General features: G+C 46.7%; 1 protein-coding gene and 1 long non-coding RNA gene across 3 annotated transcripts; one reads left to right on the top strand and one right to left on the bottom strand.

The window, feature by feature from the left end:
• Positions 1-18,950: 18,950 nt before the first annotated feature.
• On the bottom strand, positions 18,951-43,232 carry BCL6 (BCL6 transcription repressor). 2 transcript variants are annotated; one of them, XM_043991526.1, is made up of 10 exons: positions 43,108-43,232; positions 31,776-31,814; positions 30,776-30,947; positions 28,612-28,833; positions 26,996-27,976; positions 26,369-26,553; positions 24,711-24,878; positions 23,332-23,462; positions 22,977-23,114; positions 18,951-20,197 (listed from the first exon to the last, which is right to left on the bottom strand). In XM_043991526.1, the coding sequence occupies exons 3-10, from the start codon at positions 30,934-30,936 to the stop codon at positions 20,054-20,056; spliced, it is 2,130 nt and encodes a 709-aa protein (XP_043847461.1). In that variant the 5' UTR covers positions 30,937-30,947; positions 31,776-31,814; positions 43,108-43,232; the 3' UTR covers positions 18,951-20,053. The 2 variants fall into 2 exon arrangements, with proteins under 2 accessions (XP_043847461.1, XP_043847463.1); XM_043991528.1 differs by lacking the exon at positions 43,108-43,232 and adding an exon at positions 32,021-33,803.
• A 114-nt stretch (positions 43,233-43,346) lies between these two features.
• LOC122746051 lies at positions 43,347-54,850 on the top strand. The gene is made up of 5 exons (XR_006355512.1): positions 43,347-43,802; positions 46,135-46,178; positions 47,727-47,806; positions 51,313-51,459; positions 51,544-54,850. It is a non-coding gene; the product is annotated as an uncharacterized LOC122746051 (long non-coding RNA).
• Positions 54,851-71,180: the final 16,330 nt, after the last annotated feature.

Raw genomic sequence — 71,180 nt, 5'->3', positions numbered from 1 at the left:
CAAAGAGAAGGTCAAGCAAAGCTGTCCACCTGCCCTTTCCTCCTGAGTGTGCCCGGGCAAGGGCCTGAAGCACTGGCTGGGCCTGGCAGGATGAGTTGGGCCATCCCGATGGTCCTTCCAACTGCTCTTGGTAATCTATGCCCCAGGCATGAATCACCCCTGGTTAAAGTTTTCATGTTCAGTATTGTTTTTAAAATTTTGCTAGCTGAATATGTTATTGTAGAACTCTGCTTCTCTTGAGATGTGGGCTTCAGAAGTTGGTAGAATTCCTAAGTACAGTTTTATTTCAATAAGCCAACAAGGTTAGATTTTTCTGCAACAAAATGAGTTGAATTTTAAAATGTGAGTTTGGGTTAGTTAGCTCCATGCTTCTATATAGGCATCTTTTAAATGATGAATGTGACCCATTTATATCTACACATGCATCAATATTAGGATGAGATTATAGGTTTGGACCAAAAAAATGTCCAGCTACAAAGTGATAGGACCTTCTCTAACTTAAGCATGATTATGTCTCACTGTGTCATACAAACAAATGAAATGTTCATCTGAGATCCCAGTTGTATATTGTTCATACGTAACATTTCCCCAAAATGTTCAGTCATGATCAGCCTTGATCCTTTGTACTGGCACTGGGCTGGATTCACCAGTAGCTGAGCCCAGGCTTGGGTGGATGCCTTTGGAGAAAGGAACAAGATGGTCAATATTCCCCAGAGAAGGAGCAAGTTTCATTGTCCTCATGTTCTTGGCAAGCCTGTAGTCACCAGTGCCTCGGATTCTCTAGTCTTTATGAAGAGGTAGGATTGAAAACCGTCTCATGTACTGAAACCCAGCAGAGCGTGGTCAAGGGGCTGACAGTGTGGTCTCCAGAGCTATTGCTGTTGTTTGTTCTTTGTTCTTGAAGAGGACTGTGGCATCAGGAAGTGACGTCATGACTGGGAAGTGAATTGGATTTAAGTAAGGTCGGGCTGTTCAAAGTCACCAGCATCACTCTCCCTTTCAGTGTGATCAGAGTCCTGTGGCAAGACATGGGTCAAGATGACTAGAAATGCAGTAGGAAACCTTGGCCTTTTTAAGCTAAGGTCTTTCCCGGGTCTTAGTTTGCCTGAGGCAATGCCCATCCAGTGATTAAAGCCACATAAGAAATGAGGCAAAGAATGGCCTCCTTTACCTATTCTGAATGAAAGAATGAAGGGAGGAAGAGAGGGAAAAGGGGAGGAGAAAGGAGAGGAGAGGACACAGGAGGTGAAGGGAAAGGAGGGGAACAGTGGGGGGAAGAAAAAGAAAATGAGGAAATAGAAAATTTAAATAAAATGAAAGAACTTGAGAGAGGGCAGGTAAGTAGGAGTTGGCAGTTAAGTAGAGAGACCCTATGAGATAAGACAAGTGTAGCCTCTTATGGGTAACAAGGTTGATAGGAAGTATAATAATTTTTTACAGTTGTGAGGAGGGACTGTTGAATCTTGGCAGACAAAAGCCACATAACAAGGAATGCAGCTGCCTCAAACTAAATATAATCATAAGTAGTTGGAACCTTGCCAGGTTCACTAAACCACGGAAGGAGAAATCTGCCTGCAAAGAACTTGCTCTTTTCCTGGATGTACCTGTTGGCCATCCTGTGAGTTATGGTGAAGTTATATCCCCGCTCTCTATTCCTGCCTCACCACTTGCCCTGGCCAACTGGCATCCCTTCTATCAGGAATTTCTGACTCTATTTAAACCTTGTTTCTTTCCTGCCTCTACTTTTATATCAGGTGTTGGTTCCAGGTAAAGATAGGCTGATTTTTGTGACATTCTGATCAAGAGAAAAGGAAAGAAGTTCCAAAGGAAATGCTATATCAGTTGCCTTAGATTTGATAGCAAGTCTGTATGGAGCGACTCCAATGATTCCACAAAGCTGGTTTCACCAACGTCAAAGTACTGTAGGCAAAAAAGTAATCACAGATATAAAATATCTTCAATGATGAAGGGGATAAAAATTCTATTCAAAAGAAATCAATTGAAGACTAACTCTAGCAATCATAACCTTAAATGTGAATGGATTAAATAATCCAGTATAATAAAAAAGAATGGAAGAATGGATAAGAAAATAATCCCAACAATTTGCTGCATACATGAAATATTTTTTAAATGAATCAACAAGCATTTATTAAGAGAAGGCTCTATCCCAGGCACTTTTTTAGTATTGGAAATATCAAAGAAAAGAGAAACAGCGAGATGGTTACTGTTCTAAAGGATCTTCCAATCCGAGACAAGTACAAATTGAAATCAAGAGGATAGGAACCATCATTATATATCATATATTACCGAAAACTGTGGCCAGTGCAATCTCGCTCTCAGACAAAAGAAAATTCAAAAGTTCAAGAGAGATGAAACAAGGAAAGTTTTATGCTTCAAGCTACCATAGACATTGAAATAATTTTAAACTAGTAACCAAGATAACTATAATTTAGAAAGATTTATGAAAGTTAACAGCAATAGTCCCTGAACAGAAAGGGTGAGCTTGGGGAATAACTGGATCTCTCTAATTCTTCCAGTGTCTCACATTGCCATTGAATGGTGAGTGAGACAGAAAGATACTTTGAAAGGAGCTATGATAAATAGACTAACACCACCACTATTAGCAAAAAGTCTACTAGGGTCTACAATTAATGGCTAATAGCTAATATTTATATATTGCTTTAAGGTTTGTGAAGTATTTTACAAATGTTATTTCATTTGATCCTGACAACAACCCTTCAAAATAGGTGCTATCATTTCCCCCATTTTACAGATGAAGAAACTGAGGCAAACAAGTCACTTTTTCAGGATCACAAATGGTCTAAAATCAGATAGGTTTCATGGAATGATGAAACAATGGAGATAACTGTGTTTGATGATCCTCAGATCATTAATACCATGAGAAGCCTAGAAAAAGGAGACATTTGGTCATCCTAGGTATTCTCTGCTTTCATTAATGGTATACAGGGTGGTGCAAAGTTAAGGTAGATATTGGAGTTGGTGAGGTCCTCTCAGTCCTCTGATTGTAGATGGTAATGTCAAGTCTTATACCTGGTCCTAAGCAATCAAGTACATCGGTGTAGTTGGAGGAAAATAAAACTGGATAACAGATAACAGGAAAGAGAATGAGGAGGAGAGGATGTAGATTATATTCTATGTAAGACAACAGTGATCTGGGCTACAGTAAGGGGAAACATAAGTGACAGGAATAGGGAGGGAAGAGTCATGTGTAGACCATGTCTACTGTATCAATTGTGCACAGTTCTCAGTTTCCTTCTTTATTCGGACTGATACAAGTTGGAGAAGATCCAGAGAAGGGTTTGCAGAATGGAAGGGTACTAGAAACCAAGTCAGAAGGGGAGAGATCACAAGTTTCCCCCAGATAGGATGCTATTAGAAAAGACTGAGGGAACATGGTACAACAGACATAGTGCTAGTTTCAGAGCCTGAGGTCCTGAGTTCATATCCCACATTTGACAATTGCAACCTGTGTAACCTTGGGAAAATCATGTCAAGTAATACTTGAGTAAATAAGTTACTTCACTGGGTAATTCTTCAAGACTTGGACTTTATTCAAATGGGAATTTCAGGTACACTAGCAAGTCCAGGAAGAGCTAGGCTAAGAGAGAGCACAAATCCCACCAGAAAGACATCTGCCTACTCCTGAGGGCAATCCCTTTGGAAGAGGAGAGCAGAGCTCTGATGACAAACTTGGCCAACCTCTCCAGTTTCCTACTGGCTGCTTTGCTTCCATTTTTTCCACAAATACCTGAATTCAGCTACAAATCTCAACAAACACAAACACACATTGCTTGGACTAGCCTGCCATCTTGTGGTAATATCTCGCATGACACCAGCAAGACCCTAGGGTTTTACATAAACCATTATGGACACTGAGCAGATGGGAGAAAACTAGCATCTCAGAGAAAATGAGATGCATCCAACTCAACAGCTCTGCTTTGGTGACTGTGAGTTCACTTGCCCGACACTCTTACAATGCCCTTACTCTATTTCCTTGTGCCACATATAGAATTTATAGATTTAAAGCTGTAAGGACCTTCAAAGTCACCCAAGACAACACTTTCATTCTACAAATGAGGAAACTGAGGCCAGGAACTGAAGTAACTATCTCAAAGTTGAACAAGTAGTAAGTAGCAGTCAGGATTTGAAGCCAGAGCTTCTGCCTCCGAATCCTGGTTTCTTTCCATTGGAGCACATTGACTCATGTTTTAAGAATATTTCTATTCTGAATTTAACAGACATGCCCCCAAATGAGCATTTACATATATAAAACAAAGCACAAAATGAGGATTGCATATGTTGTCATGCATCTGTGGTCCATACCACTTGCTTTGTTCTCAGGTGAATAATAAATTCAACTAGTTACTTTTGAAATTGTCTTGCTGGGTTTTGCTTCCTTCTGCACTCTCCCCCCTCCCTGCCTGTATTCCTCTGTGTGCCTAATTATTTCAATGAGTACCCTTTTTTTCTTCCATTTTTTACAGCACCTTCCATCCTTTATTTCTTCACCATTACCCTCCCAATGACAAATTGGTGGGGGGTGGGGGGTGGGGGGTGGGGGGGCAAGGAGAGGATTTCTCATAACAAATAGAGTCAAGCAAAACTAAAGAATATCATAACCATATTAAAAAAAAGACAGGGATATCTTCAACACCTTGAGTCAATCACATCTCTGTTAGGAAATGAGCAGCGTGCTGCATCATTGAGCCTCTGGAATTTCTTGAGTCTTTCAAAACTTTCCCCCTATTTACAATGTTACTGTAATTGGATAAATTGTTCTCCTGGCTCTGCTCACTGGGTCACTTTATACAATTCTTGCTAGATTTCTCTGGGACTCTACCTTTCTTTAGTTCTTATGGTGCAATAATATCTCATTACATGAATATACTGCAATTTGCTTAGCCTTTCCCCGGTTGATGACCACCCCCTATGTTTCCAATTCTTTGTTTTTTGTTTCCAAGAAGTTTTCTTTGTTTGTGATTATTCCCTTCCTTGTTTTATCTTCCCTCCTGAATGCTTCCCCTTCATATATCCTGCCTTTCCCTTTTGAGTGTGATGTATTTTTGCACCATTTCTTTATTTATATGTAAGTGTGTATGTTAAGTCCTCCTTTGTCAATTTCATATATGAGTAAGATTCATCTGATGCCCTGTCACCTGACCCCTTCCTCCATGCTTGTATAGTCTTCTCAGGAACTCTAATTATGAGAAATAGTTAAGTTTCATTTCCCTTTCCTCACTTCTACACTAATGTATTTCTTTTACCCTTTCTTGTCCTTTCATTCTTAAAACTATCAGAACTGAGGCAGAGATAAGATGGCAAAATAGAAGGAAGTAGTACGGGGAACTCCCTGCCCCTAAAAACAAAACAAAACTCCTCCAACAGATCTAAAAAATACCTCCAAACAATCTTGATAGGAAATTTAAGAAAAAGTTTCAGTGAGTCATTTTTATGGCCCAAGGTCAGCATAAATATAGAGGTTTTATGGATGCTAGATGTGGAGTCTGGCCAGGAGCATGGTGTAGAACATTTCTGTGGAGAGAGAACCTGTTCACTGAAACAAGCAGAGGTCCCAGATATCTACCAAAGCATCCTCAGACCTGGCCACCTCTATGGGGACAAGTACAAACTGGCAGCTTTATCTCCCACTAGCTTGCTCTGAGTCACAGATCCAAGGGCAAGGGAGTGGTATTCCCAATTCAGGAGGTTATAGTTAAAGAGCCAAATTCAGAATCAAGCAGCAGTGATGTGGTTCTGAAGCCGGCAGAGGAATAATAAGGCAAGAAATCTAGATCAAAGGAGAGACTGAAGTTTTGTCCCCCTGAACTTCCCATCTTCCCATCTGGCTAATAGTGCACGAGACTAGCAGCAGTCTTTTGTTGCTCAGACCCAAACCTAGGTAAGGAATTTGCAGGATTCAGATCAAGGGGACAGCAATTACATTTTGCCCTGGATCAAACCACTTCAACAGTGCTGAAAGCTTACAAGTCTCCAGCAGGAATTGTACCCAAGGTCCTAGAACAACACAGAACTCAAGACCCAAATAAAGTGGCAACAAGACCAGATCATATCTTCCCTATAGAAGTGCACAGAGCCTGGCCCTAAAATCAAGTCTGAAGTCAAAAAGTAGGCTGGTATGTGATGTTTAAAATACCTTATATGTAAAAAAAAAAAAAAATCTAATGTGTGTATCCTTACCTGCCCTCCAGTGTGGGGGGAAACTAGCTAGGATTTACTTATAAATTCAGCGACGGTTTAGGTTTTTAAGCATTTATTAAAGTATATTAGAAGTTAGTAAAGAGAGAGAGCACATGTCTCTGAAAGAATGGAAAAACCCTAGCTCAGATCTACATGCGAGCACACATGTGTGCAAGAGAGAGAAAGCACCTTCACCTAACTGCTCATGCTTCCAAAAAGAGGCTGAATCCCCATCCGTTCCACCAGAAGCCCCCTGTGGAACAGGAAGAGGGGCAGTCCCCACACACAGCTCCAAGCTAATTGGCTGGTAGCATTCAAGTCCATTGATTGACATGACTTAAAGGTGGTCCACGAATTGAAAAGGCAACTTCCAGGATACCTTAGAAACTTCAGAAAGGGCATCTCATGCTTTCTCGGCAGGGGGCAGGGGCCCGGGATTCTCACACTCTCCCCTGTGCTTCATAAAGAAACATCATTTCCTTACATGAAGCAATAACATTACAGATACTTATGACTAACAAATTAAAGGGAATGAAAAGAGAGAAAATAAATTAAGTGACATGTTGACAGAAGCTAAAGGGGGCACTCCTCTTTAGCAGGGAAGTATTAAAAACAAAGAAAAACTAAAGGGGGCACTCCCCTTTAGCAAGCAAACATTATAAATAGTGTGTGCAATGGGGGAAAGGAAAACAGGAAAATGTCCATTTAATTCTTTGAAAGTCTTATCTCAGATGGTTCTTGGGATGTCCTCTGGGTGTAGTTGTGAAGTGAAAGTCTTTCAGGTGTGGATGCTGGTGATCAACTAGCAAGTCCCACCTGGAGAGTTTCAAGTGTGATTGTAAAATCTCTCAGGTGTTTCAGATACTGATAATCAGCTGGAAAGCTTCCTACAAAATTGATCTTAACACAACTTTTTTTTTATATTTTAACACAACTTTAAATAGCTTTGCCAATAACCAAATCAAACAATGAGAGTTCTCAAAAACATGTCTAAGGAAATTCAGAATCTTTTAGAGATTTTACAATTATTGTCCAGTTGTTACACATGAAACATATAATAAAAACAAAAATTGAAACTTTCTCTAAAACTTAATATTACTACAGGTAGAATGAGTAAACAATAAAAGAACCTCAACATAAAAAGCCTATTATGGTGACAGGGATGCTCTAGATATGAACCCAGAGGAAGAGAATGACTTTGAAACATCTACAAGCAAAGTCTCAGAGAAAACCCCAGAGTGGTCACAAATTCAACTAGAATTCCTGGAAGAGATATTTTTAAAAGAGTATTTTAAAAAGCATTTGAAATGTTTTTGTCAAGGAAATGAGAGGACTAGAGGAAAAACGTAAAAGAAATTAGAGCTATAGAATAAGGAATTGAAAAGAAAATTAACAGCTTGGCACAGAGGGACAAAACCTTGCCCAAGCAACTATCCCCCTGAAAAAAGAATGGAAGAATTAGAAGCTAATAACTCCATGAGACAACTAGAAATGTTAAAACAAAGTCAAAAGGCTAAAAAAGTAGAAGAAATAATTTAAGATATTTCATAGCAAAACAAAAAAAAAAAACTGACCTGGAAAAAAGATCAAGGAGAAAAAATTAAGAATTATTGGAGTACCTGAATGCCATGAATGAAAAAAGAGCATAGACAAAATGTTTCCAGAAATCTTAAAAGAAAACTGCCCCAAACTCTTAAAATAAGAGGGTAAAGGGAAAATAGTAAGAGTCTACCAGTCACTCTCAAGTGAAAAGTCTCAGGAATATCACAGCCAAAATTCAGAGCTTCCATGTCAAAGAAAAAAATATATTACAAACATTCTAAAAGCAAGAATTCAAGTACAAAAGAGCCACAGTCAGGCTCACACTCTTTGCAGAATATACAATGGAATACTTGGAGAATCCTAGAGAATCAAATAAAAAACTAATTGAAATAATTGACAACTTTAGCAAAGCTGCAGTATATAAAATACATAAGTGATCAGAATTTTTATATATTATCAAAAAATTCCAGCAGCAAGAGATAGAAAGAAAAATTCCATTTAACATAACTGTAAACAATATAAAATACTTGGGTGTCTACATGTGAAGATTAACCCAGAAACTACATGAACACAATACAAACCATTTTTCACAAAAATAAAGTCAAGTCTAAACAGTTGAGAAAACATTAATTGCTCATGGGTAGGACAATCCGATATAATAAAATTATAATTTTACCTAAATTAACATTCTAATTCAGTGTCATACCAATCAAACTACCAAAAATTATTTTATAGTGCTAGGAAAATAATAATAATAATGAAATTCACCTGGAAGAACAAAAGGTCAAGAGTATAAAAAAAAAAGTGAAGGAAAATGGCTTAGCCATGCCAGATGTTGAACTATATTACAAAGTAGTAATCATCAAAATAATCTGGTACTGTTTGAGATAGAGTGTGGATCAGTGAAATAGATTGGGTACACAATACACAGTGGGTAATGATGATAGTAATCTAGAATCAGATAAACACAAACAAAAACTGCTGGGAAAACTGGAAAGCATTTTGGCAGAAACATATCATACCATAAACCAAGATGAGGTTAAAATTGGTACATGATTTAGGCATAAAGATTGATACCATTACATCTATGGATAAGAGAAGAATTTATGAGTAAGCAAGAGATAGAGAGCATCACAGGATCCAAAATGGGGGATTCTAATTACATTAAATTTAAAAGGTTTTGCACAAACAAAACCAATGCAGCCATAATTAGAAGGAAAGCAGAAAACTGGGGAGAGGGAAGATTTATAGCAAGTTTCTCTGACAAAGGTCCCATTTCTCAAATACATAAAGAACTGAATCAAATTTATAAGTATACAAATCATTCTCCAATTGAAAAATAGTCAAAAGTTATGAACAGGCAGTTTTCAGATAAAGAAATCAAAGCCATATATAATCATATGAAGAAATGTTCTAAATCATTATTAATTAAACAACTCTGAGGTACCACTTCACATCCAACAGACTGGCTAATATGACAAAAAAGGAAAATGATAAGTGTTGGAGGGGATGTAGGAAAATTGACACACTAATGCTCTGTGGGTGGAATTGTGAACTGATCCAACCATTCTGGAGAACCATTTGGAACTATGCCCAAAGGGCTATAAAATTGCTCAAACATTTTGACCCATTAATAGAACTACTAGGTCTATATTCCAAAGAGATTGTCCTCCCTCCCCCAGAAAAAAAAGAAAGAAGGAAAAGAAAAAGGACCTATATGTACAAAAATATTTATAATAGTTCTTTAACTGGTAGCAAAGAATTGGAAATTGGAGAGATGCCCATATCAAATAGAGAATGGCTGAGTAAGTTGGGGCATGTGATTGTGATGGAATATTATTGTGATAATAAATCATAAGAAATTATGAGAACCAGGAGAACATTGTACATATTAACAGCAATATCATACAATGATCAACTCTGCATGACTTAGTTATTGTCAGCAATACAAAGATCCAATCCAATTCTGAAGGACTTATGTTGAAAAATGCTATCCACCTCCAGAAAAAGAACTGATAGTCTGAATGCAAATCAAAATATACTATTTCTTACCTTTTTTTTCATTTTTCATCTTTTTTTTCACAACATTCCTAATATGGAAATATATTTTACATGACTACACATGTATAACCTATATCAAATTACTAGCCTTCTCAATGAGTGGAGGGGGAGAGGAAGAGAATTTGGAATTCAACATTTAAAAAATGTTTTAAATTGTCTTTACATCTAATTGGAAAAATATTTTTTAAAAATACTGTATTGTTTTTCTTTCATTATCAACTGGGGAAGAGGTTGGAGTAGGAAGTAAAGAAGGTGGACTTTTTGCTGATTAAAAAAAAAATCATGATTTAAAAAGCCCTGGGGGGGTGGGGGCAGCTAGGTGGCGCATAAAGCACTGGCCCTGGATTCAGGAAGACTTAAGTTCAAATCTGGCCTCAAACACTTGACACTTACTACCTGTGTGACCCTGGGCAAGTAACTTAACCCTCATTGTCCAGCAAATTTAAATAAATGCATGAATGCATGAATGAATGAATAATTAGATAGATAGATATAGATAGATAGATAGATAGATAGATAGATAGATAGATAGATAGATAGATAGATAGATAGATAGATAGATAGATAAAAATTTAGCCCTCAGAACAAAACTGATCCACCCCAATTCCTAGTTTTTCTTAATTATCTTCTTTAATATGCTGTGAAGACATAAAATTCTGAAAGGATAGTTATTTATTCTCCCTCTATAACATTTGTACTTCATAATCATATAGAACCTTCCAATTCTTCAAATTTAAATTTCTAAGTTTCTCTTCAGTCTTGTGTTTGTATTTCAAAGTTCTTATTTAGCTCAAAGTTCTTTATATGAAATGCATGAAAACCCTCATTTTCTTTAAAGGCATGTTATTTCCCCTGTGAGATTATTGCCACTTCTGAAGGGTGAGTTATTCTCATTCATAAGCCTACGTCATTTCTTTGCATTTTGGATTATTACATTCCAAGATCTTCTATTATTTATAGCAGAAGATACCAGGTTTTGTGTGATCCTCACTCACTATGTTTGTTTTTAATTTGAATTCTTTCTCTCTGGCTGTTTACAATATTATTATTTTGACATGGAAGCTCTGCATTTTGATTATGTCAATCAAATTTCTTTGAGAGTTTCTTTCAGAAGGTGATTTTTGAATTCTATTTCCACTTTATCCATTGGTTCTATTGGATCTGGGCAGTTTTTAGGTATGTATTTTTGAAATACACTTTGCAGGCTTTGATGATGGTGTTGGTGATGTTCAGGGAATCCAATGATCCTACATTATCTTTCCTTGGCCTCTTTTTCAGGTCAGGTTTGTTGTTGTTGTTGTTTTGGTTTTGCTGGGCAATGAGGGTTAAGTGACTTGCCCAGGGGTCACACAGCTAATGTGTCACGTGTCTGAGGTTGGATTTGAATTCAGGTCCTCCTGAATCCAGGGCCAGTGCTTTATCCATTGCACCACCTAGCTGCCCCAGGTCAGTTTTTTTTTTTTTAATCGAAGGTGCTTTAGATTTTCTTTTTTTTCGATCTTTTTTCTTTTTTCCCTAATATTTCTTGCTGTCTTATGAAGTCATTGATTTATGTTTGTTCTATTCTAATTTTTAGGGAGTCTGTTACTTTGATAAAGTTTATCACTTTCTGTTCTAAGCTTTTTATTTTCTTCCAACTCTTTCTTGAGAGCATTTATTTCATGCTTGACTCATTTCTTCTAAGTATTCATACATTATTCTTTTAGTTTTTATCTGAACTTCTTTAAAGTATTCTATAAAAAGTGTACTGTTTTATGGTTTTTAAAAAATATAACCTATGTAACTATTTTGAAGGCATTAGGACTATATCCATGTATCCCTTGATAGTGAAGAAATTTTATAAAGCAAGTATTTTATCATTTAGCAAAGTTGTGTCTATTTGAAAGAAGGCAAGAACCATGCTTTTCAAAATAATTTATTTTCTCCAATTACATGGAAAACCAATTTTTAATATTCTTTGTTAAGCTTTGAGTTCCAATTCTATCCCCCCAATGAGAAAGTTAGCAATCTGATATGGATCACACATGTGCAATCATAAAAAATCATTTCCATTAGTCATTTTGTGGGTGAAAACTTGAATGAAAGGAAGAAAGGTCAATTTGGGACGAGGCTAAATAAACTGTGGTATATGATTGTAATGGAATATTATTGTGCTATAAGAAATGACAAGCAGGATGATTTCAGAAAAACCTGGAAAGACTTACATGAACTGATATATAGTGAAGTGAACAGAACCAGGAGAATATTGTACACAGTAAGAGCAATATTGTTTGATGAAGAACTTTGAATGACCACTTATTCTCAGCAATACAGTGATCCAAGACAATCCCAAAGGACAATTGAAGAAGCATACTATCTGCCTCCAGAGAAAGAAGTGATATTGACTGAAGGCAGAATGAAGAGTTCTCTTTTTCAATTTTTTCTTTTATTTGAGTCTTGTTATATAAAATTACCAATATGGAGTGTTTTACATAATTGTACATGTATAACCACCTCAGGGAGAGGGGAGGAGAGAGGGAAGGAAGGAGGGATAGAATTTGAAACTCAAAATTTTAAATAAAAATGTTTTAAATTGTTACAAGGAAGGAAGGAAGGAAGGAAGGAAGGAAGGAAGGAAGGAAGGAAGGAAGGAAGGAAGGAAGGAAGGAAGGAAGGAAGGAAGGAAGGAAGGAAGGAAGGAAGGAAGGAAGGAAGGAAGGAAGGAAGGAGGGAAGGAAGGAAGGAGGGAAGGAAGGAAGGAAGGAAGGAAGGAAGGAAGGAAGGAAGGAAGGAAGGTAGGAAGGAAGGAAGGAGGGAAGGAAGGAAGGAGGGAAGGAAGGAAGGAAGGAAGGAAGGAAGGAAGGAAGGAAGGAAGGAAGGAAGGAAGGAAGGAAGGAAGGAAGGAAGGAAGGAAGGAGGGAGGGAAGGAAGGAAGGAAGGAAGGAAGGGGGAAGGAAGGAAGGAAGGAAGGGTATGCTTTGGTCTGTATTCAGACTCCAAGAGTTTTTTTCCCCCTCTGGAGGTGGATGACATTTTTCATTATGAGTCCTTTGGGAGTGTCTTGGGTCATTGTATTACTGAGAACAGCTAAGTCATTCACAATTGTTCATCATACAATATTGCTGTTACTGTGTACCATGTTCTTGTTCTACTCACTTAATTCTGTTTCAATTCATGTAAGTCTTCCCAGAGGATCACTCCTTTTTAACTTAAATAACAGAAATGACTGTCTTTCTCTGAAGTGAAAAATGTTGATTATAGGATTTCTTACTTCTCAATATTGTTGCACTCTTAGTGGCATATAGTTAGAAATCTTGTTTTTGCAAGTGCATAATATTGAATGTTACATTGACAGTTTACACAGTGAATGGTATGGTCTCTATGTCTCCAGGCATTTTATCAATTTATTTTGCAGTGTTAACCAATAAGCTCAGTAAATTTAAGGTGAATGTTTCCTCATATAACAAACTACTTTAGTAGTTAACTTTATTTTATCATATTTCATTATTTGCTTAAAAGATTTGTTACCTGTGAAACAGTTGAAATCATTTTATCCACATGTAACATTTATATCATAGACATAATTGTGATGCCTCTTTCTCTCATACCCAAGATCCATCAGTCAAATTCAAGATTGTTACCAACAGAAAATTTAATATTTTTTCATTTGTAGAACTTATTTGTAAATGAACATTCTACACTCCCAACTAACCATTGTTGCCATGGACTGATAATAATAAACTTTAATAGATACTGCAATAAAGCAAAATTTTGTTGGCTGTAAAATTATTGATATATTTTCACTCTGAATTCTGCCATTTTTTGACACAATATGTGTGTGAATATACATCCACACACAGAGACTTGTGTATTTTTTTTCTTTTTGAAGCCTTTCCAATCCTCTAAAGTATTGTAGTCTGTTAGTGCCTCAAATGTTGGTAAATTTCTCTTTGTCCTTGTCTGTGTTTTTGATCTTAATGGTTTCTCAACTCTAGAATGGAATTCAATACAAGAGTATTCTGTCTGAGACTCTCTCCAAGGAAGATTATTTAGTTACATATCTAGAATACTTCATTATGAGGAAATTCTGTAACATAGATTCTAAAGCTCACCTGTGGAGTGATTTTAAAATTAGAGCTACTGGATTGAGGGTTGATTTAGCAAGTGGATTTAAAATTAGAGTTAATGATGTTACCACCTATATTTCAAAGGATTTCAACAATTTTTGTGAGTTTAACAAAAACACTAGCATTCACAATGTAAAATTCACAATTGTTCAGAGTTAAAGTAAGACTATTACATTATCTTTAAGTTCTTTTAGGAGAAACTTAGAACCCATCAAGACAAATTTAAGTGCCTCCAAAATGTCATGCTCTTCTAATGAACATGTTGCCCATAGAGTGAAGGATGTACCCAGCTCACTGGGTGTGCTTCCATTGTAAGAGGCCGCAAAGATGCAAAGTTGCCAAAACTGTGTGCATGTCCTACCTTGGTGAGAGAAGTGTGTACCATGAATGAGAAATGAAGGCTCTCTCACTCACACGAAGTTCACAAAACTTAGCTTTCCTATTGGAGAATTTAGGTCTCAAGCTAGTTTTTGAGAGCATCCCTGGGAAGATCCTGTGTGGTGACTGCCTTGCCTGGTAAAGCTCTCAGATTCATTGGTGAATTCTCTTGTTAACAACCATGTGATGTTTGGGGCTGCTAAGAGTGGTTCTTTGAGGGACAGCTAGGTGGCGCAGTGGATTGAGCACCAGCCCTGGATTCAAGACCTGAGTTCAAATCTGACCTCAGACACTTAACACTTACTAGCTGTGTGACCCTGGGCAAGTCACTTAACCCCAATTGCCTCACCAAAAAAAAAAAAAAGAGTGGTTCTTTGGGTTGCGATTAATATCCACCATAAATGAGACACATTTAGGTAAAGACAGAATGCATGCCATGAATTTCTAGTAATAAGATGGCTTAGGGTTTGAAAATTATTGATTCTGTTCCATCGGGTATTCATCAATATGTTTTAAAGAAAAGCAGGGGAGACATTCATCGAATATTTGCTGTGACACTGCACATAGTCATTTATTTACATCTTGGCTTTGAGGGGGATGCCTCAACTTACTTTTGATCTATCAAGATGCTTTAGTATCTTGAGATTGTCAGGATGAAGGTCACAGTTGTGAATTTCACATCTCACCCATAATTCTGAATGACAGCGTATTTGTCAAACTCACATTGTTGAAGTCCTTCGAAACATAGGTGGTGACATCATTAACTCTAACTTTGTATGCATACTGTTTTCCCTTTTCCCTTTTTTTGTTTTGACAAGTAAAAGTAAAGCAAAACTGAAGGTTACAAAACAAAAGAAAATCCATCATTACTTTTGAGTTTCTTGCAGTCATTATGAAGTCATTCTCTCTTTCTAGGTTAAAATTTTAGATATGCCTGGATAGAATTGATCGTACTCCACATCTTCTTGTATTTATCCATCTCTGTAGTCTTTGTTCCTGAACTGGGACTTTATGCCAAGGCCCAGGTTCCATGATCTACTTCATTATTGGGTGGGGAGATCAATGTTGCTTGATTTCAACCTGATTCACCTGGGTTCCTACTCGGTCCTCCACTTCCTCAGGTTAGGCACCCAAGGTTCCTTGACTTGTCATGATCTCTAGCAGCTTCTAAGGTCCATTCGGTGCCTTCCTACTCCCCTGGGGCTTTCTTGAGTGTAGCTCTCTGCCTATGCTGCCTCTGGATTTAGAACCTTGAATTCCAACCCTAAGGTATTGCACACCTCATTTGCATCATGCCAATGAGGAAAATGGGGCTCAGAAAGGTCACTTGCCCAAGGTCACTGAGCCAGTCTCAGAAACACCAACCAGTCTCACCTGGCTTCAGGGCCAAAGTCTTTTCCCCTGTCCTACACACAATAATATGAGGCACAGTGGATAGAGTGTCAGGCCTACAATTAGGAAACCTGAGTTAAAATCTGGCATCAGACACTGACTAGCTGTGTGACCCTGGAAAAGTCACTTAACTCTGTTTGCCTCAGTTACTTCAGCTGTAAAATGAGCTGGAAAAGGAAATGGCAAATGGCTCTAGTATCTTTGCCGAGAAAACATCAAATGGGGTCATGAAGAGTCAGACGCACCTGAAAAGTGATTGACTAGGGCAGCTAGGTGGCGCAGTGGATAAAGCACTGGCCCTGTATTCAGGAGGATCTGAGTTCAAATTTGGACTCAGACACTTGACACTTACTAGCTGTGTGACCCTGGGCAAGTTACTTAACCACCATTGGCCCCCCCCAAAAAACAAAACAAAACAAAAAAAAAATAAACAAAAAAAAAGTGATTGACCAAAAAAATATACATGATAAAGCACATTCAGTCTGTCAGAGAGGGTCAGGCAAGGTGTGACACCAGGTCCATGGGGGAAAAGTCAGTACAGAAGGAGAGGAGGGGGTTCTAGGCTGCGTCCCTGGAGGTGGGACACACTGGATTCCAATTTTAGTCAAGTGACCTGTGTATTGCTCTCCTCGCCGTAGCCTCTCTGGGGGCAAGGACGGAACCTGTGTTTTAATGGCATAAGGGACTCCCATATGCGGAAATTCCTTCCACCAATACAGGAAAGGCCCTTCTCTGAAACAGTCTTAGAGCTGTCTGAGGCCCTAAGAAGTGATGTGACCTGTCCAGGGTTACACAGACTGCATGCGTGTCCGGAGCAGGGCTTGGAGCCCAGCTCTGTCTTCGTCATGCCAGGCTGCATCTCTAAAGATAAGTAATGATGGTATGCAAACCAACATCAAACAGGACTTCGGTGAGCCAAGAGAGTACATTGGCCAGAGAATGAACAATGGTTTGTTTCCAAAAGCACCAAAGAGACGATTTTCTCCCTTTTCAAAGCGAATGGGGTTAAGTAGGTCACAATTGAGGTTGGTCCTTTGTAAGTCATTTCCAAATGAAATTCTATCTGGAAAGCTTAGCGCTGGGTGAGGCAGGCTGTGCTGCACTGCAGCTTGTGGACAACCCTTCCTGGGCAGCTCCCACGGCCCTTAGAGCATCTGCCTAGAGGCTATTCCTAAGCCACTGGCTGAGCAGACCCCAGTCCTCCCCGGGTGGGGTCTGAGAGAGGTTTCCTTTGGAAATGACCTAAAGGAAGAAAGCAAGGGGCTCTGCAGACTTTGTGCCATCGGGCCAATGCCTCCCATTGTTCAACCTGCCCCGATCCATTGTGCTCATGGGTGAACTCTGAGACTTAAAACTGTAGGAAAGCCCATGACAGACCAGTGGAAGAGACCTTGGAGAGAACATAACCCAGCCCTCCATCTGGCAGATAAGGAAGCTAAAGTAAGAGAGACCGAGAGGGAGCGGCCAGAGGGCTCCCAGCACCTCACCCAGCCTGTCCAGAGCAATCAGCCGACTTTGCCGGCTTCCAGGCCAGAGTTCTCTCTACTACTGTGGGTGCCTGTTAGCCAGGTCTGACGTCCAGCTCTCCTACTTATTTGTCGTGTGGCCATGGAAAATTCACCCCAGCTCTCCGGCCCAGATTCCTCCACAGTCAAATGGGGACGAGAATACCTGCCCTACCCACCTCCTGGGGTTGCTGTTGGCAAAGGGCCACGTAGAATGTGATTGGTGCCCCTGAGACCATGGGCAATGACCTAGGAAGTCATCTGGTACGGCCTGTGCATTTTACAGATGAGAAACTGAGGCCCATGAAGGCGATGGTGATGGCCCAAGGTCACGCAGGGAATAAACTGACCAAGACAACATTTGAATCCAGGGTCTATGATTCCCAGTCCATCACTTGGGAAGATGTTTGCATGTAGGACAGGAGTTTTTTAAGAGACCCCAAAAGGTCCAGGGTGAGATTTCAAGGAGTTCATGAACTTACATGTGAATAAATTATATCTTTCTTTTCACTAGCCTCTAACTGAAATCAAGTGTTTCCTCCAGCTATTTAAAAATACTATTCTGAGAAGAGATCCAGCGGTGTCAGCAGACTGCCCAAGGGGTCCAAGACACAAAAAGAGGCCGAGATCCCTTGTTGAGGAATACAGACCCCACAAAAGCCAGGGCTGTCTCATGTTTTCCTTGACTGGGGGTAGGTAGGCCTTCCCTGGTTGTCTGAAATCAGACCCTCTCACGTGCTCCACCGCCATGTAAGGCTGCCCCCAAGAAAAGCAGCCAGCTGAGCTGCGGCCCCAGGACAGGAAGGTCCCCCCTTCCGCCCAGCACCACTGAAGACTTTGAGTCTTCCTTGGACTTCCTAAAGAACCAGACACCTGGGCCGTGAGGGGCCCCAGGATTCTCACACCTGACTCAGGAATCTGCAGCAAAGGGCCTCAGACCACTCACTTGTTCTGTTGGTCTTTGAAACCAGAACTTCTTCCTTCAGGGCCTGACTCAGGTGTCCCCCTTCCCCGACCACCACAAGCCTTTCCTAACCCCTTCTTGTCCTTTGTATTCCCTCCTCCTCAAATTGTGTAGCAAGAAGGTCTTCCTGTGATGTCCTTCCAAAAGATGCCAGCCATGGCCTGCTTTTTATCACTTGTATGTGTGTGCCCGGCACGTGCCACCTCACCTCCAAGGTAGGAGATAGATGATAAATAAATGCCCATCGGATTCATAGCCTGGCCAGGCTAATCCCTTCTCCTCTTACTTTTTCAGACCCAGAAGAACTCTGGGCCCGGGATGCTGCCCCTCATCTCTAAGCCACCTTGCCGTACTAGGCAACCCTTTCTCTATCCTTCCCTCACTTCATCCCTAGTGACTTCATCCACCCCGCAGCTCAGGTCCGGGTCCCGGTTTAATCTGGAACAAAGAAAAGCCCTGTGGGAAAGTAAAACCAGAAGGTCTGGCAGGAGAGAGAAGAGAAAATCCCTCTCCTTTCAAATCAATAGGGTTGGTTGTGCCAAGTCATTCACATGCTAGGTAAGACATTGAAACTGTTCCCTGTGAAGGTCTGGGGGGATCTGGCCTTGACCGTGGCCTCATTAACAACATGACCCACCCAACAGGCATGGTGGCCACTTCCCCATATGTCGCCATTAAATGCCAAGGTGTTGTGGTCCACAAAATGGAACGGAACCAGAAACGCCATATATGGTCCAGCCCGACCATGAATGAAGAAAGGAACACACCGTGAAGCAAACAGGGTTCACGTTTCATCATTTTATTCTTGGTTTTATACAGCTATATTTTACAATGCAGTGATGCGGTTTAGACACAGCCCAACCCTGTCTCCGGAGGACCTATATAATGCAAGCGTGACGCAGCATGTAATAAGACAAACATTCCCAAACAGAGCTTAGTGAGTGCCAGCTTCAAGTCCCTGTGTCTGTCTGCGCCTCAAAAAGGAAGGGGGCTCATCTAGTCCACACATTGAAAACTTCCATGGAAAAGGCACCGTGAGTACACGTTGTACGGATATATACAAACTCAAAACTAGAACAAAATGACGCATTTTTTTCCTTCTGCAGCTTTTTTTGTGTTTTGTTTTAATACACACTTTTGTAAATTGTAAACCTTCACTTGCAAAAAAATACAAATACACTGAGGCGTTTTAGACAAAATATCTTCTTACTTACACAGATGCAATACTTAAAATATTTTGTAAGGGCTCTATCTCAATAAAGATTCTCAGATCCGTGTCTGCCCGCAGATACAAAATCGAGCCTTTAATGCAGTTTTATTTTTAATATATCTTTTTTGAGGTTTATATATATTTATTATATATATTTATATATATTTACAACTCTGCCATATATTCCTTCACCTTTGGTTAAAAAAATTAAAGCCCTCTCTTTTATAACATACTGAATTCTCTTCTTTTAAAAGAATGCACATTTACATAGAAAAGAAACATCTGTTCCCACAAAACATATACATTCCTCATTTTTCAGAACGAGTCAAGTCAAATTCCAAAGCTTCTGTGCACTCCCCCATGGGGTAATGGGTAAAATGACCTTTCTTTTCATTTTTCACTGATAATAATAGTTTCCCTAACACATAGGAGATTGAGCTTTTGATGATGATGATGGTTTGTTTTTAAGTGACGTCACTGGGTGAGTGGGAGGCTTTACATGTTTCTTCCCCCTTTGTCTTTCCCTGTCCCCCCTCCCCCCTCCCCCCTAGCTCCAACCCCCTTTATGATGTGCACAAATGGATGAGAAGAGGCACTACATCATGGGATGAACATTTGTAAAGTGTTACAGTATCCTTTGGATAACTTCCAGAGAGGGGGCCCCTTCACAATGCTCTCAGCAAGCCTTGGGCAGTTCCGGGGGCAGGTCGCCGGCGGAGACGCGGTACTGAACCTTGGTGTTGGTGATGGCACCATGCTTCTGCCGCAGGTGAAGCCGAAGTTGGCTTTTGTGGCGGAAATGCAGGTTACACTTCTCACACTGCGGGGGAAAAGGGGAGACAAGGGAGTCAAGAGACCGGGGAGGGGCTGCTTGTATCACCCCCTTGGGCCTCAGTTTTCTCATCTGAAAAACGAGGCAGCTGCATTTGCAACCTCTAAGACCTCACCGCCGGCACTAAGTATGCGATCCTCTGAACTCCCCCTCCAGCCTGTTCAAAGGTCAATTCTTGTGGACGCTTCCATTTTCTTTCTTAGCCAAACCCTGGGAGGAGAAGACCTTCCTGAAGATGAGCCTGAGTCTGATTTTCTACTAAGATCTGACCTAACAATGATGTAACCCTCCTGTCAGGTGTGTGTGTGGGGGGAGCTTTCAAATGTCTTCCTTAAAGAAAAAGGGGTGAGAAGCCCTTTATTCTAAGTCATAACCTGGGTCGGGATGAGGAAGAGGAGCTGTCAAACTGAAGAAATCTATGCTCTAGTAGCGCCCCTCCCTGAGGTCCCATCCTAACCCTTGCTCTGTGGCCTAAGGTAGGATATAAACTCTCCTGCCTCACTTGCTTGCCCATAATGTGTATTCAGTTAGTTTGGGATTGAGTCCTCTGCATGACGGGAATAATACATTAGCTGTCTGGAGGCAAGGCACTGGGGGATCAGTTAATCAGTCAGTCGACAAGCACCTGTTATGTGTTGAGCATCAAGAGTAGAAATCCCTTGCTTCATCCTTTTCACTTCAAGAGCTGTGTCTATGTGTGGTACTGCCGGGCTTCCCAACACAGGGTCACCAGCTTGAACACTCGATAAGCCATAATTCCTCATGGCCAATCATAGTACTAAGCCATTTGAGAACCAGTGATTTAGCACTACACACACACACACACACACACACACACACACACACACACACACATATATGTTCAATAAGAGTTTGTTGAATAAATAAATATTTTTAAAATCAGTGCTCATTTTGTAATATCACGATGGGTGGCTATTGATTGGAGGTGGGAGGCTGAAAAGAATTGTGGCCCATGAATGTAATGGAATCATATTGTACCATATGGAATGAAAAATGTAAAGGTCTTTGAGAAAGAGCGGAATGCTCACATAACTGAAGCCGACCCGAGCAAGCAGAATCAGGACAATTTACACCATGGACACAATGATGCCAAGAAAAATGAAGAGATATCACTTCTCAGATTAATGTATTGACCAATCTTGACAGTGCCTGCTAAGGCTTAATGAGTGATTGACTGACTGAGTCAGTAAGAAGGTGACAGAGTACAGGTATAGAATAAGGCCCACACTATCACATAGGGTCAAAGTGTCAGGTTTGCTTGCTTTTTTACCCACCTGTACCTGATTGTGCAAGGATGCTGTATGGGCTAGTGGGGGGCTATAGCACAGGGAAATGGCCAATGGCATCTTTAAAAAGCATCAATGAAACACTTTGCAGGGTTGGAAAAATAAGTGAATTCATTCCCTGACATTAAGGCACAACCCTTTGCCTGTATGTTTATGAATCTGTGTAGCAAGACCAAATTCTGATAGAGTGTAAGTTGCTCCAAGCCATGGGCTGTGTTGCTTTTGTTTTTGCCTAGCAGAGTGCCTTGCACATAGTAAGTATTTAATAAATGCTTGTTGATGGGTTGACTAATTGACTTCTAACCACTGTCTCTTTTTGCTCTAGTCAACATCAGTCACTAAGGGGGATGAATGCAAGTTATATTTGTTATATTCTCTTCCAACTCCAGAGAGCCCATGGCTTCTGGCAGAACACTTCCATACTTGAGTTCCTGGCTGTGAGATCTCCCTCGCCAGACAAATGGAGGTTGTGAACTCCCTTTGGCTTAGCACATGGGGGTCTAGGGTTGCTGTGGCCACCCTGATAGTGACTGCCTCCAAACTCAGCCAGGCTGGTCCCCCTGGGGCCCTGAACTCCAAGCCTTTCCATCTGGGGAGAGGATACCAGAGCTCCTGATTGCCCGTCACAGCCTCTGAGGGCCCAGGATCCCCTCCAGTGCCATCTCCAAGTGGAGCTGGACAGAAACAAAACACAACACGAGGGGTCTCTGAAGCAGACTATGGGATACTCCAGAGTTGGTGCAGAATGTGTCACTGGAAGGTCAACTTCCAAGTCAATTTATCAATAGTCATGCATTAAGTACTTCCTAAACCAGGAGTTTTTAAACTGGAGTCCATGGGTTCTCTGCATAGATTTCAGGGGGTTCATGAACTTGGGTGGAAAATGAAATCATTTCTTTTCACTAAGCTTCAGTTTTCTTTGCAATCCTGCATATTCCTTTTCTGCCCTTCAAACCATCCTGAGCAGGGCTCCGTAGGCATTACCAGTTTGCCCACGGGGTCCATAACACAAGGAGGCATAAGGTCTCCTGAATCTGATTTGAGAAGCCAAGGGCAGGAAGACTAAAGGCAACAGGCCCTGCCTTCAGGGAGTTTACAGTCCTTTGAATGATCTGCTTGTCTCATCCCCAAACTCTGCCTACTTGGGACTCTCTGATGGGAAAGGCCTTTCCATAGATTCCTCAGGCACCCTTAGGGCTGGAAAGGCCCTTGGGGATATCGCCCATCATCAGAGCCTCCCATTTTTCAGATGAGGAACCTGAGGCCATCAGAAAGACAACAACCCAAACCCCAAAGCCAGACCCAAACCAAACCTTGCCCAAGATCAGCTGCCTCCAGATCCAAGGGTCTTCCTATCAGATGCTTCCGGTGAGGCGAAACCCCTGGGTCATTTCCCCCACTACCACCACAAACCCCATCCCCAGAAAGCTTGTTGGACAGAAAGAACAGGGCTCACATACATGGTAGGGTTTTTCTCCCGTGTGGATGCGCAAGTGGCTTTTGAGGGTCTGCAGGTGCCGGAAACGGGTGCCGCAGATTTCACACGGGTAGGGCTTCTCACCAGTGTGGATGAGCACGTGAGCACGCAGGTGAGCCACCTGTCAGGGAGGAAGGGGGGATGTCAGCAATGGATCAACAGAGATGCCACGGCCCCCACAAAATGGAGACACAGATACAGAGAGAAAGACAGAGATATACACACAGACACACACAGAGAAATAGACACACAGATACACACAGATACACAGATACACACACACACACACACACACACACACACACACACACACACACACAGAGCCCTCCACCACTTACCTGGACGAATCTTGCTCCGCACGTTTCACACTTGTAGGGCTTTTCTCCGGAGTGAATGCGAGTATGAGTCTTTAGGTTGGCTGGTCGGTTGAATTGGGCGCCGCAGATGTTGCATCGGTAAGGTTTTTCCCCTGTTGCCAGAAAGAGAACAGAGAGCACTTGGTGAGTGGCCAGTGCCAAGGTCCATCTGGACACCTGCGTGATAGCCATCGCAGCAGACAGAACATTCCATGCAGGATAGGCTGCTGAGGGTGAAACAGGACAGGCAGGATTTCGGCCGTCCCAAACAATGGGCAGTCAGCCCGAGAAGCTGGGGTCCTGCTTCACAGCCAGCTGCTCCGCAGGCCAGCCTCCCCCTCAGTCTCCACAGGGCCATCCCTTGTCTGCCTGACACATGCGCTGATCCAGACAGGTGACAAGCGCTCAATAAGCATCTCCTTTTCTTTAAATAGACCCCACCCCACCCCTTCCAGCAGGATCCCGTTTATAAGGAAGCCACACCCTGGAATTGTGTTAGAGGGATATTAACAAACACTTCCACCCAAAGGCTCAGAGGGTCTTGGACCCAGAGCTAGCAGGGACCCCAGAGGCTGGCCACTCCAAAACCCTCATGTTATAAATGAGGAGATGGATGCCCAGAGAGGCCGGAGCCCCATAGCGGGAAGGGCCACCAGAATCAGCCCTTCACCAGACAGATACAGACTGAGATCCATTCAGGGTTAGTCACTAGCCAGAGGTTCAGAGGCAGGACTTGACCACAGGCAGCCTCTGGCCCCTGGGGCAGAAATCTTTCTGCTAAAGCAGTCTGCTTCCTTGGGTTTGCCTTTTGCCTTCCGTGAGAGGGCTACTTTGGAGAGGACTGGCACGTGCAGATGGGGTGGATGGGTGGGGATCGGGGCATCTGCTCTTCCCTTAAGCTGGGACCGACCAGACCCCAAGGGTGCCGAGGGCCTGCTTGTCTCAGGGAGAGAAGGCAATTTCAGGAGGCTGGTTGGCCATCTACTCTTTAGTTCACTAAAGAGTTTTAAGGGGACCCTGAGAGATAAATCACCAGATTCAGAGTCCAACCCAGCTGGGCACATGGTTAGAATAATAACAGTCAGGATTCCTGGGCCAAACCCTGGCACTGCTTCCAGCTAGCTATGTGGACAGAAGACCCAGTCTCTCTCTGCCTCAACTACCTCATCTGTCAAATGCCAACCCTACCTACTTCACCGGCTTGTGGCAAGGAGCATCCCCTCCCTTTAAAAGGGGGGCGTATTCTACATTGGAAAAAGCCATAGAAGGAAGCTCGGTGGGGGAGAGGGGGAATCCTCAGAACCCTCTGGGGGCTGCTGAGTCCTGGGCTTCTCAGGCTAGCCAATGGTGCAGGGCCGTACCCGTGTGGACGGTCTTGTGGCTGGCGAGGTTGCCCTTGTAACGAAAGGAGGCCTGGCAGCGGTCACATTTGTAAGGCTTGTCGCTGTGCGTCTGCAGGGTGTGTCTTTTGAGGGACGCCTCCTCAGAGAAGCGGCAATCACACTCGTTGCAGAAGAACGCTCCATTTTCTGTCGAGGGCAGGGAACGGAGGGGCCAGGGTCAGCATGACGAGGAAGGACTGGGTCCCCAGAAGCCCAGCCACCCCCCACCCAGACTCTCCCAAGCCCCTCCCTCCCACGCCAAGGACTCTGAGGGAATCCAGAGACTTGGACTGTGTTCTGAGGATATGAGAGAATCAGTGGTAATGACAGGACAGAAAGAAAGGAAGGAAGACCCCGGGGAACCCAACCCTCCCTGGGCCCCACCAGCTCCAAGGCTTTGCCCCGTCACCTGGCTTCCTTCTGCCCGCCTCTCCAGCCACTTGTTTGGTCTTATTAGGCTACGCTGACAGAGACTGACCTCTCTGTGCCTAACTGTCCTCGTCTGTTAAAGGACAGCATTTTACTTGACCACATCAGGGACAGCTTGAAAAGATCAAGTAAAACACTCTCTGTGCAAATGCCTTTAAGAGAAGCGGGGTAGACAGAGATGTTGTCCTGTCAGGACTTCCCTCCTGAGGAAACTCCCTCTGCTAGGGCAGGTCAGCACCCTCTCAGCTAGTGATCTGGGACAGAGATGTTAAGCGACTTGCCCAGGATCGCCCAGCCAATGGGTATCCGCAGGGAAATTTGAACCCAGCTCTTCCTGCCTGTGGGGGCCCCTCTCTATCCACTATGCCACACAGTCTCTATCCACGGCACTGGGCAGGAGACTATTAGAACACTGCCTTTGAAATTCTGAAGTTCTCCTCCTCCCCTCTATGGGAGCCATGACAAAGGAGGAGTTATTGAAGGTGTCTCTACATGTGCAGAGTCACCCTCCAACTTCATGGGTGCAGCTCTGGCGATTTAGGGCAAGCCCTGTTGAGGTGTCTCGACCTCTTCTGTGAGGTAGACCAGCACAAGAGGGGCCCTCCTATTTTATGGAAGGGGAAACTGAGGCCCAAGAAGGATGGACTTGTCCCGATATTACCCAGCAGAAGCAGAGCAGTAAGTGGGGAGAGGGGAGAGGAATGGCCCACCGTCTCTTCCTGGCCCCGCTGGGTCCCGGTGAGGGGATTTGTCTTTTTAGTCAGTGATGGTGCGAAGACTATCTTTCTATCACCAAATGTGGGTTGCCTTGCCAAGAACTACTGCCCGGCAAACTAAAGACTGGATTGGGCTCCGAGGCTCAGCCCCCCAACGCCGCCATTTCTCTGTGCTGCCTGGAGTGGGCGGAGGAATGGCGGGCCTGAGTGCTGCACAGCGACTCTGCCTTGTGGCACCGCAGGCCTGGGAGGGGCCACCTGGAGTGACCAACGTGACCCTCCTGATGTCCTAGACCTGCCAGGGAAGCTCACATCAAGCAGTAGCCCCCAAAGAGAAATATAAGATAAATGTCCTGAGGGAGGAGGAGGAGGAGAAGAAGAGGAGAAAATGGAGAAGGAGGAAGAAAGGGGAGGGGGGGCGGCAGGTGGTTTAGTGTGGCTGGGGACACAAGCCAGGAGCCCGTGAGGGAGGGTGCGCGCCCGGGAGCTCACCGCAGCTGGAGTCGGAGTACTCAGACTGGGTCTCCCCCATCTCCTCTGGAAAGGTGGTGCCCGCGGCATGAAGGCACATCTCCGAATGCTGTGGGGACTGGGAGCCACAAGAGCGGCACTTGGACGAGGGCAGGTACAGCGGAGAATGGCCCTCTGTGCTGCTCCGGGGAGAGCCGGCTAGGTTCCTAAGGGCAAGAGTGCCGGGAGGCTCAGTCGCGGCAGGCTGGGGGTCCTCGGCCCTGCCCCCGCCCTCTCCTTCCCTCCCAGAAGCTCCGGCTCCCTTCGGCCTCGGCCCCCTCGGGCCTCCCCTGGTGCCCCCGATACTTTATATCTGCTCTGCACTCACTGAGCTGTGGTGGCGACTCATTTTCTCCCCGCCCGGTGCCCGGCACAGAGCAGACGCTTAATGAATGTCGCCGTACCCTACGACTGGATAACGTCCAGTGCCCGGTGCCCTAGCGAGCACCCATAGCCCCCCAGAGGACTGGCACGTACACCCAGCTCACTGGGTGCTCTTGGCATGGCTGGATGAGTTCAGGACCCTGAGGCTGGATTCCAGCATAGCAGTGCCCGGTGTTAACCAGTCAAGATGCCCCCGGCCGCCCCGAGCGCGCCCCGTGAGCTCACCTGGTGACGATGTTGTTGAGCCGGCTGGCCTGCGACACGGTCGCATCCTCCCCGCTCACGCTCAGCTTGGTCGGAGAGCGAATATTGAGATTTTCCGGCTCCAAGGGCTGCTGGCAGGTGGACGTGGGGACGTAGGCCCGAGGCGAGAGGCGGCCCAGCTCGGCCTGCTCGGCCCCATCGGCCTTGGCGTTCTGGTTGAGGGAGTTGAGGACGATGAACTTGTACTTCTTCCAGTTGCACGCCTTGGGGTCCGTAGGGCTCTTGGCGGGGGGCGAGCCGGCCCCTTGAAGGATGCAGGCGTTCTTGCTGCTGCTGGACTCCGTGGGGGAGTTGGGCTGACAGTCCGACTTCTGGGGACTCTGGGGGCTCACCAGGCCCTTGCGGTTGAGCGGCGCGTTGGGGGGCTCGAAGTGCAGGCTGATCTCGTCCTCGGAGGAGGTCCTCTCCTCCTCCTTGCCAGGTTTGTCACAGACAAAGTAGGCGTTGTTGCGCGCGGACGGGGCGGCCGGCTTGGGGCCTGCCTCGGTCACGCTGTAGTGCACCTCACTGCGGACCTCCTCGGGAGCAGTTTCTTTAGGGGAGTAGATGTTCGCGTGGCACATGTTGGCAGAGACCTCCATGACGGCCCGGCTGTAATCGGCAGCCAGGGGCCGGGGGTTGTCGCAGGAGGGGACGCGCTCCTTGGGGTAGGGGTTAGCCCTGGGCAGGTCGGCCATGGGCATCCGGACATCCCTCAGTTCCTCGTCGAAGAAGCTGTTCACCGGGAGGTGGCCGTACACCGGGTAGGAAGCCGGTGAGGCGGTCAAGCCGTTGTAGAGGCCGGGAGCGAAGCCTCGCCCATCGCAGAGCGGACCTCCGCGCAGGGGGCCGCTGCCATCGGCCATTTCGCGGCTCCGATACATGACTTCTGGGGGCAGCAGCATCCGGCCGGCCAGATACTCGTCCCTCGGAGGCTTTACGGCAGACACTATCTCCGCCTCACTGTGGAGAGAAAGGAAGGAGACCGGGCGAACCCCGGGAGAAGAGGGTCGCACGGATTCTCTTGTTGAAAACCCCAAGTTTACATTTACACCGAACAGACAGATGCTCGTCCCGGTGCTCCCGCTAACTGGCCGTGTGCATGGAGGGGCTCATTTAGGAACGCTTCATCTATACCCTCATCTCTGGGGCCCCGCTAGCTCCACCATCCTCTGGCCGGGGAAAGGGGCCCATGGCGGGCGCAGCGCCGTCCATGCCATCGGAAGGGCTTCTGAGACCCTTGTGCGTGTGCTGGGTCTGTCCGCCCAAGCAGAGGATGGGGTCTGCTCCAAGCCCGCCTGTGAGGGGCCTCGGCAAGGCAGCCATGGCTGCCCACTCAGCGTTCCGCACCCCGGCTGTGGAGGCCTGGCCTCTCGGGGGAATGGGGCATGGCCTTCTTCTCCCAACCCAAAGCAGAGCTTCCCCATCACCTCCTGGGGACCGGGCAGGGGGAGCCAACGCTGACCTCCCCCTCTGTCCGGCAAGGCCTTGCCTCCACGAGCCCCCTACTGTCCTTCCAAAGCCTGGGGCCAACCAGGAGGCCCACGGCCACTAAGGATCGCGCGGGAAAGGAGCCGAGCAGCCACGCAGGCACTCACCTGGCCTTGATGAACTTCCGGCAGGTGTCCACCACATGCTCCATCTGCAGATACATGGCTGTGGCCATCACTGCCATGATGTTCCCCTCGCGCAGGTTCAAGCGGGATGTGTACATGAAGTCAAGAAGGATGCAGAAGCCCTCGGGGTTGATTTCCGGGTCGAGGTTGATCACATTTAGGTTGCATTTCAGCTGGTCAGTGAAGATGCTGTAGAACAAGCCACTGCCCAGAGAGAGGGGACTGCGTGAGCCGCAGCACTCTGGGCTGACGGTGGATGGCCTGCCACAGCACCGTGCTGCACGGTCTGTGTGACAGGCTGTTAGGTTATGGACCGGTGGCTGTCCCGGCTGTGATGGGATCCCGCGGGAGAGTCTGCTACGTGCGTGGTGTCTCCACACAATGCGGGGTCTGCCAGCCAAGCTACACGGTGTAGGAATGAGTGGGGATCTGCATGTTTGGATGGAGTATCCACATGAGTGAGAGCACAGCTCCATGTGAGTGTATGTGTGTGTGCATGCCTGTGCGTGTGTGTGAGTGGGTGAGTGTGGGGTGCATGTGTGAATGAATGAGTGTGTGTGCATGTGTGTGGGAGTGTGGTGGGAGTGTGCATGTGTGAGTGAGTGTGTGTGTGTGAGTGTGGGGGTGCATATGTGAATGAATGAGTGTGTGTATGTGTGCATGCAAGTGTGTGCGAGTGTGTGGGAGTGTGCATGTGTGTGAATGAATGAGTGTGTGTGCAAGTGTGTGCATGCAAGTGTGTATGTGCATGTATGTGTATTCTTTGGAGCTCATCTTCAGCTTCATTCCTATCCTGGGCTGTTTACCTAGAACTTCCACCTCCTGCATAGCCACAGGAAGGGAGACTTTAGGCACCTCCAGGACCCAGGCCTGCCCAGACTCTATTGTTTCTTACTCTGGATCTCTGACCTCCTGAATGAGAACGGGGAACATGGGTGGTGCAGTGGATAAAGAACGGCCCTGGATTCAGGAGGACCTGAGTTCAAATCCAGCCTCAGACACTTGACACTTACTAGCTGTGTGACCCTGCACAAGTCACTTAACCCTCATTGCCCAGCAAAAAGAAAGGAAAGGAAAGGAAAGGAGAGGAGAGGAGAGGAGAAGAGAGGGGAGGGGAGGGGAGGGGAGGGGAGGGGAGGGGAGGGGAGGGGAGGGGAGGGGAGGGGAGGGGAGGGGAGGGGAGGGGAGGGGAGGGGAGGGGAGGAGAGGAGAGGGGAGGGGAGGAGAGGAGAGGAGAGGAGAGGAGAGGAGAGGAGAGGAGAGGAGAGGAGAGGAGAGGAGAGGAGAGGAGAGGAGAGGAGAGGAGAGGAGAGGAGAGGAGAGGAGAGGAGAGGAGAGGAGAGGAGAGGAGAGGAGAGGAGAGGAGAGGAGAGGAGAGGAGAGGAGAGGAGAGGAGAGGAGAGGAAAGGAAAGGAAAGGAAAGGAAAGGAAAGGAAAGGAAAGGAAAGGAAAGGAAAGGAAAGGAAAGGAAAGGAAAGGAAAGGAAAGGAAAGGAAAGGAAAGGAAAGGAAAGGAAAGGAAAGGAAAGGAAAGGAAAGGAAAGGAAAGGAGAAAAGAAAAGGGGAACACACGGGCTAATTGAGTCAAATGTGAAAATTAACAAAAGGCAAGAAGATTGGTGAACTACAGAGATCCCTGGTCTCTCCCCTTCATATTTCGTGGCCCTGTGATCTCCCAGGCTTGGGCATCTCATCTATCGGACCCCAGCCTTCCACAAGTGGCAGAGGGAAATCCAGAGTCCCACAGTCCATGGGCTGAGTACTGGATTCAGGCGCAAAGGACTTGGATTCTAACCCTGCCTCAGCCACGCCCTGCCGGTGTGAGCAGGCCTAAGTTTCCCATCTGTGAGTGAGGAGGTTGGCCCTAGGTGTCCCTTTCACCTCCAGGGTGCTGTCCTGTAGACAGATGGCCCGTTGCTGGACCCTGAAGACCTTTGGTGAGGCCGGAATGACTTTGGCAGACCCAGAGACTCTGCTATGCTGTGGTGCCGTGACAGGGGACTGGGCCTCTGCCAGCCCTGCCGTGCTCCCGCAGCCCCCTAGGAGAGTGCGCCATCAGCGTGGGGCCTCTAGCATCCCGGGGCCAGGGTCTCTAGTCTAGCCCACCCGGCCCGAGCCCTAGGGCCCCAGCACCGTCACCCTCTCACCTGCAGGCCATGAGAACAGTCTTGTGTGCTCGGAACTGTTCCCGATTCACCACGATGACAACATCTGTCAGGATATCTCGGCTCCGCAGGCGATTCAAGTTGAGGAGGACATCGCTGGCATGGCGGGTGAACTGGATACAGCTATCTGCTGGTGAGGCCATCTTGTCTCCACCTGAAAAAGGGGACAGGTCACCACTATGGGTCCCCAGGAGCCAGCCAGACGTCAGCACTGCAGCTGCCACAAGGGGGCGCAGCTCACTGCAGAAACAATCGGCTCACTCAAGTGTTGGGGTTCTGACCCCGTCAGTCCCTCCCTTAAGGCTGAGGTTTCTCCATCGTTTTCCCTCAGTCACTTTCCCTTACTTGTTCCTGAGCTAGGTTTGGTTAGGCAGAGCCGTGGTGGCATGCATTTGGGCACTGCCTCCGACACTGCAGACTACTCTCTATCCAGGGCTCTGTGTCACAGGATCCTTCCCAGAAATCTTCCACAATGTATCCCCCCAACTTTTCCTCCATGCCTCAAACTTTTGTGGTCACTCACACCCAGATGTCCCAAAAGCCATTAGTCAAGAAGTCATGACTGTAGGGGACAGCTAGGTGGCGCAGTGGAAAAAAGCACCGGCCCTAGATTCAGGAGCACCTGAGTTCAAATCTGGCCTCAGACACTTAACACTTACTAGCTGTGTGACCCTGGGCAAGTCACTTAACCCTCACTGCCCCCCCCCAAAAAAAGAAGTCATGACTTTCCCAGACTAGTGAATGGGCATTTCATGTGCAGCCTCTAGTTGGTGGGATAACCCAAAGGTTAGCAAGAAAGTGCACAAGAGAGAGTAACTCTTCTCACTTCATGAAGAGGAGTTTACTCATCAGTACAACAAATATTTAACTGAGGTTCCACTGGCTGGCCCGCCATAGGCTGATGTGACTCTACATATTGACCAAGGCTAAGGGAAACCTTTTGTTCATAGTGTTTTTACAGAAGGAAATTCAATATACGTACCCAAAGCCTCAATTCACAGTTCAAGACTTCTTTTAAAACCTGTGGGGAAGAGAAAAGAGAAAAGGGGGATTGAATCATGCCCGTTAATTGCCTCATAGTCTTATGTACAAATAGCGGTTTTTGTCATTTGGCCTTGTCGGAAAGCAGATTCTGGCTGGGGAGGTTTCCATGCCAATGCTAGGTGTGTTCTCCAGCTATTTACTTTCTAAACAATACCAGTGGGGATGCCCATGGGTCTTCCTTACCCCACTGAATGAGGGTCTCAGAACTGGGCAGCATCCGAGAGTGACTTTCAAACAGGGACCAGAAAGCAGAGTGTCCAGCTTGACGGCACCATCACAATTCTAATAGCATCTGATCCTTAGGCCAATCAAGTGAAGTAGAGCAAGGCAAGCGTGAATATGTCCACTTTGCAGATGAGGCAAGAGGCCCAGAAGCGGGAGGTGACTGGACTCAGAGTCAGACAGCTAGATGTGGTTGGCAACAAAATGGGAATGGCCAGACTCATTCTCCAGCCCCATAATATAACTGGCCTTCCCTTCCCAGCCTGGCTTAACACCTGCATACAAAGCATTAGCTCGTAGACTTCCGGTCTTGTAAATTGTTGTTACCTACTGGCTCAGCTCTGGGTTGGATTAGGGGAGAAAAGAGACCCCTCCTGCTTAGGAAGGCTTTCTCCTGTGCCCACTAGCTACATAATTGTTCCTTTTCAAATCAAAGAGATAGCAGGAGACTGAGGGAAGGAAGAAGTAACTAGTAAATATGTTCCTACTGTGCCTTAGCTAAGTGCTAGAACCGTCTAGATTAATAAAGTCGGCTTAGGGGTGATATTCAACATGCCAGTTTAATTAAATTCCTCTTTGAAATGTCACAGAACATCAGAACTGGAAGGGATCATAGAGCTGGTGCTACAAAGCACCTCAGAGGTCACCCAGTACAACCCCCTCATTTCATAGATGAGGAAAATGAGCCCTAAGGAAGTTAAATGACTTGCCCAAGGTCACAACCCTCTCCCCCATTTTATAGGTAAAGATGCTGACATTCCAATCTCTTCCCCTCTTTGCCTAAAGGAAGTTGGTAAGTGGCAAAACCAGGATTAGAAGGCTTTTTAAAATCAGTGAGAGAAAACCCAAATGATTTGGCATCTTCCCCAGTGACAAAGGGAAAAGTGGAGAGAACAAGCTGGTTTCCTTGAGCCTTCAGACCCTGGTATCTCTGTGTGCCCCAAAGAAAGCTCTGTGCTCTCCCCCAGTTTCAAAGGTGGGTGAAGGGGGTTTGGGAGAGAGAAAGGGAGGCCAGAAAGGTGAGCTAGAGAAAAGCATCTCGTGGGCAAAGTGCTTTGGATGCCTGAAAGCCCCGTAGCTACATGCCCAGCTCTGTGTGTCCTCTGCCCATCCTCGCCATCTCCTCCCGCGGTGGCAGCAGCTAGGTCTGGACTGAAGTAGAGCAGTTTCCTACAGAAATGCATGCATCAAGCAAGTCCTAAATCTGGGGCTCTGCTTACTCATTGAATCTATTCATAGGATTTCTATCCTAACTGTGGGAGACCCCAAAGCAGCAGGTTAGGCTCTGTATATATGAAATGGCAAAGCCCAGCTTTCCCGGGTGAAGTCAGTCTCTGTCTGTGTCTCTGTCTGTCTGTCTCTCTGTGTGTCCCTCTCTCCCCTCTCTCTAAGAAGCAACTCATCAGGGGGGTTTCCCAGACTGGAAAATATTCCCCAACTACGGTTCTGCAGTGAGCGCGCGCGCGCGCGCACACACACACACACACACACACACACACACACACACACACACACACACACACACACACACACACACACACACACAGAGGTTAGGGACCGCCAGTCTTAAGGCAGCTCCGTAATAGGTGAGCTTCGATTAGCAGCTGCTCAAGACTCAGCTTTCCTGAGTCAAAGCTTCCAAGGCAGGTCCAGCCAGGGGGAGGGGGGGGGTGCTGCCTGCCGGAAGAGGCTTCCCCAGCAATCTTGCAAAGAGGGAGGAGGCCACAGACAGAGTCAAACTCATCCTTTCCGTCTTTTCCCCGTCCCCCCAACACCCCACCCCACACACACACCTTCCTTTCCAGCTTTTCCAGGGCACCAGGGTTTTTAGGGATTCCAACCCCCATTGGAACCCAATGCCCTTCACTAAACTGCGGCCCCAGAGGGCACCTCCCCCTTCCCCCTTTTCTTTTTTGGGAAGGTGAGCTGCACCCTGGGGAAAGAGATTAATGGCCAAGCCCCAGCGCTTCCACGACCCTCCCCCGCGCTCGGGACCCCCTAATTCCACGCCCAACCCTCTCCTCTAAGCAAACGGAAGCTGCCAACACTTTCTAGCTCTCCCCGGCGAAGCCTCTCCCAGCCCCAGTACCTGGCGGCCAGTCACCTCCCCCCCAGGATCTGCCGGCTCCGGCCCGCAGCCGCTGGGCGGGCAGCGGCAGCAGCTCCGCGGGACGAGCTGGGCTAATGTGCCATACTCCGCTCAGCTTCAAATCGAACTTTTCGTGCATTTTTTTCCTCGCTATTTTACCCTGTCAAGCAGGGCAGTGGGGAGGAGGCGGGGGGGGGGGCAGCGAGGGGAATGTCACAGCCGCCTCATTCCCGGAACGGAGTCGATTGAAACTAGGCGGATTTCAGGGAACCCTCCCCGCCTATCGCTAGCTCCAACCAGAAGGAACTTTCCAGGAAGTAGCCTGAGGTTAAGTTGTTAAGCAGGCTAAGCCGGCGGGCACCGGGCACCGGGCAGCGGGAGTCCCGGAGCAACTCCGTGCAGCTGCTGCCCCCACCACTGGCCTTGGGGCTCCGTGGTCTCTCTTTGTCTCTGTCTCTGTCTCTGTCTCAGTCTCTGTCTTTCTCTCAGTCTCTCTGTCTCTGTCTCTCAGTCTGTCTCTCTCTCTGTCTGTGTGTGTCTCTCCCCCCCCACCCCCACCCCCACCCCCACCCCCAAGGCAGACTGCGCTTCCAGCGGATGCTCGCTCTTTCCAAAGGAAACGCTTCCTAACGGTTTTGCTCCTTGCCTGAGCTAGGATCAGACCTATAGCTTCCCTGTATTCTGTCGAAGAGTTTGGCGCGGTGGGGGAGCGGGAGGTGGGGGGGGGGGGACTGAATAAGAGGAAGACAATGAACTGGGAGCGAGTTGGGAGCAGGCGAGGATCTGGCGGCCCCAGAAACCCTAGGGATTCCGGTTCTAAGTAGCTCCGCAAAGGCGAACCACTGTCCACGGGACCCGCAGCTGGCTGCCCAGGCGGGAACCTGCGCCCAAGTCCTTCCCGCCTACGTTTGCAAGAAGGCTAGCGATCTCCTAAACTCAGAATTACCTTGGCCTACCCAGGAGGGACTTCGGGATCTCCGAGGCTGATTTCCCCGAAATCCTGGCCCTTCCCCCTAATCTGCAGCACGCCAGCAGAGGGGCCAGAGGCATTCGCGTTGCCATAGCTTTCACGGTTACAGAGTGTGGAGCAAAGTGATACCATTATTCCCATTTTACAGATAGGCAACTGAGGCCCAGAAAGGCTTCCAGATTGGGCTGGTCCATTCACGCAGTTAGGAAACCGCAGGACCCGATTAGAAGTCACTGAACCCGAGGTTCTCACTAGCGCCGCCTCCAGGCGCCCAGCCACCTCGGATCATTCCTCTGTTCTCTTGCACTAACCAACCTTTCATCTTCCATCTACACCCCCCCCCCCAACCCGCCGCCTTGCACCAACAGACAAAAGACCGAGGTCCGTCCACCGCAGGCCTTGCAAAGCCCTGCCCAACCAGCCTGTCACCCGTTATTTTCTGGACTGAGCCAGGACTTCGAGGTGGGGGACCCAGCGACAACGCCTTAACGGATTGCCCCAAACTCCCCACCTGGGCCCGGAATCCGCACTCGGGGCCCATCAGCTGCCGGGGTCAGGTGGGGAAGAGGGTCGGAGCGTGCGTGAGAGCTAGAAATCTGAAGAGGCTGGGGATGGAGGGGGAAGGACAGAGGCCGAAGAAACCTGAGATAAAACCGTGGGAGGAAAGAAGGCCAGGGGTCCAAGGACTGGGAGTGGGAAGGTTAAGGGTAGTTTCCCTCGCTGTCCACAAGGGGCCGCTCCTCACCAGGCATTGACCTCATCCCCCGCCCCGTCCCTCTTTTCCCCCTTCCCTTTCTTATCTTCCTAGCTCTGAGCGGGGACCAGCACAGGCCAGGCTCAGATGTGGCATTGTTCAGCTCCAAACGGTTGGAGCAGTTTTAGGAAAGAATCCCGCATGGGCCGAACCAGGCTGGAGTCAATGGGGGGGGGGGCAAACAGAAGAGTACCCCACAGGGGAAAGCTAGAAGGGAGAGCGGAATCCTCCGCGGCTGGAGCGGGAAAGCTCCAAGATGCCACCTGAAGGAGGGCAGAGTTCTCCAGACCCCGGCCCGTGCCCAGGGCAGCTGCTTGCTTTTCTATTAGGCGTCGCAATTTCCAGGGTCTGAGTTAACCCCCGGTTTTGCTTTGGCTTGGGGAGGAGGAGAGGAGCGCTCTAGGTGCTCCAAAGGGGAGGAATTCCAGCCACTCGGCAAGGCTACTAGACTCGCACCCACGGCCACTCAGTCCTGTCTCTCGGCTTTGAACTCACGTCCCCTGCCGCCAGTGAGGCTCTGAGCACTCACACTGCGAGCTTCTAGGGAAGGTAATAAAAGAGAGAAGTGGCTTTCAGCAGCAGCCTCTGGAACTCAGTAACCGGAGGAGCTACAATCCCACTCTGAGGCGCCTGAAGGAGGCACCCACCACCTTTCTGGCTGCATCGTCTAGGCAGGCTCGGGCTTGGCCGGCGCCGGCGGGGCAAGTCTGCCTCCAGTCGTTCTGCCTACTGTAAAACAAAGTGAGGGGCACGAATGGTAACCCCCGCCCCATGAAAGTGACTTTTCAATTCTGTTCGAACAGAAGCTGGCCAACGTTTTTATTATTCATATGAATGAAGATGGAAATCAGTAACCTTACTAGGAAAGTGATGAGTCAACCTTGTCAGGGTTTCAAAAGTGTCCGTGGATTCATTTCCAAATAGAATACAAGAGCATCTCTCATGCAACAAGAAGCCTCCCCTAGCTGCTCACTGGACTAGCCTGTGAAATTGATCCGGTGCCCTTGGAGCTGAGTGGGCTTGGAGATGGTCCCTCTGCACACTGGCCAGCCAGGTGGTCATTCGGAATGTACTGGTCTCTAACCCCTGGAGTGAGACATCTAGACCTAGTTGATACCTAGCATACAACGTCTAACAGTCAACGAGGCAAGAAAGACTGCAGAGACCTTTATATAAGCCTAGAAGTAATTTCCGCATAGACACATCAACCCTTTTCCCCCTGGTAGGCCCTAAAACACACACACACACACACACACACACACACACACACACACACACACACACACTCCATCTAAGTCTAATGCATGTGTATCAGTGCAGCAGCCAGAAAGGGGCTCATTTGGCCCATTCAGCCTTTTCTTTCTGCATATAGTGTCCAGAACAGATGATTACAAGTGAGTAAACAAAACAAGGGATGGCCAGATGTCCTAGAGTAGTGACCTTTCCCCCAGAATTAAAAGGGGAAATATTTTGTACTCTTCCCTTATATGGGAGACAGAATTTTGGTCCTAAATGCAGGGGGTCAAATGAGATAATACTTGTAAAGCTAAGCTCAGTGAGCAGCACACAGTCGGTACATGCTATTCTTTTCCTCTCTCTCTCCCATAGAAGTGGAGGAAGCTAGGCAAGTCCCCAAAGTCTTCCTGTATTCCATTACTGCCACTTCCTGACACAGTTTCCCCACATCACCAATCTTATTTTTAAAAGAATACTGAAACCTTTTACAATCTCCCTCCTTTTTAGGGGTCATGGGGAGCTTCAAGAGTAATAAAGTACCTTTGAGTATGAGGACTGAGATCCAAATACTTGCTATTTGTGGGATCTAGGAGAAGGCAATTTCCTCTCTGGCCCTCAGTTTCTTCCTCTGCAAAACCGAGAGAAACTGGACTGGGCCCCTTCCAGCCCTAAAGCTTATAATGCAATTGACAATCAAGCAATGTCCGGCAGCTGTAAGGAGTTAGGGTCTCATGGGGCAGAGTGTGACTATTTTAGTCATTCCCATATCCCGTTTTCTGGTATGGGGAGGGGGGGCTACTCCTATACTTGCGATCCTCCAATGGAAGTGCAAGATTTTATTAATTGGGATCCCCCACTTCTCAAGGGGTTTATCTCCTCGAAGCCAGCCCTCTTGCTGAATCCGATTCCCGAGTCCCGAGGAGTTAATTGAACACCAACTCTTAACAACCGCTAGATGGCAGACAGAGACAAGCCTAAAATATCTCGACGGGGGCGAGGTGGAGGAGGGGAAAAGGGGGAGGGTGGGAGTGGGTCAAGGGCCGGATACTATATTGATTCGTCCTTTAAAGGACTGAACCATGTTGGGGTTACGAGACTGGAGGGGAGATGGGCTGTATATATAGCATTCCTGCCTAGTTAGTTGGGTGTATTTGGAAGGGGGGAGGAACAGGTTTTTTTTTTGTTTTGTTTGAAAAGCAATGATAGATCGCTGTTATAAGTCATCCAATGGTGCCAACAATTCCACCACTTGAACCCTGGCTTAAACAGAGAATCCAAACAGACAATGGAAGCCCAGCCCCCAAACACAACACCCGCAGTACCCCCATCATCTTCACATTCAGTCCTATCTACTAGAAAAGGAAAGGGGGTGGGGGAGTTTTCAAGAGAGGTTGTTGATCAGAGAGGGGCAAGAAAGAAGCAGTGCCGCTCATTGGTAAGGAGTTGGGTCGGGGATGTGATGGTCCCCAGACTCTAGGAGGAAGGCATTCAGGGTGTGGGTAGTGAGGCCGTCTCATCCTTCTACAGGATCTACAAGGCAAAACCCTCGCGGCTCACTGCACCTTCATTCCCACCTGTTACTCAGAATCAGAAAACAGACACACCTCCAACAACTCTGGCCCCAGGTCCTTTCACAAGAAAAACGGTGGTCCCAAACGAGCGACCAACCGCTCTACCTGTCCAGTAATGCCCGCTCTTTAAGAGAGAAAGGGGGGGGGCGGTGTGAAACAATTCCATTTTCCACCAATCATAATTACAGTTCAGCCAGCAAACCGCCATCAGCATCTGGGTCCAAGAGAGACTACAAATGAGGGGGTGCATTGGGGGAGAGGGAAAGGTGAGCCCGGCTATGCCTGGCACACTCCGGAGACTGTTCTACCAGCGCCACTTCTCCTCCTAGAGCCTGGAACTGTTTAGTTTCCATCTCGGCAGATCCATGCAAGGAATTTTTTTAAGTCAGTCTCACTCCTTATTCCCCTTTAAAAACAACTCACAAGGCTTATTTATTTCACAATTGCTCCAAAAAAAACTTTCTTTATCCGAGTTCCCAGGACTGAGGGCAAGGCTGCAAAAACCTACCAGTGGGCGGCGCTGCTGCCCCGGCTACTGGGACCCAAACCGCTAAGTTTTCACAACAAAGTTGTGTGTGTGTGTGTGTGTGTGTGTGTGTGTGTGTGTGTGTGTGTGTGTGTGTGTGAGAGAGAGAGAGAGAGAGAGAGAGAGAAAGAGAGAGAGAGAGAGAGAGAGAGAGAGAGAGAGAGAGAGAGAGAGAGAGAGAGAGAGAGAGAGAGAGAGAGAGAGATGAGGTGGAAAGCGACAGAAGGAAGGAAGGATTTTGACATCAAGTCTCAGCAATCATTTACTCAACCAAGTAACTGGAACTCTTCAAGGGGGAATAAGTCTGGGGGTCACAACCTTGACCTGGCCTTGGCCCCTTTGCTTTCTCCACTGAGAAAGCACACTCTAGTCTGCTTTTCGAAAAGGGGTAACATGCACGGGGATGGGGGAGGGGAGGATGGTCGCTAAGGGTGAGAGAGAGACATCCGTCTGCGCCTCGGTGGCCTGCTCCTTTGCTTGGGCATATTTTTATGCACCCCGACCTCACATTCCCACCCCAATCGCGGCTGTTCGGGTGTGAGCCCGGCCAGGCCAGCCAGCCTCGGTTTGCAATTGCTAAAGTCTTCCAAATGGGATGTCGGAAACTTCTATTTATAAGTGGCTGGGAGGGGGGGAGAGGGGAGGGAAGGGGGAAAAGGGGGGAGGGGAGCAAACCTCTCCCGTCTGCCCAGAGCCGCTGGCTATTTTGGCCCGAGGTCTGTTTCAGGGGTTTTTGGCAAAGGGGTCGATTCCTAGCCCCTCTCCGCCCCCCCTTCCCTGCTTCCTTCTCCAGCCCCTTCGGAGAGCTGGTAGACTGGGGGGGGGGGGCCTCGCCAGGAGCACCGCTAGTGCCGCTGCGGATCCACAAGCCTGGCTCTCCGTGCCAAGGGCCCTGCTCGGAAACCCGGAGCAGCACAAGTTAAAAAGGAAGACGGCCGGGCTGGTGCAGGCCAGAGCCGGCAGCGGGCCCGTCCTACGCTCGGCCTCACGCCCTACCTCTGGGAAAGGGGCTTTCTTCCAACCCCCACCGTGATGAGAAGGGGGGTGGGGGTGGGATGTGCCTCCTTCATGGCTCTGAAAGCTATGTCTTAACTGGCCTTTCCCTCCTTCCCTCTGCCTCTCGCCGGCCTGCCCGCCCCACTTTTCAGGCGGCGTAAGAGAGCTTGTTTACATTAACAAAAAAAAAAAAAAAAGGCAAAACGTTTTCTTTCTCGTTACTAGGAATCCGCCGCGAGCTTCCCTGCCCGGGACCATAAACTAATTGAAAAATCCATAAAAGATTAAATCTGCTTCCTCGGGATGGGGGGGGGGGGAGGAGGAGGAGGAGGAGGGTGCGAAACTGACGGGAGAAGGCTGGGAGCTGCTCCCTCTCACACGCGCCGCCGCCGCCGCCCAAACACTGCCAGCGAGCGCCCCGGGCTCGGGGAGGGGGGTCGGCCCCAGGGGCGAGCCTTGCCCCCTCCCCCCTTTTCAATAAGATGGGAAGAGCCAGAGATTTTCTTAAGTGGTTAAGAGAGTCCAGGGGTACTACCTACAATCTACTTATCATAGCTCCATTTCCAGCAGCTGCTTGGATAACAACGCGTGAAGGCTGCACACCAGAAGCCAGGTTTCCCCACATTTCCCAGACATGAGACTGGGAGAGTTTGCCTTGTTCAAGTCCAGAAAGACCGACAGGCAGACATAGAGGAGGGAGGGAGGGAGAGATACAGAGAGAGAGACAGAGAGAGGAGAGAGACAGAGACAGAGACAAAGACAGAGACAGAGAGACACACAGAAACAGACACAGAGAGACAGAAAACAGAGACAGCAAGGATAGAGACAGAGGAAGAGACGATAAAGAGAGAACAAACACAGAGACAGACACACATTTAAAAATTATAGCGAGACCATAGAGAATAGGGGGGAGGGGGTCAAGAAAAAAAGAACAAACGCGGCGAGAGAAGACACCTCTATATCTATGCTGTTACGTCCTTTGCAAATCCCTCCCTGCCGCTGCTTCCTCGCACATTTGGTACCCCGGGGTATCTATCTGTCTATCCACAGGTTGCAACTACCACCACCTTCGTCGCTAGTTTTGACCAAATCCCTTGTGTTGTCAGATACCAATAGCTCGGGTACCCCGAGGATACCTCCGAGAAGCTGTGCCTCCCCCCCCCCCCCGTGCCGGGGTGTCACACTTAAGAAACAGTTTCCCCTCCCTCCCCCTACAGCCCAGAACTGTTCCTCCGGACATTCTGGGGCTGGGGTCGGCTGCGCTCAAGGCCATGTTTTTTTCGGTGAGAGTTTGAAAGGTACAAAAAAAAATTATAGAGTGCGAAGGCTCCCCCCCCCCCCAAAAAAAACAGCCATAGGGGGAGCCAAGCCCGAGTCACGCAGAGCCCCAGATCCGCACCACCGGCTGCGGGAGGGCTAAGTCTTCTTGGGCGCCCCAACACCCGCAGAGGACCTTCCCCACACAACACAAGTCAATTCCACCGCAGGTGCAAAAGCTCAACACCCCCCCCCCTTTCTTCTCCCTCTCCCCAAGCGCCTGCCCCTCATCCAGCCCTTTCCCGGGGGTTAGAGTACAGGGAACCGGAGCTGGGGGGGAGGGGGGGAGGTCGTCGGGTCTCTCTGAATGCAGTCGAACAAAAACTTTTTAAAATGCCTGGATTCATTTTTTTATGCAAGAAAAGCCCCCAAAGAAATGGGGAAAACACCCAAGTTTAAAAAAACAAAAACAAACAAACAAAAAAAACATTCGTTTCTCTTTAAAAAGAACCCGGCCATGAAAGGAAATCGACACGACACTTCATCTGGGTGCATGACAAAACCAAAGGAGTTTGCTTGCACATTTTTTCCCCCAAATCTCTGCTCTGCCCGGTGTCACTTAATCTAATCTCCACGGCTGAGGCTGGTGGAAGAGAGCCAGGCAGCCCGGGCAGGCAGCGAGGGAGGAGGGCGCAGGCTGACTGAGCCAGCAGCTCTCCTTCCTGAGTTACGGAGGGGAAGAGAGAGAAGGCAGGAAGAGAAGAGAGAGAGGGAGAGAGAAAGAGAGAGAGGAGGAAAGGAGGCACCAGGAAAAGGGGCAGGGAGCCGCGCGGGCCAGAGAGGGGAGGAAGGCGGCCCGGGAGCCTGCGGAAGAGAGAGAGAGCCAGGGAGAAAGAGGGCAGTTTACTGCAGACCAAAATCAAAGGGGGAAGGGGAGGGATGGAGGGGGGATTACAGCCCTGTGCAAAAAGCCACACAAATCCAGTAACACCACAAGCCCCAAGGAAACAAGCAGCAGCAGCGGCAAGCAGCAGCAGCCCAGCGTGTACTATCTGCCCGGCTCGTGGCAGACACCCTACAGACATTCACAAATCACCCCCAAAACAACACCTCGTCCTCTCTCCTCTCACCTCCCCGCCAGCCCCCCTCCCCTCTCATCTCTCCTAGCCTATCCCCCACCGCTTCTGCAAAGACCAAAACAACAGGGGGAGGGGGGGAGAGAGGAAAAACCACCCGATCCACTCCAAGAGCAATAAAAACCATAAATAAATAAATATATAAATATATATAAATATATAAATCTACATCCTAGAGCGGGAGAGAAATGGGACTAATCGTCTGCATTTATTTTAACACCTGACAAAGAAAAAGAATAAATATATATTTATATATCAATAAATATACATCGAAACTTGGAGCCAAAGCATTTGGCAAGAGCAAAAAACAACGAAAAAAAAACAAAAACAAAAAACAAAAGGCATTAATTAGAGGGTAAAATCATAATAATCATGAGCGGCAGCGGCAGCGGCACCGGCGGCGGCGGCGGCGGCAGCGGCACCGGCGGCACCGGCAGCAGCGGCAGCGGCGGCAGCGGCGGCGGCGGCGGCGGCAGCAGCAGGAGTAGCAGCGGCAGCGGCAGCAATAATCACCTGGTCTCCGGGCTTTCCTAGAAACTCCTTGCATCACCACTTCTAAGAACCCCAGTTCTAAGAATCAACAGAGCTCAATTCTCGGAATTTGAGCTGCCGACTCTACCACTGCCGCGCGGCAGGGGAGGACCCCTTGTCACCTCCTCAGCCTTGGGGCCCCGTCTTCCCGCCGCATGTCCCTCGGCCCCCCTGATTCTTCTAGGCAAACGTCTTCCTCGGGGGTTCGGGGGCTCGGCAGCCCCCCACTCGGCGGGTCCGGACGGATCTCCGAAGGGTCGGGAGGCGGCTCCCCCCCCCGGAGCCCGGGAAGATGGTGCATCCCGCTCGGCCTCGATCACGTGGGCGCCTCCTCTGTGACGTCGGCCGCTTCAATGTAGCAAAGCTCGGCCTCTGGAATTCTGAGAACTAATTTGCTATTCGGTGACATAAGAGGGGGGAGCGCGCGCCGCCTGCCCGGGGTCTGGGGCTCCTTCCCTGTCTCGCGCCCATAAACACCACCACCACCTCCACGAGCTCAGGGCACCAAACGGGGGGCAGGGGCTCTGGGCCCCTGAAGGAAGCCCGCCTGCCCCGATGTAGGTTAGGCAGCTCGAGCCAAACAATAAACACTCTTCCAGGGCACGGGGAGAGAGGACACAAGGAGAGAGGGAGAGCTTTCGATCTAGAATCTCAGCACATTGGCAAAGCCGTGTTTGGTGGGTCTTCGTGCTCTACTTCTCTTTGGGGTGGGGGGAGGCGCTGGGCTGGGCTTCTTTGGGGACCGAGCTTTGGCCTTTCGCTCGGAGGGCTGGAGGTGGAGGTTGGGGTTTTTGCTGTCGTGGGGTTTTGGTTGGTTTGTTTTGGGGTATTTAAAAAAAATTTTGGCTTCTAACAGCTCTTGCAAGTTTCTGCTCTTATATTAAAAAGTCCGTGAGCCCCAGGTGCCTTTGGATTTTCTCTGAGGGTGCTGTTATTGGGTATTATTATTGTTATTGTTATTATTATTATTTTAAAGATAGGCTGCTTCTAGCGTCTTAAAGGAGGCTTTTATTAGATTGTAACCTTCTGGAAGAAGCATAATTTGGGGTCGTAGACGGTGATCTTTCTGCCCCTTCCCTTGCCCTCTCCCTGTGGCCCCCTCCCGCCGACAGATGTATTTTACTTTCTCATCCAAATCCCGCTCCCCGCCCCCCCCACTCTCTTTTTAAAAAGGGGGGACGTTCTGCTCTAGGATCAAATACTCTGAGGATTAGGGCTCTGTTCCCTTGTTTCTTTCCAGGACTGTAAGTGGTGGGTTTGCTCTTTTACTGTTTTTGTTGACTCTTGTGAAATAGATTTCATGTTGTAATGAAGGGGGAGGGGGGACGACAAATCACGGAAACAAATAAATTCATCTCTATTTTTGGTTTCTCTTGGTTTTCCTGTGAATCAAGGGCATTGTAAAAAAAAAAATCAGTTGGGAGAGAACAGTGAGAGGGAATTCACCAGGCCTGCTTGGCCCGGATCAAGAAGGCTGAGATCGGGAACCGACAGTGCTCATGGGCAGCCCAGCCCGGCCCAGCCCGGCCAGCCCAGCTCAGCCCCGAAGGGCTTTGCACTTTACATATGATTTATGGGAGGGGGTCTTACTGCTGCGACTTTTTTTTTTTAAGCCAACACTCTGCCCAAGTGCACTGTGGGGCCTGGCTTGTTTTTGTTCTTAGCTGACAGTTTCTCTGTTTAAATGTGGTTGGGGTTTTTCCCCTCCTACTCATCCCTAGATGAAGGAGATTCTTCCTTGATTTCTGTCTCTGTTTCTCTCTACATATGGCGACTAATGATATTTCAGATTCCTCAACACTTAATCCCAAATGTTCAGACCAGAAGTCTCAGTAAGAGACCGAGGTGTTCTTTGCTTAAGCCCATCTCAAGTCCTATTCCTTCAGGCAACTTATTGAAAAACAGATAAGTCTCTGAAGGTTTGTAACTTCTACAAAGTTATACCCATGTGGGTCCCCCCCCCCTAAAGTTAGAAAAAAAAATCCCTTTATATTGACTTGTAAGGGGGCAGGGCTACGAAAGCGAAAGCTCCGGACTTTTTTTTTTTTCCTGGCACGTCCCTCCCGCTTGCTCTCACATAAGAAGTTAGACATCAAAAAACGGCTTAGGACGCTCTCTGAATACTGCACCCCAACACCTGGCAGAGTGAACCAGTCTTGGATTTTTTAGAAAGGATCAGAGCCACTTCTAGGGAAGATTGTGGTGTTTTGCAGAAGGGCCAGAGAGAAATAAATAATACATCGCCTAGGCTTTGACCATGTAAAATCTGAAGAGCGGAATACTTATTGACAGATGGATCTCTGCAGAAAGCAATGCTTTTTGTAGAGTGTTCTTAGGGAACCGCAGAGGCCTAATCCACCCACCCTAGTTGGAAATAAAAATTCAGGCCATTTCCCCCTACCCCCACCCCCCACCCCCAGCCCTAATCAGCTTTTCCTGATTGTTCCTCCAGCACTTATTTTTGTGGAGTTTCAAGTAGATTTCCATCTGTGCCAGAAATAGGGCACATATATTTTTTCTCAATATTTTTTTTTCTTTGCATGTTTTCCCCTTGCATCTTTTATCTGCAGTGTGTATTTGGAGACAGACCTTTGGCTGTGTCTATAACTGGTCACTCCTCAGCATTTTCCCAGGCTTCCACCACTGTACTGATTTTGCTGGGAAATCCCTCCTAAAATTCCCAGCAGGCCGCACACCTTCCCCTATCCGCGCTGACCTGCCGCAGGTCCCCGGAACCTTTTCCCTCTTGCCACTCTGGGCTCAGCCCCATGGGGGCACTGCAGAGCAGAGTGAGAGCCTGAATGCACGTTCTTCCACTCCAGCCCCCACCTCCTCAAGCCGAGGGAGACAGGGAGGGAGGGAGGTTTGGGGGAATGAAATTCACCATTCCATCACCTCGGTTAGTCATGGGTCTGGGCCCTTGGAGTGACAGCAACGGGCGGGTTAGAGGACTAGCTTCTGCCAACGGCAGCAGGATCCAAGGGGCTGCTTTTTGTTTTTATTTATTAGGTCTGTAGTTGGACCTGGGAGCCATGTGAGGACTGGCGGGGAAGGTAGGTTATTTGTTTTAAAAAAAAAAAAGAGGAAAAGAAGAAAGAAAAAAGAGAAAATCTTTTAAAATTTAGAAAATAATTTAAGATACCTGCTCAGCTTATGAAGTGAGTGACTTCTCTTTAGCCTAGGAACTAAACACTCCAGTTTTAAACACCGGTACTAACACAGATTCTGCTCTCTCCAGAAGCTGGTTAAAGGCCCTTGACCTAGGCAATCTTCCCCCCAGCCCTTGCATGGCCTGAATGCTGGCATTGGCCATTCTGTTCGGTGGAAATCCCTTCCAGATTTCCCTCCATTTTTCCTTTTCTCCCTACTAGAAACCAGAGGGTGGGTCTCATCAATAGCAGCCCAGGGTATCCCCTGATGGCCTCAGGAGTAGCTATGTGGTAACACTTGTGGAGGGGCAAGAGCTGAGACAGAAAGTATTTTTCAGCAGTACCTGGACATCAAGGGGTCTGGTCACCTGCTCAGATTTGGAGCGGGATGGAATGTGGGCTCCAGTGTCGTGAATTAATAGTTGCTTAGCACTGCCACCCAAAATAGATGCACAGAGAACGGCTCCTCAGTAGGGGGGAGGGGAGGGGTGGGGAGGGAAGAGGGTTCTATTGGGTCCTGCTCACAGCTGCCGAGTAAATATAAACTTTAATACAAATGCCAGTGGACTACTCCTAATATTACATCTATTTAAAGAAAAGGACAGATTTTCACATTCAGTTTCTTTCTCCCAGCTCAGCTCCTGAAGATAAAGTCGCCTTTATGAAAGAAACCCACCCTTGTCCCAATCATGCTGTCCCCCACCCCCAACTCTTTACGCAAACAAATAGAAGGGGGAACTCCCAGCCGATAGACGCACACTTGCCTAATAACACCGTGGCTTCAGATTTTCTCCCCTCATGCCCGCCCTAAAGATGTGGCAGTACCCAGGCCTTTTCATCTACCTGGCCCTCTCTGACAGTGCATGGCACCCTAGGGGTAGGCATTAAAGGAAGGCTAAATGCAAAGGGTATCATTGTCAAGGAAGAAGACGCATATTCCTATAGGCGGAGTGAGTGACGGCCAGGAGTCATCTGGGCTTCCACATTCTATGTGATTTGTGCATTTCTTAGGGAGCTGCCGCTGGCATCGGCCTTCTTAAGACACTTCGGGCTTGGGGGTTCCTCACCTCCCCGGTGCAACAACATCATGCCACAGCTTAAGTTGTGGGCAAGACGTTCTGTGCCTGGCTTCAGGTTTTGCCCATTCATCCACTTGATTTGCATGAAATCACATTTCCTCCCCTCCCCCAATTTGAAGCCAACTTCAGCATTGCTTTGCTGTCCCTTGGAAGTAAATGGTTTGTTTAAAATGGGCTTTAGCCGGGGAGCTCTGGGACAGCAGAAAACACTGGAGGGACTATTTCCGACCTCCTGGGGGGAAAAAAAAAGGCTTGAACTTGATTTCAATTCACACATTTGCCTGCCGCCCCGAGCTGGATTACTTGGAGCCAGTGACGAGTCCCTCGTGTGCGTGCGTGTGTGCGTGGTTTTGTTTTTGTTTTTGTTTTTCAGAAACCCTCCCAACCCAGTTTTCCCCAGTGCATTCATTTTCCAAAACTTCCCAGGACTTATTTATAAAAAGGAAATGCATGGTGAGTGCTTAAAATAGAGAGATAATTAGGAAAGGGAGGGAGAGGGGATCTCTTGTTTATGGTGTTGGGGCCCTGTCTCTTCGGGTAACAGGGTTATTTTTCGCTTCCCATGAAACCCTAGCAGGAGGGAAGGCCACAGAACAGGGACGCACCTCGGCTGTTTGCAAACCAAGCACGCTGGGGCCTGGCCTGCCCGGCTCTCTCTCTACGCAGAGACTGGGAGTGGAAAAACTGGATTTGCGTGTCGGGCCTGCCTCTTTTTTTTTTTTTTTCTTTCCTCTGCTTTCCTCCTCGCACACGCCTTCTGTACACCTGACCGTGCGGAAGCCTATGGGAAGGAGCAGCCGATTGCGCGGAGGGCTGAAGAATGTGCCCGGGGACGGCATTGGTATTTTTCCACTCGCAAACCCACAGTGACTTGTTTATTTCACCCTCCTGTAAGGAGCTGTTCAGGGGCCTGCACGCCTGGTTTTGGGGTCGCCCAGGCCTTGGGCGATGGACGCGGCAGGGCAGAGAGCAGATCTGCTTCTCCCCAGCCTGGGGGCCCACGTTCCTGGGGCCTGGCCAAAGAACCCCAGACCTAGGACCTGGAAAGGGGGAAGGAGAGGGGGGCATTGGGGCCCGAGGGGAGGGTGTTAAAATTTAAACTGGCAAAGTCAAGTAAAAGCTAGCCTCCCCTCTATCAATTTTTAACCAATTGCAGACCAAAGTCTGGGATTATGCTGAGGGGGTCAAAAAGCCGCTGGAAGATAAAATAAACCCCAGGCTGGCAGGGGGCAGGTCTGGAGACCTTGTACCTTTGATCTCCTGCAACTGCCTCCGACAGAAGTGACAGTTGCCTTGGCTTTCCTGCCCCAGAACCCGGTTTTTGCACACATCCCGGGAAGGATTGAGCATACAGAAGTGGGGTAAGGGCATGTGGCTAGGCAGAATCTCCCAGGCCTTGGGTGTGGGCACTCGGGAGCATGTCACAACCGTCACGTGGCTTATTAAAAAAAAAAAAAACCTAGAGAGAAATTCCTAGTAAGAAACTTAGAGATGGCTCAGCCCGGGTGCATTGGGGTAATTATTTGATGTCAGAGGAAATAGCAGATCAGGAGTATACCTTCCTTCCTTCAAAAGAAAAAAAAAGCCTTCATCCGCCAGCACTAACTCTGAAAGCAAAGAAATCACTATTTCTTATACATTCAAAACAAAACAAAACACTAAAAACAAAGGCTGAAACTCACTTAATTGTCTTGTCCAAATTGACCCAATCCCATAATAGAGCTAGATAGAATATTAGAGGGGGTGGGGAAAGAAACAACAATGCAAAAACAAAACCCTGTGCCCTTGAATCAATGTTTAAGGAAAATTCACTTGGGGTGAGGGTGAGGAGCACCCAAAGATACTGGGAGACTACTGCTCGGGAGGCAGGTACCTTGCCAGGGAGAGAGAGACTCATATGGAATGAGAGCAGGTGAGAGAGAAAGGCAGAGAGACAGAGACAGGGAGAGTAAGGGAGAGAGAGGGGAGAGAGACAGAGACAGGGAGAGTAAGGGAGAGAGAGGGGAGAGAGACAGAGACAGGGAGAGAGAGAGCAGTAGTTCTCCTTTCTTTTCACTCATTCTTGTTGGAGTAGATAAAAAGCAAGTCTCTAAGTCAGGAAGCCTTGGGACCTGGATCTGCCTCTGACACATACTAACTGGGTGACCCTGGGCAAGTCACTTAGTGACTATCTTTGCTCCAGGCAGTTCGGGAGGCTACAAGTTGTAGAACAAGTACCAACCTAAACCGGGCAGGAAGCATGGAAAGGAGCTGCACCAATGAAATCATTTCCCTGACCCAAAACAATAACAAACCTAAGCACAGATCTTGGAGGTTTCTAACTGAAGAAGGAATGCGAGTGTTATCAGAGCCCTCTAAATTTCAGAGCCCCAGGGCAAAGTCCTAGTCACCATGCCCTAGTTGCATCCCCTGCCCTAGTTTCATCTTGTGCTTGTCATCTGTAAAACACAGGGAGTCCTTTCCAATTTTTCACCAATTCCTTTGCAACCCTGTGGAAAATATGGCTCCTTAACAGAAAGGGAGGGGGGAGGGGAGACAAAGCCCAACTCTTCAGGCTTTAATAAAGCTTCTCCCTTGTAGTAAAGTTAGAGATTGGATTGGATGAAGCTGCATTTTCTCCGTCGGGCTCTGGAGGCACAGTAAAAGCAGCGTTTGTTTCTGATGGGCCCGGCATTGCTTGGAGAAGCCCAGGATTAGAGCAAGATGAGGCCAAATCTCTATCAAGCTCAGTGAATCAGCATGGGCTCCACTGTGTCCATTCATTCAGGCAGCATGTTTTTACTGATCGCCTGATGTGGACAAAGCTCTAGGATGTCTCTTCTGAGCCCCTCACACGGCAGATGAGGGGCCCTTTCTGAGGAGCCTAATAACCCAGGCCCTTGGGCTTCGATGTTCTCATCTGTAAAAGGGATTATAGGCGTTGAAGATGCCTTGTAAACGTTGATCCCATGAATAGGAAGGTCATTGCTCTCCTGGAGATCCTCTGCTGACAGAAAGATCTTGCGGTGACCATCCCCTGCCACTACCACAGAATCACACACCTCTACCCCATTCCAACAGGCTTAAAGACTTGAAGGAAGGGAAGCCTCCCTAGTCCTGGCTGCTTAACCTCTTATGTAGGTGAAAGGACCATTAAGACTCTCAATTAGTGGCTTCTTTGGAACTTGCAGTCCCCCTCCCACCTCCGCCCCTACCCCCAAATGTCCAAGTCTTCTTCAGTCACGCTTCCTCCCTCCTGTCCTGAGGAAGTCGTTTCTGTTGAGTATCCAGCTGGACAACTGACATTTTCATATTCTGTTTGGCCCAGTGTTCTAACTTGCCTACATCTTTTGGGCCTGCCTCTGTCAGCCAGATAGCTGTCCCAACCAGCTTTGCAAGTTTGATAAGACAGTCCCCTACGCTTCCATCTAAGTGACTGATAAAACCATCAGACAGCACAGGCTCCCTTGCCCTATAGGCCTCACACAGGTCATCTAGCCTGGCAGACCGCCCCACAATCGGGATCCTGAAGTTTTGCTCCCAAAAAAGTTAACAAATAACTTAACTGGGAGAATTAAAAGTACCACCATGACTCTAAGCAAGATGAACATGAAAGGGAAACATGGGAAACGAAATGCTCTAAAAACTGAGTCTTGATTTTTCATTGACTTCCACGGTCATAAGAATTCACATTTCTCTGAGGCCGTAAGGTTTGCGAAGCACTTTTCTTCCCTTGGTGTTTTGAGGTAGGCAAGACAAGTGTTATCTCCATTTTGTGGGTAAGGAACCTGATTGTCTGAGAGGCTGGGTAGCTGACCCTGGATCTCAAAGAAGGTGTCTGGGGAACCCAGACTTCCCAAATCCTGCTCTTCACAACCTCACTTCTGCCTCTAATCCCAGTGATGTTTTCAATTCCTTTATGATCCATCATCATTGGACAGGGGGCCACTAACACATCTCCCCTTTGATCCATACTAAAGGAGGCACAGGATTTTGAGAGCTGGACAGAACGATGCATCACAGATTGCCAGGCAAGTGCTCATCCCACCTCTGCTTGAAGACCTCCAAGGAGGGACAACGCACTCCCCACCAGGGCAGCCCATACTAGTTGGGAGCTCCTCCATCGGGTAGGAAGTTTTGTGTTTCCTTTTCCCTAGAGTAGATCTCCCTCTTTACAACTTCCATCCGATGTCCTTGGTTCTGCCTTCTAGGACCAAAGAGAAGAAATGTCATCCCTCCACCACACGACAACCTTTGAAAGACTTGAGCAAAATGATCAGATGCCCCCCTTGCCTTTTCTTCTTGGAGCTGAGCATTCCCAGGCCTGTTGACTGATTCTCGGAGGACATGGAGAAGACTCAGAGCCCTTCACCATTCAGGTCATCATTCCCTGGACACCCACCTTATCGATGCCCTTCTTAAATCAAGCCACGCCCAGAACTAAACACAACACTGTAGATTCTCGCTTCTCAAACTATAGGCTGCAGCAGTAAAGAGCTATGTATAGGGGCAGCTAGATGGCGCAGTGGATAGAGCACCGGCCCTGGATCCAGGAGGACCTGAGTTCAAATCCAGCCTCAGACACTTAACACTTCATAGCTGTGTGACCCTGGGCAAGTCACTTAACCCCAACTGCCTCACTAAAAAAAAAAAAAAAAAAGAGCTATGTATAGCTATTTCATATACGGATATGCCTGGGGTTCTGTAAAAATTTCTTGGGTGAAAAGGGGTTGAGAGTTGAAAACATTTAAGTAGCCCTGGTCCAGGAGAGTGGTAAGAAAATCAGAGATACTTTGACAAAAGTCTGGTTAAAACCTTGGTAAACAGAACCCTGCTGTCATTGCAGTTAAGTAGATCTTAATAAATTTGTTCATACACTTAGGTTTCCCAGAGATTAACATGAACAATTGCCCGTGATAAATTTTACTATAATGCAAACAACCCTCCCCATATAGTTCTGTTTTGTCAATTCAAAATTTTTCATATGGTAAAAGCAAGACTGCTCTGCAATCTGACTGAAAGAATGAATGATAATTATGAGGACTCTTGAGGAAACATGCCCCTGACCTCCTGATAGCTGGAGACAGTAAGAGCTCAGAGGGCAAAATAAGACAGCTATTGGTTTGGACATGGCCAATGAGGCCCATGAAGATTTTTGTTTGCTTGACTAGGTTTTGTTTTGTTTAATTCTCATTTGGCAATGAGGGTGGATTTTTAATGATTAAAAAAACACATATGTATAAGTGCATGTGTATATATGAAACATGTACACACATTTATTAAAGGGTATGGAAAGACATCCGGGAGGAGACACATCTAGACAGAAGAAAGAAGGCTGGATTGGGGGTCAGAGGATGTGCTTTCAAATCCTAGCTATTCTTGCAACGTACATGACCTTGGGCAAGTCACAATTTCTCAAGTTTATCATTTGTAAATGAGGATGGCCATTTATAGAAAGGTCAGCCCTACTTTGAGTCTCTCAACCCATGACAGGGCTGTCTTTCACTGAAACAATGGGTCAGCATTACAGAAGCCTCAAGTTACAGGTGACTTCAGTGATCACCCAGCCCAGCCTGGGCTCACCAGTAGGGCTGGCATCAGATCCAGCTCTCACTGAGATAGAGCCAGAGCGGTGGCTCATTCGACCCTCATATTCCTTTAACTCTAGGGAGTGTTATCTGTCTTCAAGCCCAAATCTGCCTCCTTGTAAGCTGTGCCCAATCCTCTGAGGATGATCTGACCCCTCCTCCATGTGACAACCACACTGGTGCTTGAAGGTGGCTACTGTCCAGACCAGAAGTCCCTAACCCCTTCATCCTATCTTTGATCTTCTGCCTTGATCTACACTGACTCTCCTGAACCATAGGCTAAACTGGATGTTTTGTTTTTTTTTTTTAATGAGCAGTCAAGTCAGGGGAGGGGAGATGCCTGGTTTTCTAGAGAGTTCATACATCCTGGGCTCTAGGAGAGTGACATCAAGGGATGAAATCTCCTCTGCACCCAGCTGAATGTCAGGACCCTGGGACAAAGGCTTGTTGGCCCCTTGCTAGTTTTGTGCAGACAGCTAGACTGTACCTAATTGTTCAGAAGGGCATCAGGACCACCTCCTGCCTCTTCAGAGATGGCATGGAATGCAGCATGCAATTCCTGCATTCCTGTAATAGAGCAAGTGACCCTAAGGACATGAGAAAATCACTTTTCTTTTTCTTTTGTTTGTTTATTTGTTTCTTTTTTTTTTCAAAGTCTCGAGTTACATATCTTGCTCAGTGTTGGAGTTTTCCCCACCTTCATTTCACTAAGGGTTTCTTCCTTCCTGAGGTGAACTCGTGAGTCTGACCCTGAGATCAGTAGGAGGAATGTGTTTGGGGTCCCTGGGGTCCAGGACCAAAGCTCGAGGTTGTCAGTTGTTGATAAAATGATTTGGCTGATGCCGAGAAAGAGAGGAAACAAAGCGAACCATTTCACCCATTCCTTTCAATGAGTTTATTTTCCTTAGAACACACAAATTTGATATGGAGACTAGGTCATGGGAACAGAAACTTGCAGTAGGAAGAGATCAGAAAAGTCTTCTAGTCTAGCCCCCTCACTTTACAGGGGAGGAAACTGAGTCAGAGAGCTGTGAAGTGCCTTGTCTAATGTCACCCCAGCAATTAGTAGCCAAGAGGGGGCGGGCATCTGGGTCCTAGGCCTCTGTCTTCTGTGCCTAACTTTTCCAGGGCTCTCCTGGGGCCCAGAAGCTTGGACAGCCGGGAGCTACAAAGGGATGAACCCGGCCACAGATGGTGTGCCTAGGTGACTTTGGACTCCTTCATCTATCAGACCAGAGCCTTGGGCCTCCAAAGGCCCTCCTCACTCTGGATCCAGGGCCCTGTGATCCCTAATTCCCAGGGGTTTGTCTGCACCATCACCTGATTATGGTCACGATGGTTTCCCCATAGCAACCGACAGCCACTTTCTGCTGAGGTGTGGAAAGAGTCCAATCGTGCCCCCTCTGCATGATGCTCCCCAAGCCTTGACCTCCAGGTCCAGACCCAGACACCCCTGATCGACATACTGTGACCTTTAGAATCCATACCCTTGCAGGCTCTTTCAAGCCAAATCAGCCTCCACAGTGTTCTCCATATTGACATTTTACCTCCAACCTCCACACCTTTGCCCAAGCTGGCCCCCGTCCCTGGCAAGCCCTCCCTCTTCTTACAATACTTAGCTTCTTTCACAATGCAGCTCAAGAACCACCTTCAATCTGAGGCCTTTCCTGAGACTACCTCTCTCCACCCAACTCATTTTCCATTGACTCAGTTTACATTCGCCATTTACATGCATGTGTAATCCAGCTAGAAACCACAAGCGTGTACATGCATCTGTTATTTTCTCCCAATGGGATGTAGGTGCTTTGAGGATGGAGCAGCTAGGTGGCTAAGTGGATAGAGTGCCTGGCCTGGGGTCAGGAAGACTCATCTTTGTGAGTTCCAATGTGGTCTCAAATACTTTTAGCTGTGTGACCCTGGGCAAGTCACTTCACCCTGTTTGCCTCAGTTTATTCATCTGTAAAGTGGGTTGGAGAAGGAATGGCGACCCACTCTGGTATCTCTGCTGAGAAAACCCTAAGTGGGGTCATGGAGAGTCAGACACGACTGAATGACGACAACAAGCTTTGGGACCACTTCCTTCTTGTCTGTATATCCCCAGCATCTAGCAGAGTACCTGACACACTGGAGGAACTTAATAACGGGTGTTGATGTGATCTTCACCAGTGGGAGGGAGTACTCACACTGAATGAAATCATCATGGCTCATGTGTACTCTCTTAGTCAATACCTTATCAGTCTCCAATTACCTGGAATCCCAGTGGCTTTCACTGAATAAACTTCTATTTCTAAAGGCCTTACCTTTGAGGGGGTTTGTGTTACAATCTCAGCAAAATACCTGAAGCCCAGAGCAAAAAGATAAGGACAAGGTTATTGGTGATGATGTGCTGATCTTTGGAAAGGCCCAGTCAGAGCCAGAGGAGGGTTGGAGGAGATAGAGTTGGCAGGGAGTGAGAAGTCATGGAGGCCAACCCCTTCATTTTCCAGAAGGGGAGACAGAGGCACAAGAAGTTGAAGGAACTAGCCTAGCATCTGTGGGATTTGGCAACGTGGAGGAAGAATCATTGGGTCACCAGCGTAAGCCTGGCCATTTAGCATGGACTCCAGTGCTGGGGTTTCCGAAAGCAGGAAACCGCTATTAAAATTCTCTTTCGGTGCCTCCTCATGGTATGGAGGGGAACCTGAAACTCTTGGCCAGGAGACCATAAGCCCAAGCAAGCCTGCCCAAACTGGGAAGGGTTTGACCAGCTGGGCAGTCAGTCAGTCAATCATCAAATGTCTGCCACATGCTAAGCACTATGCTAATCTAAAACAAAAGTGATACCATTCTTATCCTAGAAGGCCTTTTACTTTCTAGTCAATCAACACACAGGTATTTAGTAAAGAGCTGACTATGTGCCAGTCCCTGGGGACAAGAAAGACAAAATTAAAGTAATCTTTGCCATCTAGGAGCCTGATCAATCAGCCACCAACTAGCAAACACTTACTCTGTGACAGGAACCGTTTGTCACCAGGGGTGTGGAAGGGGGAGCCACCAGATGACCCCTTTTTTGGTCACAGTTGTGTGTGATTCTCTCCTACTGTGTGCAAGAGGTTCTGAGCTAGGTGGGGAGAGAGAGCACCTCCCTGGAATGGGAGTTACAGATGTTCTGAATCATTGAAGTGAGGCCAAGGAAATAGAACTCACTGTGAGGGATTCAAAGCGATCAAAGAAGAAAAAAAATATATGCCAGCAAATAAGCGGCCTTCAAATTCTTGAAATGCAGAATTGGAAGCAGCCCATTTCCCAGTAGGAGGAACTGAAATCCAGTTTTAGGTCCTTCTTTTGGATGCCCCTTCCTCTTTCCTTCCACCTCCTCCTACCTTCGCCCCACCCAGGACCTCTGCAGCAGTCAAATGGGGAAAAAACGTTGCTTTGGGCTCCCTGACGCTTAGAAAACAAAGCAGCAGGATCTGAGCATGTGAGCCAGAGGATTCCAGCTTCCATGGACCTGGGCAGGAAGAAAGCATCAAGTCCTACCTGGAGCTCCAAAGACAGACCCACTAGGGCAGAGGAGTCTGCCCTGCTTTGGAGCAGTTCTCCTTGTTAGGAAGGTTTCCCTCACCTGAAGACATCTTCCCCCCCCCCCAACTTCCATTCATTGCTTCTAGTCTGGGGCTGAGCGGAGGAAACTGTCATCCACCGTTGATTGTCCAAATACTTGGGGTGCAGATCCCAGGCTCCCCCCCACCTTCCACTCCTCTTTGAGCCAAACGGTGCCATTCCCAGGTTCTTCAGCCGTACTGCGGCCTTCATTAGCCCTTCTGACCGTCCTCCAGTCAATGCTCCCGGCTGACAGCTTGTCAGCGCCTTTGCTAGAAAGCCCAGATATAGCTCCCTCCAGTGCTACCCATGTGGTCTGACTAGGGCAGAGTGCAGTAGTACCATGGCCTCCTTATTCGATGGATTAATTGATCAATACCAAGAATCTAGTAAGTGCCAACCATATGGCCTCAGGAACTGGGCTAGATGCTGGGATGCAAATATAAAAGCATCAGAATCTCTCTCTTCAAGGACTTTACATTCTGCCTGGGAGGAGTCAACATTCACAGATAAGTAAATGCAGATATATGCAAAAGAAATGCAGCGACTGAGGGACTAGACTCACCAGTGGGGAGATCAGAAAAAGACTCTTGGAGGAGAAGGCAAACTAGCTGGGGGTTACCCTCCCCCCATTTTTTTTGTTTGTTTTTCATGGGATAATGGGGGTTAAGTGACTTGCCCAGGGTCACACAGCTAGTAAGTGTCAAGTGTCTGAGGCCGGATTTGAACTTAGGTCCTCCTGACTCCAGGGCCAGTGCTCTATCCACTGCACCACCTAGCTGCCCCCATCCAATAATATATATAAATTATATATAAATATATATATATATATTTTTTTTTTAAGTGAGGCAATTGGGGTTAAGTGACTTGCCCAGGGTCACACAGCTAGTAAGTGTCAAGTGTCTGAGGCCGGATTTGAACTCAGGTCCTCCTGACTCCAGGGCCAGTGCTCTATCCACTGTACTACCTAGCTGCCCCCATCCAATAATATATATAAATTATATATAAATATATATATATTTTTTAAGTGAGTCAATTGGGGTTAAGTGACTTGCCCAGGGTCACACAGCTAGTAAGTGTCAAGTGTCTGAGGCCGGATTTGAACTCAGGTCCTCCTGACTCCAGGGCCGGTGCTCCATCCACTGTGCCACCTAGCTGCCCCCATCCAGTAATATTTTAAGAGACTTTATCAAAAGCTTTGCTGAACAATAGGTTACCTGTAGCTATACCTCATCCCTCATCTACCAGCCTAGTAACCCTGGGAAGAGGTGGGTTTTCATGACCTTGGGACATCCTAAGATTTAGAGATAGAAGGGACCCCACAGGTCGACTTGTCATACTATCCTAGCTCTGGAGTTGCAGAAGACCTGGAAAGTCATTTAGTCTATTTTACAGAAGAGGAAACTGAGTCCCAGAGCAGTCCTGTGACTTCCCTTAGATCTCATGGGTGACCTTTTCTACACAAATACAGTTTCTATAGGAAACCTTCCCTAGGTTCTCTGAAATCCTTGAATTCAGTGATTTCTCTCTTGGGGGTGACTCACTTCCCATAGAGCAATGTTGTAACACCCCTTCCTGATTTCTTACCAATTGAAGAAAGAAGTCTAGCCCATTAGGGCCTGGGGAGGATGCTCTGGAGAGAGCTGTGAACACTCCCCAGCTTGCCCTGGCATGGATTTCTGGGGGCAATGGAGAGACTCCGCAGGAAGAATAGCTGATGGCAGACTTTAAAAGTGTTTTATCTTAAAAGGGGAGTCTTGGCGTGGGGTGGTTTGTTGAGAAATGACCCCAACACATTCTGGCAAACCAATGCTATGATTCTGCACATCCAGTTTCCCTTTCTGTGTTGTCTTCCCCCGTAGTATGTGAGCTCCCGGAGGCATCGACTTTACCTCAGGTTATATTTGAATCTTCAAGGCTTAGCATGGTGCCTGACGTGTACTGGACAAGTGTTAGTGGATTGGATTCACCAGATGCACCATCTTCCAATATTCAGACATGAAGCTACCTGATGGAAATGCTCTCTTCACCTCCCCTCTGCCGGCTGCATACCAGGGAGGCCTGTCCCCCGGCTACCTGACCTGCATTCAATCTCTGGGCAATACTGCTTGGGCCAACCCCAAACACAACTGAAAGTGATTTTCCTGCCTCTTGCTTCAGGATTAAGAATCCAGTTATAGCCCTGTGTCAATCAGTCAGTCATCTAGAGTTTAAGTGCTTCCTTTGTGTTAGGTGCTCTGTTAAGTCCTGGAGAGACCATATTAGGCAAAAACAAGGCCCAGGGCCCCCAAGGAGTTTACACACTCATTGAGGGAGTCACTGTGCAAACTAGTCTGAACATATAAAAAACATACAGTGTAAATACCAACAACAACAACTATAATAGTGAACATTTACATGGTGCCTACTACGGCTAGGCATTCCACACTTTTACAATACTAGCAAACAACTTATTTAGTGCTTGTTATATGCCAGGAACTTTTAGAAATATCTCATTGGAACCTCCTAACACCCTTGGAAGATGAATGCTATCAATATCCCTGTTTTACAGATGAGCAAACTGAGGCAAACAGAGGTTAAGTGACTTGCCTAGGGTCATAAAACTAGTAGGTGTTTGAGAGTAGGTTTGAACTCTGGTTTTCCTGACTCCAGGAAGGTGATTTCAGAGGGAAAGGGTCAGTCTTGTGGAGGCACAAAGAAATGCTTCTTGTCGAAATTGGGTTTTGAGGTGAGTCTTAAAAGAAATCAGAGAAAAAAATTAATAATTTAAATTAAAAAAATGAAATCAGGGAAACCAAAAAGTGGAGGTGAGGGCCCAGAGCCTCCCAAGCAAGAGGGACATTCCAGTGTGGACGGGAATCAATCCAAGGAGCCGAATCTGAAGGAAGCCAGAGCTTCTGTCTAGGTGCTTTCTTGGTGTGGATACTCAATAATTCTGCGAGTTCTGAGGTACCGCATGACCCCTGCTCTCTGCCATTTTTCTCTCCTTGTTTCCCAATTAGGGAAAACTCACTCAACTGCTTGGCTAACAGTCCCCAGGAGCCTGTGCCCTTCACTGGCTTCTTCTCCATTTGGCACCTCTTCATCGTTGTGCCCAAATACCCTTGAACTTCTTGGGAAGGACTGGCTCTCTAGGGAGCAGGGAGTGACTCCATCCTCCTGGCCTTGGCTTGCTTGCCTCATCATCTTGGCCCCTCCACTGCTCCCTTAGTCCCACTATCCTTCCCCAGTCTAGTTCAACCAATCGGCAGCTCAAACCCACAGAGCAATGCTCTGTGGCCCTGGCAGGGGTAAACAATCCTGACAACAAGATCAGATGAGTAGGGAAGAGACCAGTTCAAGTTTCCTATTGCACCCTCCAGCCCTTGGCAGCTAACCTCTGGCTTCCCAAACAGCAGCTCCTGTTGGTGCTTGTTAATCTGGGAACTGGGTCAACTGAACACCATGTTCAATCATTCAGGATTGCATGGGACGGTCTTTTCCCACCAGAGCATCATAACCTGGGGCCAGGAGTGGCATATTTTAAAAGAAGAAACCAAAATGAAAGACGGAGTACCTGCAGCTCTACAAAAGAGAGGGCCATGGGGAAAAGCAGAGGAATTGGAGCCCCACATTTTTGTTTGGGCGCAAGAGCCGAGGAACAAGGATGGGCTACATTGTTTAAGCTTTGGCATAGTCATAGAAGGCGGAAGGACTTTTGGGAACATCCAGACTAATCCTTTATTGGAAAACGAAAGACATTGAGACTGCAAAAGGGGCGATCACTTGCTTATGATCCTGTGGCCCAAGTGGGATTGGAGCTCACAATGTCTCTGTGTGTTGGACAGCTTTATGCCAATCTACTTGGTGGCCTATTGCTCTGTGTTCCAATAGTGCCTACCCAGGGATGCTGCTACCACAGTACTTATAAAAAGGGAGACTCCCTCTTTTGCCTGGCACTGGGGGCAGTGGGAAACAGCCCTGGGTTTGGAGCTAGAGGCCCTGGGTTCACATTCTGACCCTGCCACTTCCTCCATTGTTTGACCTTGGCCACGTCACGTGTCTTCTTGGTTCCCTCTGGTGTAAAATGAGGGGATTTGAAATTAAACTGTACAGAAGGATCTCTGCAGGCAACCCATTAACTTAGAAAACCACATATTCACATTATCTGTGTCCTGTTGTATTTTGGGGTTTTTACATATTTTCCAAAATTATATTCCAATCTGCTTTCACTACCACTTGGTAGTGTTTGGGGCCCCATGTAGCCACACATTTATCACCTCTTGCATATAAGCCTCTGATTCATAGCCCTTGTCTTAAAAGATGTAATTTCTAATTTTAGGAGCTGGTTTTTGAGACTGATAACTTTTTTTTCTCCCAATACGAAGAGCTTTCAGTTACATTATCATGATGGTATGATGGTGGTGGTGGGTGTGTTTTTCTATCACCCTTTAAAGCTTATCTAGAATATCAGATAATTAAATTCACCCTGTTCATCATTTGAATTAGCATTGTTTACTTTTCAAATTATTTTTGAGGAATTGCGGTTAAGTGACTTGCCCAGGGTCATGCAGCTTGTGTTGGATTCCAGGGCCAGTGCTCTATCCACTGCACCACCCAGCTACCTCTAATCTTGTTTACTTTTAAATATGAACTCCAGGAATATCATACTGTTGTTCATCTCACCTGTGCTTTCCTTATTTTTCTCTCTGCCTCAGTTTCCTCATCTGTAAAATAGGGATAATAGAACCTACCTTCCAAGGTTGTTGTGAGGATAAATTGAGGCGCAATATGTTAAGTGCTGTACAAGATAAACTGAGTTAATGGGGATGATGATTCGCATGCATGCATGTGGAATCTAGGAAATTCTACCAAGAAGAGGAAAGTACTGTATTCACTAATCCCTTTCTTCCTTCATTAATTCATTTATTTTACAAACTTCATTGCATGCCTACTATTTATTTGCTACCCATTATCACTGGCTCTATAATTAACTGGAGAAGAGAGCATTGAAGTAAGAAAGTTACAGTGTTCTTAAAGTTTCACATATTATGAACCAAAAGACTCACATCTTTACCATTTCACAATTAACTGGGAAAAAAACAACTTAGGGAAGATAACATCCTTTTGTGCTTCTCCTTTGTTTATTACAAAAAGGCATTTGATTCAGTCAAACAAAGGATTGTCTTACAGGCTCTTACCAGAAGGTGCCTCTTATCCACCCATCAATCAAAAGCATGCAAGATTGCTTGGGAGATGTAACAACAAAAACATCCCTTTTAAATGGCTCTGATAATAAACATCAGGTGAGAAATACAACAGGGAGCTGAGCATTCACTAAAGGTACAGTTGGGTGAGCCACTATGATGGAAGAGATCCAACACAGAATCCGAGGCTCTTTCCACACTATCGGGTTAGTTGCCAGTGTCTACAATAGACAAGACATCTCTTCCTTGGGATCTGCAAGGACCCATATAGTCAGTGATTTTGCAGCATGCCCTTCCCCAGACACTAACAGTACACACAGCCTTCTAGATCCTTCTACCACCACTTCTTTACACAAAGCAAGAAAAAGAAGCAATCTTATTTGAATATTATTATGGCAAACCCAATGAAGATTGCATCCTCTCCAAAGGCCAACAAATCAAAGATTTTTTAATTTTTAAATTTTTCACACATCCCTTATTTGTGATATGTAATAGAGATGTGCTTCTTGGTGAGTATTTAGATAATAAATATGTTGTGGCATAGGGTAGGTCACCGAGCATCCCTGGGAGGCCTCACCTGCAAAATGGATTGAGGTTGAACTAGATAACTTTCAAGATGTCTTCCAGTTTTTGATCTATGAGGCTATGAGGCATAATGTATTTTTTATCAAGCTAATCTACAGGACCTAAGACAATAAAAAATAAAAGACAAAAAGACGGTAAAATAAAAATAATAAGATAATACAAATTTTTAAAAGGTGATTAAAAATAATTCCAGCAAAAGAAAACAAAAATAAACACTCAAGTCAATCCAAAATGAGGGTAATTAGACTGAACTTCATTAGCCAGGCCAGTCCCTCATCACCCTCACACCACACTCACTCTGGCCTTGGGAACTTGGATCATTGTGCTCCCCATTACTGGCCTCCTCTTCCTTTCTTCTAGATCTCCCCAAATCCCATTAATCTCTTAAGGCCTCCCTCAAAATATGTAGCCCATAGTTCACCCTTCCATCCCTGAAATGCTTAATTTCTTTTCTGCTTCTCTCCTTCTCTGGGCATTTATAGACCCATACATGATCATTTTCATGGGTGTGTGTCAAATCAGACAGCAAGTTCCTCGAGGCAACTGTTATGTCTGATCTTTTCCATCTTTATTTCATTCACTTTTCCAATACTCAAATTCCAGAACTCACCACCTCTCCTTTGGACTATTGCAAAAACCTCCTGACTGGTCTCCCTGCCTTTGGTCTCTCTAATCCATCCAACGCATTTGTGCCAGATGGAGTCTTCTTGGCACGCATATGACCTTGCCTACTCCCAAACCCTGATTAAATGCCTACTGTGTCCGAGCGTCCTGTTGAGAACACAGAAATTGAAAACGACATAGTCACCATCTTGAGGAATTTACTGTCTACAAGCGTTGCTAACAAATAGTTGTGGATTGATAGTAGAGGCAGAGCACGCCACAGATGACTTTGAGTAGCAGAGGCAAAGGTAAACTCCAGACAATACTTTAGGAAGATTTGAGAAGAGAGGGAAGACATTCATTCAGTTGGGGATTAAGAGCAGGCTCTGTGGAGGGAGAATCCTGGAGCTGAGCCATAATAGATGGGAGTGATTTTACCCAGTGGAGATGAGGAGGGAATGTGTCGCACCATGGGGACTGTCTGCCCAAATCCATGTTGGTGGCTCAGCTCCTGGCCCAATCTGGCTGGGGCAGAGATTTCTATTTGTGAAGGAGACCCATGTGGTACAATATTAGAAAGGGAGGTTTGAATCCAAGATCAAATACCAACAGAAGGAATTTGTATTTTATCACAGAAGGAAGTGTGACCCACTGCAGTGTTTTCAGTGGGAGGTCAGGGTCAGAGCATCTAGAAAATTATTTTTTCTGCTGTATGAAGACCAACTACTAATGCTTAGAAGGGTGGCCCTTTGCAATGGCAGAGAGTGCGCCTACGCCAAAGCAAACTGAAGACTTCTGAGGTGATGAAAGACTGACAAGGAGATCAAGGGGTCATAGATTTGAAACCAGAAGAAAACTAGGAGGCAACAAAGAAGAAACCGACTCCCAGAGAACTTTAGTAACTTGCTTAAAGTCAGTCACACAGGTCAGTGGCAAAGCCAGGATTTAAACTCAGGTCCTGTGACCCCAAGTTCAGCTCTTTGTTGCCTTCCTTTGGCCCAGAGACCATTAAAATAGTTCAGGCAAGAGGTGTGGAGAACTCACTTGAACTAAAATGGTGGCAATGAATAGAAAGGAGACAGACGAGAGACATTGTGTACATGGAAGCAAGAGGACTTAGCTAGCAACTGAAGATATGTGGAGGGCATTGAGGGACAGGAAAGAGTCAGAGATGGCTGGTGTCATGGGCTGAGGTGACTGGGACCAAGATGGTGTCATCAACAAAGACAGGGAAGTTGGAGGAAAGGGTTGGACTTGGGCGTAAGAGGATGCATTTGGTTTTAGACAGGCTGAGTTTTATTTTCTTTTTTTAATCATATTTCCCCAATTACATGTAAAAAGAATTTTTAATATTCATTTTTGAAAAAAATGAAGTTCCAAATTCCCCCCCCCCATTTCCCTTTTCCCATCCCTGAAAGGGTACGCAATCTGATATAGGTTATACATGTGCAATCATGTAAAACATCTTTCCATATTAAATCCATGTTTTCTCCCTCTCATCTCCCCCACAACATGCTAAGTGTTACATATAAGTGAGATATCTAGATGGGAATGGCTAGCAGGAAGTTAGAGATATGGGACTCAAGCTCAGGAGATAGTTTGTACCTGGATATACATATTTGCAGGTCAACAGCATAGAAGCGATCATTGGACCTCAATCACTAAAAGTCCTTCGGTGGCTCTCATTGCCTCCAAAATAAAGTCTAAACTATTTGGTGTTAAAGGTAACACCTTTCCCCATTAGATACTACTCTATCTGTTTAACCTTCTCCTAGATTATATACCACCTCCCTAATTTCCATCCTCTCTTTATCCACTGGTTCCTTCATTTCTGCCTTCAAATTTGTCCAGATCATTTTTATCTTTAAAAAGCTTCCTTAATGCAGAAATATGTTTAATGTGATTGTACATATATAACCTATATCAGATTACTTGCTCTCTTGGGGAAGGGGGAGGGTGGGGAGGGAGGGAGAAAAATTTGAAACTAGAAGTCTTAAAAAAACAAATGTTGAAAACCAACTCTACATGTAACTGGAAAATAACAAAATACTTTTATAATTAAAAAGCTTCCTTGAGGATGACCCTGTCTTCCCCTACAACTATATTTCTATATCTCTCCTCCCTTTCACAACCAAGTTCCAGGGACAGATTATCTTTCTTTTTTGTTCCCCACCTAGACTCCCACTCCCTAATCTATTTTACCATCTGAACCCATCTCCACCGCTGCTCTTTCCATTATCTCCAGTGATTTATTTATTGTTGAATACAATGGTCTTTTCATAGTCTTCATCATTATTGATCCACCTGGAATATTGGACTTTGCTGACTATTCCCTTCCTTGGATTCTCTTTGTATGACACTGCTGTGTTAAGGCTCTATTCCTACAAGATGAACATTTCTTCTCATTCTCCTTAGGGGCTTGACAAAGGAGCCCCTTACTATCTTTCTTAGGAAGAGTTTTGAATGAAGCCTGGTTTCTCACCACTAAAGGTTTCAGATATGGAATATGCGACTTGTGAAATAAAACAAACACAGCATCTCTCTCTTGGGATGTTTAACCTGAAGAAGACTTTGCGGTTGTTGGTCACGATAGTGGAAAGCATGGGTGTTGTTTTTAAATATCGAAAGAGACGCCTTACATCAGTGAATAAGACTCCTCCTGTTCAGCCACATAGGGTAGAACTGAGAGTAATGGGTGTTAGAGAAGCAGAGTTTGGCTTGACAGTCATGAAATAACTAATGCAGCTGCCCCAAAGTGAAATGGGCATTTCTAGAGAGTGAGTTCCCCATCACTGAAAGTCTCCAAGTGGAAGTGAATGTCTACCTGTCAGGGATGACACAGAAGAGATTTTTGTGCCTAGGGGGGAAGATGGGTCAGTTTTCTGTCTCTGGAGTTTGAGGATTGGGAAGTCCTGGTCCCTCAGTCTGTATTGGCTGCATTGTGGAAGGTATTCCTAAAACTACTACAATTCCTCTTGGAGGAGAACATCCCCATTAAAAGGAAGATTAGCTGACTCCTGAGCCTGACTTCAAAGAAAACTTGGACCCTTGAGGAAGTCCTTTGGACAATGAAAAGCCAAAGTGGAGGTGAAATGCTTATTTGACTATCCACCTAATTGTTCCATGTTTTAATATTTGCAAGTAACAACCTTTGAGGCAGTAATGGGAGTTATAGGTTATCATAGCACATTTTAAGTCTTGGTCGATGGGTGCATGTGAGTCTTTTGTTGTATATAGCAGCCCTTTTACAATGAAGAAAATACATAGCTGCCCTGTACCTGTACAATGAATGCCTTCCTAAGCCACCAGACTTAAGCAAAACCTAAACTTTCTTTAAGGGATTTTCCCCAGAAAATCATTTTGGGATGGGGGTAAAGAGCCAGAGATAATGAGAAAAGGTGTCTGACCCTTCTCTCTCTTAATGCCAGTTCCATTCCTCCCATTTATCTCCAATATATTCTGTATATAGCTTGTTCATACATGGTTGTTTGCTGGCTGTGAGTTCCTGAAGCAGGGACCGTCTCTTGACTTTCTTTGTGTCCCTAGTAATTGAGCACAGTGCCTAGAATGTGGGAGTCATTAAATAAATGCTAGTGATCTCTTAATCAATTCTCCTCCAGGTCAGCTTCCCTCAGGACTGAGTATGGTCTGGTCTGCATGAGCCTAGAGCTAGAGGACCCGTTGGTGGGGAGGGCCAGCATTGCTACCCCAGGATTGTTGTTGACTTAGATCAAGTCTAACGTGACTCTTTCCCACTCTCCATGTTGCTCCTAGTTCTTGTTCCTTTTCTTTTTTCTTTTCTTTTTCTTTTTTTGGTGAGGCAATTGGGGTTAAGTGACTTGCCCAGGGTCACACAGTTAGTAAGTGTCAAGTGTCTGAGGCCAGATTTGAACTCAGGTCCTCCTGACTCCAGGGCTGGTGCTCTATCCACTGTGCCATTTAGCTGCCCCTCTTACTCTTTTTTTACCACGACTCTTCAAGTGCTTCAAGCCAGCTGTCCTGCCCCACTTGCCCCTCTCCTTTTCTCCAGGCTGAAGACTTCCAATTCCTTCCAATGGCCTCTGCCATTGGAACATACCCCAGCATCCCCAATGTCCTGCTCATTCTCCTTCTGATGTATTCCAGTTTGTTGATGCCCTTCTTCAAAAATGCTACACATAGAATTGAATCCAATACTCCAGCAGTGATCAAAAGAAGGCAAAGCCCTTCAGCATAAGCACTTCCTTCATACTAGGCATTGATGCCTTGCTGAACAGAACCTACGGGCAAGCTAGCTTTCTTGCCTGTCATATAACATTGTCAACTCCTCTTGAACTTAAAGCCCCCATTATCCTCCTACTCAGCAAAATGCATCTTCACAAAGAGTATGGTCTTGCCAGATAGCCCCAGCCCTGTATTTGCCCAGTTGATGTTTTGGACCCAAGTATATTTACATTTATTCCTCTTACATTCCATCTTATTAGACAGCCTGTGCCTGGTGTATGAAACCCTTCCACAGCATCCACCACGTGTGGTTATCTGGCCTCTGCTTAAAGATCTCTGGGACAGAAGGTCGTTGTTTCTGGGTTAGGGCTTGGTCGGCATAGCGGGAGGTCTACTGGTTTTGCAGACAGAAGACCTGAAGATCCCAGATCTGCCACTGACTACCTGGGTGACATTAGGCAAGTCTTCAGGGTAATTTATAAAGTGAAGTGACTGGACTCTCCAACATCTTTCCCAATCCTAAATCAAATATGTGATGTTGGTGACATACATCCCCAGTGACAGAGAGAGAACCAGGGGCCTGCTGCTCTCCATTCCCTCCCGTGTTCCTGTCAGGCACTTCTCTCCAAAGCTTTTCATCGTAGGATGAGCATTGGTTAGGCCAGAAATTCCCCGACATGCACTGAAGAAGAGTATGACAACATATGCCAAGTGAGTGCAGACATCTGCACATTTGGCTTGTTAACTACCTGCAGTAGAATTTTTTTAATATGTAGGTACTTATTTGGGGGCACTTGTTTGAAGGATATCTTAAAAAGGATTTCCTTGCTGTCAGTGTACCTAAAAAGTATAAAATGAGGAATATGGAGAATTTCTATTTTTCTTTAAAATAAGCCTTCATTATTTAGGTTTTCCATTTCCTCAACTTGTGAGATCCAAGATCTGATCCAGCATTCCTTCCTAGCACTAGAGGTGAGTTTAGTTCTGAAGGAAGCAGGGTTTCCTTTCTCTACCTTCTTCAGTCATCAGATCAAAAGTCCCTGTCAATCAGAGGACCAGGGAAAGAAAGCCTGAAGAATTTTCAAGTACAAACCATTGGCCTTTTCCTGGAAAGCTCTGGTGGTGTCATTCTTGGAATGACAAAGAGGGTCACCCAGACAAGGAGTCAAATGTTATCCTTCCTTTTCTCTGTAACTGCTCACTGAGATTGTATTGGGCAGTATCACTTCCCTTGCCTCCCACACAGACTCAAAAGACTTGCATCTGGGCTTCCCAAGTGATGGAAAAAGGCTTAAATCCTTCCTCCTACAACTCAACAAGAACACATTTCTACATCTAAACAACAACATCAAAAGCCACGTCCTTGGATTGCTTTGATTATATTTTCAGATTTTCTGTTTCATTTCCATGAGATATAAATCTCCATCCTGAGCCAACTTGCCAAAGTCTATTTTTTGCCACAAAAAGAAGGTTATACTGACCTAGGAAAGAGGACATCTTAAGTTCCCCACCCCAGTAATGTAGTCTTACCGGGCACATACTGAAATGGCAAGATAACTAACTTAGAGCCCCTACCCAGAAACACTGGAGTGTACCACCAGACCTTCATTTGGACTCTAGTTCAATGCAGGTAGGGCTGAGCTACCCATCCAGAAGCTCCAAGTGCCCTATCAAAGCCCTAATTTGGCTCCATACTACATGGGAGTCCTGTCTATTTTAAACCCACCTCACCCTTGGGCACCAGCAAACCAAGATCACTACCATCATCAGAGTCCCTTAAGCAATGATCAGAACTGAATGGGAAAATAAATGGAGAAGCCAGAATAGAGACAGGAAGCCTCTTCTGTTGGCTTTCTTCCATCCCCTCCCATGGCTCCTTAGTTACCATCTACATGCCCCAATACACCAGATCCAACTGAAATTCAGTTACATTACCTGAAGTAGACAGATAACATGTTTCCTTATGGGCGGAGCATCCTCACTTGCCTTGTCCTGCCTGCTGCATTGAATAGATCCATGATCCACCTGGGCCACCCTTCCAGTTGTTTTAGCTCAGCCAGGTCTAGGAAAGCCCAACCTTGCTTCGATTAGCAGGAGCTATTATTACCCAGAGTGGGAGCCCTGAGCAATGCATGCATAGTTACACTAATCCAATTGATGCAGGTTCTGTTGGGAAATACTTCATTTTAAGGAAGTGCAACCTTTTAACTTCTCTGTTTTAGCAGGCAGGGGGCCAAGAAGACAAGCTCTGGATTAAGTCATAGAAAAGTCGATGGGCCCATGGAGACACACACACAAAAATCCAGAGTATTCCTAGAACTTGTAAGATCTTAAAATCTGAAAGTGCTATATAAATATTATTATTGTTATTATTAGTATTCCCCATGACGACTCTTCAAATACTTGAGTATTCCTAGTACATCCTCATTTTTTTTCCTCTAGGCTAAATGTCCTCAATTTCTTTGACTTACTCTCCCATGGTCTGAGTGATCCACCCAAATCCCCACCCCAAAATCTCCCTGACGCCTCCAGAATGAAATGAAAGCAGCTCTGTTTGGCATTTAAAACCCCTTCCATGCCTGCTCTCACTCATCTTCCCAGGCTTATCACCCAACAAGCTCCCTCACAAACGACATTTGAGCAAATTGGCTTATTTATGGTTCTCTGCAAACAACCGTCCATCTTTAACCTCCATTACTTGGCCCGGATTGAGATATCCACCCCTGGGATGTTTTCCCTCCTCACTTCTGTCTCTTAAAGGCTCCTCGCTTCCTATGAGTTCAATGGTCATGTCGACACCGATGACACCCACACTGATAGAAGTAGTTCCTGTTCTCAGCCTGGAGCTTCAGATCTCCTTGTCTCTGGAGGGCTTAGTATACTGCCTTCTCTGTGCATCAAAAGTGCAACAATTCCTCTTCACCCATTGTTTATTCCTACTTTACAAACAGAAAACCATCTCTCTGGCATGCATAGCTCTCATGACTGAGTCATACCTTGCTTTTATGAGATTACCATTCTTCATTCCCTTCAGTCCTCTCTACCATCCAGCCACATGGACCTTGTCATTGCTCATATCCGGCGCTCCGTTTTTCATTTCTGTGTGTTCACCAAACCAGGAAAGCACTCTGTCTTCATGTCCACCTCTTACAATCCTTAGTTACTTTCAGGACTCTGATCCATGCTACCCTCTGGTTGAAACCTTTCCTGACCTCTAGTCTTTCTCCCCTCCCTCCAAGGCTATGATGTATCTACTTCATATCTGGCTCATTACTGTATATATGCATGGATATTCTCCTCCAACAGAATGTAAGGTCCATGTGGTCAGGAACTGTCTCACTTTTGCCTTTGTATTCCTAGTGCCAAGCACCATGTCTGGATCAAGTAGGCTCTTAAAAATATTTGTTGACTGGTAGGTTGTGACTTCCCTACTTCTTTTGATGCTTGTTCCCTCTATGACATAGCTCACCATATAGTCTCATCCTCATTTGATCAATGGACCAAGCCACTCACATGTCTCCTCACTCACAAGATTTTCTGTCCCCTGTCAAAACCATTTTTGGATCCCAGAAGCTTTTGTGTGAACGGGGTGATTGCCACCTGCCATTTCTGTAGCATTTTAAAGTAAAGTATCTTCTTCACCACATTCCTGTGAGAGAGGCGCTTTTTTCCTTATGCCCATTTTAAAGATGAAGATCAGCAAGGTGTTGGCATTTCCCTACAGATGCACAACTAGGAAGTATCAGGGTTTTGAACCCACATCTTCAGAATGTAGGTTCTTCCCTTACACCTACTTCTACTCACTAACAGGAGCAACAATGACAAAAAGCCTCCTGCCCAATGGCCCAAGTTTAATCCTCAGTCTTCTGGATTAAAGCAACATAAAAAATGGGTGCCATTTCCTTGCTGTCAGTCACCTATTCCCATGTCCCCATGTCCCCTTTCCTTCCATTCATGTCATCCCTTCTCCTTAGCCTCTAGTGGCCTCTTTCTACCCTGCCTAGTGCCAGACGATGAGCTCCCTGAGCATAGACTTTTCAAGCTGAGCAGTACCATAGAAATAATCTTGCCTGCTCCATCTCCCCACTTTACATATGAGTA

Source organism: Dromiciops gliroides, chromosome 3 (genome assembly GCF_019393635.1).
Source record: "Dromiciops gliroides isolate mDroGli1 chromosome 3, mDroGli1.pri, whole genome shotgun sequence".
NCBI classification, from domain to species: domain Eukaryota; kingdom Metazoa; phylum Chordata; class Mammalia; order Microbiotheria; family Microbiotheriidae; genus Dromiciops; species Dromiciops gliroides.
Note: the sequence above shows the minus strand (reverse complement) of the source record. Positions and strands in the feature narration are given on the sequence as shown.

Excerpts from the sequence above, each read along its gene's own strand:
- BCL6 (XM_043991526.1), bottom strand. The coding sequence starts at position 30,936 with ATGGCCTCACCAGCAGATAGCTGTATCCAGTTCACCCGCCATGCCAGC. Across the intron at positions 28,834-30,775 it reads ACTGTTCTCATGGCCTGCAG|TGGCTTGTTCTACAGCATCT; the intron begins GTGAGAGGGTGA and ends CTCTCTGGGCAG. Across the intron at positions 26,554-26,995 it reads CTCAACAACATCGTCACCAG|GAACCTAGCCGGCTCTCCCC; the intron begins GTGAGCTCACGG and ends TCTTGCCCTTAG.